The 72089-nt window shown below is 29.3% G+C and overlaps 4 protein-coding genes and 3 pseudogenes across 10 annotated transcripts in view; 3 read left to right on the forward strand and 4 right to left on the reverse strand.

Annotated features, from left to right (window-relative positions):
* The window catches only part of LOC149881626 (adhesion G protein-coupled receptor G2-like), a 28003-nt gene extending 24269 nt beyond the window's left edge, over window positions 1–3734 (reverse strand). For all 4 annotated transcript variants that reach the window (XM_090067342.1, XM_090067341.1, XM_090067340.1 and 1 more), the window contains exon 1: window positions 3575–3734. The gene's annotated coding sequence lies outside the window, so the exon portion shown is untranslated. The remainder of the gene's footprint in view (window positions 1–3574) is intronic.
* Window positions 3735–9692: 5958 nt separating this feature from the next.
* Window positions 9693–13266, forward strand: LOC149881628 (uncharacterized; annotated as a pseudogene).
* A 4066-nt stretch (window positions 13267–17332) lies between these two features.
* On the forward strand, window positions 17333–53354 carry LOC149881629 (adhesion G protein-coupled receptor G2-like). The gene is made up of 14 exons (XM_090067223.1): window positions 17333–17461; window positions 22108–22458; window positions 25459–25551; window positions 27168–27518; window positions 34645–34694; window positions 34862–35035; window positions 40268–40562; window positions 44621–44926; window positions 45070–45277; window positions 51836–52104; window positions 52182–52248; window positions 52380–52588; window positions 52665–52841; window positions 52956–53354. Exons 1-14 carry the CDS (start codon window positions 17392–17394, stop codon window positions 53012–53014), a joined length of 2679 nt encoding a protein of 892 aa, XP_089923349.1. The 5' UTR covers window positions 17333–17391; the 3' UTR covers window positions 53015–53354.
* LOC149881630 (uncharacterized) lies at window positions 29130–32017 on the reverse strand (annotated as a pseudogene).
* On the reverse strand, window positions 41122–43753 carry LOC149881631 (uncharacterized; annotated as a pseudogene).
* Window positions 53355–58084: 4730 nt separating the features above from the next.
* Window positions 58085–58925, reverse strand: LOC149881632 (uncharacterized). Its single transcript, XM_090067714.1, has one exon. The coding sequence runs from the start codon at window positions 58923–58925 to the stop codon at window positions 58194–58196; it is 732 nt and encodes a 243-aa protein (XP_089923840.1). The 3' UTR covers window positions 58085–58193.
* Window positions 58926–66845: 7920 nt separating this feature from the next.
* The window catches only part of LOC145195214 (adhesion G protein-coupled receptor G2-like), a 29862-nt gene continuing 24618 nt past the window's right edge, over window positions 66846–72089 (forward strand). The window contains exons 1-5 of one of the 4 annotated variants that reach the window (XM_090066318.1): window positions 66856–67001; window positions 70668–71018; window positions 71559–71731; window positions 71816–71945; window positions 72068–72089. The exon at window positions 72068–72089 is cut by the window's right edge and continues 140 nt beyond it. In XM_090066318.1, the coding sequence (XP_089922444.1) occupies window positions 66932–67001; window positions 70668–71018; window positions 71559–71731; window positions 71816–71945; window positions 72068–72089 (746 nt within the window). In that variant the 5' untranslated portion in view covers window positions 66856–66931. Of the gene's footprint in view, window positions 67002–70667; window positions 71019–71477; window positions 71538–71558; window positions 71732–71815; window positions 71946–72067 lie in introns of those variants that run through there. The other 3 variants (XM_090066323.1, XM_090066317.1, XM_090066322.1) reach the window with 3 other exon arrangements.

The following is a 72089-nucleotide window of genomic DNA, read 5'->3' on the forward strand; positions in this document are numbered from 1 at the left end:
CTTTCTAATAGATTTTTTCCCAATCAGGCTTCTTTCAGTGCAACTGCTTTTGATCTAGAGAAGTTAGAGCGGTCCAAAGGAATTCCTTTCAGCATCTTCAAATTACTTGTTGAGGGTTAGATTAAAAAAGTTATTGAATGAAATTGTTTCTGAAGGAAATGAAAGAAAAAACACTAAAAAAAAACTTAAAATTTGAAATTAATAATACCGATGAGAAGATAACCTCTCTTTACCTCTCTGCATCAGAATCATTTTTCTTTTGATGAAGCAAAATATCACAAGTAAAATAAAATATTTCATATAAATTTATTCGTGATTCTCTCACTAATTTGATTTATTGGAACTGAGGTATTAGATTTTACAAATGCATATCAGGTGATGCTGTTTTTAAATATGTAGAAACAAAAATTTTCTGCTTGTCAACTTGCTTATGTTGTTTAAAAAACTGTTGCTAAATCCCTGTCAATAGTTCACAGTAAAATGGAAAAAACAAGTTTGGTTGTTTTTATTTTGGTATAAGTATAATATGCATTACTAAGCTCACGTTTTGTTAAAACAAAAAAAAAAAAAAATGTTTTATCTTTGTTTAAGTAGTTTGTATTTAATGGGAAAACGCTCTCTACCTCTTCAAATGGGGCAAGTTGAGAAAAATTGCAGAATGGTTTGGTGTAATAGTTTTGCCTCAAAAAAGAAAACTTATCCTTGAAGATCCTGCAATATCACGCATATATTTTTTTAGGGATAACATTTGACGAAATAGCACGAACAGTAAAAAAAGTAGATGACACGTAGTTTTACGAGCGATATCGAGTTGTTATTTTCCCTTACATGAATAAAGCTAGAAAGCTAAAAGAGGATATTGCTCCCGTTTGTTGAAAAACAAAGAATTAATAGTGAGATAGACACAAAGGAAAAAAACAAAACAGTATAAAGCTATGGGTTCATCATAATAAATATTGCATGTAACATTTAGTAGGAAGTGTATCTAAACAGGTTCTCCTAATTCAAATTATGATAGCAAATAGAAACTCCAGCGACAACGTAGTTGACCGGAGCAAATTTTTCTTTGATGTCCATTATTAAAAAAACCTACCAGCATATTTGAAAGGATGATGGTTCGTCGCATAATATCTGTTTTTTACAACCGGGCTCAGTAAGAGAAAAAACAAAAGATCTTCCTGCAATTTATATCTCTGCTAGAGGGAGGGCAGCCAAAGCAACTGCAACCATTCTTAGAGGTTAAGAAAAACGCATTTCACAAGTGCAAAAAATCAGCTCGGCACAAAAGGTATTCACATTTAAATTGAAGGTAATGGTTTGTGAGACCAATTGTTTGTTAGCGCTAATTAAATCAAACGCTCCTCGAATTTTTCAAAAACAAAAAACTTGTTAAAACTTGCCCTTCACCTTAACAGCTTAAAAAACATGATACAGACGATTTTAAAGATGCAATGGCGGATGGAAAAGAACTGCTTTGGTGCGCTCTGCCTAGTGCCACTGATGTTGGGCAATCAATTGATGCAAGAGACGTAATCACGCTGAAGACTGCGTAATCACTACTTTTAAACATCAAAAGTAACTGGATAAAGATAATTATTCAGATAAACTGTACTTTAATGAAAGTCCTGTACTGCGGATAAACTTGTAAAATAAAAACGTGTTTTTTTCTTTCTAGTTTTGATTGTCGCCACTTTTATGTTCAGCTTAACAGTAAAAAATTGTTAAAAAATTTTGACATTTTTGATTAAACTGTCCTCGTTTGTTTGTTTTAAATGTAGCTTATTAAACAATATCAATACTTACTCCCCCAAACCTCCTTTATGATGGTAAAATTCACAATTCTAAAACTAGTATAGGGTACGATGTTGTTTACTTTTAAAGCTATTTTAAAATAGTATTACTTTCTTATGTTCTCGTTGGAATATTTAAAAATTCATTAATGTATTAAAGTATACATTAAAACTAAAGCGCCAGTTAATTTAAATGTACTTTCAATGAAAATCAATGACGAAGAAGTAATTCTCTCACAAAAGATAAGAGCTTCGCCTAGTAAGGGTCTGCGTCTCGGAATCGTTTTTTCGAAATGATCCGGGAAAAGCGTAACGAGACGAGAAATATCCCGGAAAAAAATAACGAAACAAAGGAAAAAACTGTCCCCGAATGAAGCTATAAATCGGGACAAATATTTTTCTCCGAATTAAAAAATCGTATCCCGGATATTATCGTCTTGTCTCCTCTCGTCTCAAGTTAAAAAATAACGAGACGCAGATGCTTATCGGCTAGCAACAAACATTAGCGTCTTAAAGCATTTGCTCAAACATTTTATTCGTAAGTACTTTTAAATTTAAGAAAAACACACAATCTTTCTATTGTGGTAAAATTCGTCTATTTTTTTAATGCAAAAGTGAAATGATAATAAAACTGCAATATATCGGCAAATATTAGTGCAAGTATAAAAAGTCTTTCACTGAATACACCAAAATAACATACACAAACAAATAAAAATATTGTAAAGTTTTCTTTAGAAAAGCGCATTTTAATACAACTATCAATAAGAAAAGTTATCAGCTCAGTTTTCAGCTTGAAAGTAATATTTTTTCACTAATCATTAATTTAACAAAACTTTATTTAACAAACATTTTAATTCAAACAAGGCGTTTTTTTTCCACATAAAAATTTATAATAATCAAAGATTAACGAAAGAAAAACAACAGCTCATTTAGTTTCTTTAAGATATAAGAAGTTATATGAGCTATATATATATATAAGTAGTGATATGTGCTCTTGTTTTGAACTTGGCAAAAGAAGAGCGGATATAATTTGGGTACATATATATATATATATATATATATATGTATGTATGTATGTATGTATGTATGTATGTATGTATGTATGAATGTATGTATGTATGTATGTATGTATGTATGTATGTATGTATGTATGTATGTATGTATGTATGTATGTATGTATGTATGTATGTATGTATGTATGTATGTATGTATGTATGTATGTATGTATGTATGCATGCATGCATGCATGTATGTATGTATGTATGTATGTATGTATGTATGTATGTATGTATGTATGTATGTATGTATGTATGTATGTATGTATGTATGTATGTATGTATGTATGTATGTATGTATGTATGTATGTATGTATGTATGTATGTATGTATGTATGTATGTATGTATGTATGTATGTATGTATGTATGTATGTATGTATGTATGTATGTATGTATGTATGTATGTATGTATGTATGTATGTATGTATGTATGTATGTATGTATGTATGTATGTATGTATGTATGTATGTATGTATGTATGTATGTATGTATGTATGTATGTATAATATGAGCATATATTCATAATTAATATAACATTTTTATAACACATGCATTTCGCTACCCTTTCGTAGTCGTTATCTACACTAGTATTAAATTCATCCTGCTTTATCACCCTGCATGACACTTATTTAGTCAATGTTTAAGCAGTTAGAAATGCTTAAACGTAAGCTCCAAATAAATTTAAAAAAACAAAAAATAAAGTTATTTCAAACTGAAAGAAAACCTACCGTCAATAATTAAAACTGCACTCAGGATGAAATAATTTTTGGGGCCAATCTAACATTTTAATCATTAACATTTTTACGATATATTAAAAGATGCCATTTAATTTTTGTAATTGACGCAAATTATGCTGATGCGGTACAAAAGTTTTATTTGTAAATTTGTTTAAGATTTAAAAAAGTTAAAAGTTTATTGAGGATCGAGTTTCTTTGACAAATATTCCTTAGATATTCTATAAAACAGTTTTTCTTATTTTTTCTATAGTTAAGGATTTTTTCTTTTTAGTATTAAGAGTTTTATTTTGTAACCTTAAATAGTTTAGTTTTGTTATAATTAATATTTCAAGTGTCTTTTTGTTAATATTTTCTCTATTTTTAATATAAATATTATTATATTTTTGTTTATAATATTTTTATGTTATTATCAATATTCTTTGTGTATTTTATAAATTCTTGATTTAGTCATAACGAATGTTTCTCTTTTGCAGCTTTTAATTTCTTACTTTATTGTCACTAATGTTTTTCTTATACCATAAATATATATATATATATATATATATATATATATATATATATATATATATATATATATATATATATATATAGAGTAAATTTTAATGAGATGAAAAATAATTAGATGAAATTGACACCACCTTTGTTTAAGTATTTGTTTGTTTTTACTTTGCAAGCATCTTTTTCTTGCCATTTTTCAATATGATCAATAGATGATACCTTTCTATTTTTTTACTATGTGAATAAGTGAACGTTCATTTCTTTTATTAGAAATGCTGGGTCTTCTGGTACGCGGAAGATTAACTTTTGTATTATATTCATGATATCGGTTAATTATTCTGCTAACAGTTGCATGTGCTGTGTTTAAATGTTTCGCAATTTTTCTCATTGTGATGTTTTGTTCATTCATTGCTATGATTTTGCATTTTGTCATATTATCAGTAGTTTTTCCAGTCATTTTGATTCTTTTGTTACTGTAATGCTGTTGTTAATTAGATACTAATTTTTATATTTCATTTGACACAAATTTTTCTAACATTTGTAATAATTTAAATAAAAATTCTCTAATAATTGTTATTAATTTGCAAATAAGTTTTACTCAAAGACAAATGCATTTTTCAATGAAGTTTGAAATAATTGAGTGGATTCTTAATTTCGGCCATTATAATTATTTTAGATTACGAGCTGTGTCAAAAAAAAGATAACGTAATCAGCGCATCGATTAATATTTTTTGAAAATATATGGTGCTTATAAATTAACACTTTCTATATTTGAAAAGAGTCAATCAATCATTGGTTCATTGTGAATCAAAGTCGAATGATGTCAAAAAAAAGGTATAATGGATTGTTACAAATGGCCAATACTGTATATAATACATTTAACACAAGAAAATGTTTCGCATTTGTTAGTCAGATTTGGATGCACAATTTATTTTTGCAGAACCGATACACCAACTTTGCTTGAGAATGTCGCTTACATGTAAATGTCTGGCAATCGTGGATTTAAATGACGCTGTGGTTTTCTTCCTGTCTTATGCTCACGAGCAACATATATCGTGATTTTTTGGCATTTGTTTTTCTCGAACTCGTATTTTAGGTACTCCATAATTTGATTTCATAAATGCCTGCACAAAATGGCAAACGGCAAATTCTGGAAAAAAAGGCTCTCTTGGAAACTTAGGTGTTTATTCATAAAAGAAAGTGCTCATTGTTTCAAAAACAGCTTTCGAGACAATTTTGTGTTCTACTGATCAACAAAGGAATATAAAGTTTTTGAGTTGATTACAGCTATATCTACAAGGGTATAAAAATACTGTACAAGGCCATCGTTTAGTTATTCTCGAAAAAGAAAGTGTCGAGCAAATCTTAAATGACTGCAATTGTACTAATAGCCGCGCACCGTTAGCCTTATTCGCAAGGCATTCATTTAAAAATGACTACTTTTATTTATAAAAGCAAAAGAGAAATATTGATAATGATAAAACTAAAAATTTTGATAAAGATTACATAAAAATACTATGAAAAATGAGCCAAAAATATAATATAAAGTGCAAAAAATTAACAGCTAGAAAATGTCAGCAGTAATAATAACAAAACTAAATAATTAACTTTAACAAAATAAAAACTGTAATAATAAATTTAGAAAAACCTGAGCTATACCAAAATGAAAAATATCTGTTTATAAAATATCTATGGAATTTTTACGCTAGAAATTCTATCGTCATTAAATTTTTAATTTCGATATTTAAATCTTAAACTGAAGTACAATTTAATTTGAACCACATTAGCATCATTATTGTCAATTGCAAAAATGAAATCAGTTTTCACAAATCGGTTCGATACATATAATTAAAAAAGATTCATCGGTCTAAAAATTTTGAAAATTTTTCAAACCTTGATATTCATCGATCAATGCGCAAACATTGACTAAATTAGAGTCATCCACGGTGAAAAGCTGGTGAATTTTTACATTAGAGTAGATGACATTTCCTAAAGGGTAGAAAAAATTTATTTTGTTTTAAATTGTAATTAAAATTAACTGACGCCAGAGCTGAATGGCTGATTTCTTTTTTACATAAAAATATGAAAAACGGAGTCGAAATTTAGTCTTATCAAACTGTACATCACCAATAATAATTTCAAAATTTTGAGAGGAACATTGGTCCCTCAGACTTTCAGGAGCTTCACGGACCTATCGATCAAATTATTCTACGTCTATCTTCAGAGTTTTAGTCTACTTCCAATATATATACTTGTTGCTAAACTTACCATGGGTGACTATTGCAGATTGATAACGTTTGACCTCGTTTAAAAATTTTTAGTTGTTGCTGAATTAAACATAAAAATTTTAATGAGTTTTTTTTCTGACTGCCGAAAAAATTGTTGATGTTCTTGATAAGGTCCTGGAAAAGATCTTAACAGAAATCAGGGGTATCTTCTGAAAGCATATTTAACTGTGTTGGTAGGACGTGAGTATATAAGTCAATAAGTCAGATCAAGATATTGTGTTTCCAGTACTTCAGAAAAGCTACTATTTTGCTCATTTTGAATATTTTTGTGCCAAGCTGAATTTAAATTGTAAAATGTGTTTCCTTGACCTCTAAAAATGACTTGCTTTGACTGTTTTCCTTCTGGCAGAAGCATTACTTAAAGGGAAAGCAATCTTTTATTTCATTAGCAAACACAATTGAAATGATTTAGTTTTATGCGAAGAATCCTTACTTTTTTTGAATATACTGGTATGTTTTCAAGCGGAGAGGGCTCCGGTCAATATTTAGCTTTTGCGGGGTACCGCAGAAAAAATCTAAAGTTCAGTTTCTATGACAAAACTATTTACTCTATAGGAAAAAATATGAAACTTTATAAAAAACATATAGGTTAAATGATTCTCTTAAATAAAATGAATCTACAGCTAAAATTTCAACTCTGAAGCTTTATTTTGAGATGATATATCATGTTTTGAAATATTGCGTTTTCACAAAAAAATCATAACACTAGAAAATTGAAGGCAAAGACAATACTAAGTTTTAAAACATTTAAAATTCTTAGATGAAATCACCAGGTATTTTGGAGTTGTTTTTTTTTATCTTCGTCATGAAGTCTTTTATGTTTTCCTCCAATTCTTTTTCTTTGGTTTTTCGATTCAAGCGAATTCTTCTGCTTCATTCTTCTTACACGAATAACATCTTGTTAAACTGATTTCTTTAGGGTGCAATTTCTAATTCAATGTCTATTAAAATTTTGCTTGTTAGTTGTTTTTTTTTCACTCATAGTTGTTTTATCACTTTAGTTTTATTGTATTCTAGTACTAAAAAGCAAAATGAGAAATAACATTTAGTAAAACAATGAAACTATTCTAAATATACACTCAGCTAAAAAATGCACCCAGTTTTTACAAGCTGAATTATAAACGTTTTACCATAGTTGCTAGTTTTAACTGGTATGGAAGCTCCTTAAAATCTATTGCTTAGCCTTTTTACACAAAAATAGAGCGTAAATGAAGCGTTACAGTGCACACAAACTTTTTAACGATGTTTATTGCTTACTTATTTTGTTAACTAATTATTCATTTATTTCAGAGATTACACTCTTTAAAAAGTTCAGGCAAACTCTGTCCGGAATGGTTCAGGTCGACAAATTTACCTGAACATTTAGGAAATTTACCGTATCGGTTCAAGTATTTTAGAAAACTAGCTGAAGACTTAGTATAAAACTCCTGAAATGTTCAAGCAAAAGAAGTTGCGGGAACTTTTCTACCGGAACGTTCAGGTGTTTACCGGAAACATCAGGTAAATGGCCTGAAAACATGAAACTGTTTTTCCGCGCCAACAGCAATCGTCATTAAATCTTTTAGAGGTCGCATGTTCTTGCTTTCTCTTATTTTAAAATTTTTTATTAAAAATGAGCATAAAAAAGTTGTCAAAGTCAAAGTTGGCAGAAAGCTTAAAAGTAAGCTATCTTTTCATATTTTTTGTAAACGTACGTAAAAGAGATGTGTAGGCGCTACTCCACTTTCTCCCCCCTAACTTTATGATTGATTCTGATAGAGAATTTTATGCTGATTAAGAATCGTATAAAAACATGGGTCTCAAAATTAACGGAAAGTGCTCTAATCTGAAGTTGAAAGTACAAAAATATACCACAAATCGCTAATATTCGCCATCTTGAATTCACTAACTTTACGGTTGATATTGTTTTTAACCGCAAACATTGCCAGCCTGGTTTTTACTATAAGAAATTGTTTCTGGTTTAATATAGCGATTCCACGGCTCAACGAAAAACATTTGAAGTTTGACAAAACACACGAAATTTTCATGAACTTTACTCTCTTATATCTTTTTGTATGCTTAAGCAAACACCTTGAGGTTTTTTGAATCAATTAGTGTTACTCAACCTCTTTCCAGCCAAATATGGGAAGTACTATGGATTATATGGCTTCATTTAAATTTTATCCATATCTTAAGACCACTTTTAAGAAAAAAGCTTGAAGCGGGAACGTTTTTTTAAAACGAAGCTTTTGGAGGTTAGGATTCCTTAGTACCAAAACGCATCCAATTTTTATAAAACTTTCCGTATATATTAAAAAAGGGATGAGGAATCTAATGGACTGTGGACACTTTTTAACTTTTAACTAGTTTTAAGGAATTATTTTTTTAATTAAAAGATTTTTAACTTGTTTTAAAGTTAATTGTAGAATATAATCAATGAAAGAATTTTTCAACTTATTTGATAAAAGTTTTAAAAGAAACTCAAACTAACAAACTAAGAATCCAGTTAAAACAAACTGACGCGATAAGAGTAAATGCCATTGAATTCCATTACCTGCTAGTAGAAAAAAAAAATGCGGTCAATACACCTGATTATGAATTTAACGCACCGGTTCTTTGTTCTATTATTCGAAATCTTTAATATAAAAAATAAAAACCAGGCTGTTGATACTTTGAAAGGATAACTTTTAAACAAAAAAAAATCACTTTTCAAGATGGCGAATATTAGCGATTTGTGGTATATGTTTGTACTTTCAACTTCAGATTAGAGCACTTTCCATTGATTTTGAGACCCATGTTTTTATACGATTCTTAATCAGCATAAAATTCTCTATCAAAATCAATCATAAAATTAGGCGGGGGGGGGGGAGGGAGAGGAAGAAAGTGGAGTAGCGCCGATGTGTATATGGTATATTTACATATTTTTATATGTATATTTACATATATATATATATTACATTTACATACATATAAATGTATATATTTTTTGCCAACGTACGTAAAAAAGATGTATATATAAATAAACACATCTCTTTTACGTATGTTCGCAAAAAATATACACACATATGTATACAACATATGTATGTAAATGTAATATTCGACAATGGTCAGCTCAGATGCTGATTTTGTTTTTACATTTACCATGTACTTTAGCTGATATTATTGAGAAAGTAGATAATTTAAAGTGACTTTTGTATCAATTGCTAAAGTAGCTGACAGAAATTATTTTCATCCCAATCTCTGTACTGTCACATGTTTTGTACTTAAAAGATCTTGTATCAGAGCATCATGAGTTATTTTAAACTTGTTATCCTGATAAAAAACTTTTTTATAAACATCACAGAATGGTTCACTATGATACTATAATAGAAAATAGTGGACCACTTTTACATATGATGGTAATGCGGTTTGAAGTAAAGCATAACTTTTCTAAGCATCTTGCTCATATCATTTGTAACTTTAAAAATATAGCGTTTCCTCTTGCAAACAGACACCAACTTTCTCATGCTTTTGTTTGGATGTCTAGATGTCCATTAAAAGGGATTTCAGTTGTTGGAAATGGTACAATTATTTCATCAGCAGATATTAGGCATAAGTCATTAATTTTACCTCTCATTGGTGAAAAAATAGATGTGTTTATGATTGAAAAAGTAGTCATTTTTGGTCAAAAGTACAAAACTAAGATGTCTGTATTTCATTCTATTAGTGATGAAGGTGAACCGTCATTTGTTAAAATTTAACAAATATATGTTCATCAAAATGTAATTTATTTTAATAGACTTAAGTGGCATGTCCACATGTATTGTCATCTAACTCTATCGTATTGTTGTTCTCTTGATTCAGAGCGTATATGTTTGAAAGAAAAAGACTTAGCAGATTATAAACCTTTTGATGCTGTTCATTGTTTAAAACCTACATGCATATACGAGCACATTATATATATAATATGCTCGTATATACATGTATATATATATATATATATATATATAAAATCTGTGTGTGTGTATATATATATATATAAAATCTGTGTGTATATATATATATATATATATACACACATTTGTTGTTTTGAACAAGTACATTTTTACTCCTTTAATAAGCAGCTTGAGAAGAAAATATAAATTGATTTTTTTTTTTTGTAGAAAAATGATATAACATCTACAGCTCTCAGTTTAACTGAAACGTTAAACACCTCTGATGAGTCGGCTTTGTCACTGACATTATCACCGAAAATCCAATCTTCACCTGACGTTTTTAAATGAGTGAAGAAAGGTTAAATTAAATGTTTCTACTTTTGATGTACAGGTTGCTTTAAGATTGGATAACATTGGCTTTGTAAGTATACCTTAAAAGTAATTTTTTTAAAGTGTTTTGTTCATTATTTTAAACAAATTATAATAAACCAGGATTCCCCCACATATTTTGCAGCAATAAGTTCCTTTTATAACTAAAAAAAAAATTTAAACTTTCAACTTATATAAATTAAGATCTTCTTTTTATATAGAACATACGTAGTTTGGTTGATGAACATCAAACAGGTAAGCTTGTTTTGGCAGAATATGATTTTACAGGTGCACTTATTAAAAGGCGTCAAAATATGATCCACATTGTTGTTAACTCAATGGTCCATAGAGTTGGAAATATGTAAGTTTATGTGTATTTCCGTAATATTAAAAAACTATTGATGTAACACTGAAAATTTTTGTGGAATAAAAATTATTTATAAAGTTATTTATGAAAATTTATCAAACTTTTGCTTAATATAAATTTGGCAATACAAATATTTCCTTTAAATATGTTTTAGATAACCTTCAACAAAAACCAAATCTAATCTTGCAAAAGCTATTATCACTGCCTTTGCAAAGCTACATTCTGGTGGAAAACTTGGATAAGTGAGACTATTAGAGACATTTTATTAATTTTTTTTTTCCTTCCTTTTTTTTCTCACTAACACCAAAGGGGCCACTTCAGTCAAGGAATAGTAATTAGTAGTAGTAGTATCTTCACAAATTGTTAATTATAAGTTAAGTTGTCTATGAATTAATAAAATCTAATATCATAAAAAAAAAAATTTTGTAGGAAAACTATTATAGCTCATATACAGAGTATATAGTGGGTAATAAGAAAAAGTAGGTCACTCCTTATGGCCACATAGAAGAGAGACTGAAAACTATGCGTAAACATGTTGGTGTTGATGTAAAGCTTCTTGAAAGAGAGTTATTGTTTCAGCAGAAGAGTTCCACTTGTCCGGTATTTTAATATTAAGTATATTTTTCATAAAATCTTTCTTCGTTTAATTAAGGCATTTACCTAATACTCAGTATTGTAATAAATTTTCCAAATAAAGCAAATAAACAATCAGCTAATAAATCTAGCTAAAATAAACATTTTATATCTATATAAGTATTGAAAATTATTTTTTAAATTTATCAAATTAAATTTAGATGTTATAAGTAATATGTATATTTTTTGTATAGCACCTTTCTCCAAAGAAGAACTCAGTATGATAGGAGAGTTGAGATTTGATGACTTAGGCTATGAAAGAAAGTTGGACTGTATGGAAAAAGCGTCATGCTCTCGTCGAAAATGGATTGTGAATTGTTAGCCAACATTTGATGATTAACTCAAAACATTTCCGCCATTAAAAGATCTACCCATACACGTAAGAATAAAAATCACCCTATTATCATTAAAATTTTTCACCAATAAATATTTAAAATTATTCAATCACAAAAATTAAATTTATTGTAATTCATACAAGATATATCTAAGATGCATCTTGTATGAATTACAAGATACATCTTTTAAATTACAAGATACATGCAAAACCTATACGACAAAAAAATATTTAAAAATTACAAGATGATCTTGTAACTTTTAAATATTTTTTTGTCACATAGGTTTGGCTAAAGTATTCTTAGGTTTTGCTAAAGTAAAATTAAAGAAAATGATTTTACAAGCAGTCTTATACTATATTCTTATCTTAGTTTCAGAAGAATTTCTGTTGTTATATCCCAGAGTCAAATGATTTTTTGGCTTATTGGGAGCAAATAACGCCACATGTTGGGCAAGTCAAAAGACAAATTTGATGGTGAAGCACATTCTAGTTGAGCTTGATATGCAAGACAACCCTTCTTTAGGTATCTTAGTGTTATAAAACAATATGGCAGGGTGTATTTGATATGTTAAATCATTATAATATTTCATAAATTAATAAAATGATTTCATTGACAAATTCGTTTTTTTAAAACAGGAATTGAAATGGATTTTGCATTCTTATTACTCCCCTTTATCGTTAAAGTGCTATCAAAGAATAAAAGTTGTGCATCAGCTGCTGAAGTTGCAGAACATTTCATTCGATTTTATCCGGTACACTGGAATAATAGATTTTTAATAGATATAAATTTATACATATATGCATAAATTCTTCTAATAAATATAAATATATGTTATAAATGTTATAATGATAATTTATAAATTATACATGTTATAATAACATGTTATAAGTTACACATATATGTAAAATTAGTCTAATAGATATAAATTTATACATATACATTTTTCTGTATAGCAATGTTAATAACATGTAAAGCTATTAAATATATTATTGTGCATATTACTACAAACCTAATATTATACTTAATATATTAGTTATAATATTAAGTTTGTAATAATATGCACAATAATATATTTAATAACTTTACATGTTGTTAACATCTCAGTCGGCACAACTCGGCGATATGTTACGCGTGGTTTCTGTTACGTGTTTAAAACCCGCTAAAACAATAAGAATAACACGTTTCAAGAATCGGTTTTCAATCCGAGAAATAAACTTGCTCTATTTACCGAAACACCAATTGTAATTGTGATGTATTTTATAGAATATTATGTTTTTACGGATGGTCTAACCGTTGCACAATCTTAGTATGATTTTGTTAAGGTTTTTGTAATGGTTGTGAAACCAGTGATAAAAACACGCGAATATTTAAAAGTTGATTTACGCGCAGAAGCAGTTACGGAAAGTGGATACTGACGTAGTTTCCTTCAAATGCTATAAATATAGCTTTAGCGGGTTTTTTTTATGAACTTATTTAAAGCATTTTAAAAAGTATAAATTGAAGGAGAGACTTTCGTAGAGCAGCTTTTAATGAGTATAGAAGATTTAAAATAGCAAAGTTGTGTTCCCTGCAAGAAAGCAACAGCTTCTTCACTTTATATTTTCTTGAAGATTCAACAGTATACTTAGAGTACATTTGGGGAAATATTTGTCAAAAAAATATGTTATTAAATATATACTTATATGTTAAGTAATAACAGTTTTTATATGTATTAGACTTTAATGTTTCTGCTTTTCATACATTTGTTGCCTTATGTAGAGTTTAGACCAAGCCTATGCAATATATTAGATATATCTATATTTCTGGTAAATATTTTTTGTTGTTGTTGCCATAATGTACATTAATTTGTGGATATAAGCAAAAAAAATGTTGGATTTTATAACGATAGTTGGATGTTATTATATTCTCAATAAAATGATAATGTGTATATCGGTAATATGGCAATATTATGGATATATACCTATACTTATATTTTTTCTAATAATTAAGTTTGTTTCCTATATTTTAACATTTTACAAGTTTTAGTAGTTAATGCTGTAAAATTAGCATTTTAACAAAAATGAAAACAGCATCATATATAAAAGAATATATGAAGAAATGTCAAGCAGCTTTAGCTGGAAATATATCTTTGGCTTGTGCTTTCAATTTATCTTCATCAAGCTCTATTTTCTGATATTTCTTAGAAGAAATATCAGAAAATAGTGAGAGTAATATTTCAAAGTGTTCTCACAATGATTCACTAACGATAGCTTTAAGTGCAAGTATTCATTCTCATTTTGATTCCTCAGAAGAAACTGATCCTTTTGAAAGTTCAAGCTCAGAAAATGAAGATAAATGTTTAACTAAGCAAACTGTGCATGAACTTTTGTCAGTTCTTACCAAATGGGTAGTAAAATACAAACTCCAGAGAGAGTATTTTGATGAGTTTTCTCTTCTTAGCCACTTGTTACTTTATTACTTATTATTTTTTCTCAAATGTTGTTTTCTTCTATCAATATATAAAAATAGGGGTGTAAATCTCTTTTTAGAGATTAGAGATTTAGACTTAGAGATTTCCACGCGTTAGTTTTCTGAGTTTTATTTTGTGCTTTTTACGTTCGGCTACAATTATTTTAAAATAATTTGGTTTGAAGAGTATAATAACGTTAACATACCAAAAAATGTTTACAATATTACTTTATGACATCATTCTTTATTCTGTCAACTCAAAAACAAACAAACAAACAAAAAAATGAGTTGCACCTTTAGGATATAGTTAAGACGCTCCTATAACATTTTTGTACCTAAATTTCACAGGGAAACTTTTTCGCTGATGCAAAGCATCATAGCATGTGAAACTAAATCATATTCTAAAATCAGATAAACAAAGTTTTAAATTATCAGAATAACAACCTTGGTATTTGTAATTTGGGATAGAGAGACATCGCAACGATGAGATAGTCGTTGAAGACCAAATGCCATTTTAGGATCATCTATATTGGTATTATACTCTCTACCTTAACTAAAGGAAAGAAACAAAAAACATTAGCTGCAAATCAGGTACGGTGGTAAATTTTCTGTCAAAAGTGTATAGAGATTTAGGAGGAACTCAGTAATTGGTGGTAAAAAATAATAATTTTTTAAGTCTTATATTCAAATTGCATAACACAAATATGAATAAAATAATTATAAATACCTTTTAGACAACATGAATACAAATACAAATGTAATTCTTTAAACTTTTTATTGCATAAGGGATGTTTTTCTTTTGCTCGATTTATATGTAGTATCATTATATGTAGTTGATAATATAAAAACTGATGATTTACAAGGTGTGACTTAAAAGGAATAAAACAGTTGACAAAATAAAATCATAGAAATTAAAAAGCGTGTTGAGAAGATATAAACTATATTCATTAGAAAGAAAGCCCAAGCATTTTAAGTTGATGAAAAGAACGTGAAATTGACTTAGAAGACACTTGGGCGGCTCAGTATTGTCAGGCCTATCAGTCAACTTTTTGACAGAATGACTCAAAGCTTTCGAATTAAAGCAATCAAAAAGACTTTCAGATTTTTAAAGAGCTGTGACCCATCAATGGTCAAAAAAGTTCACAGTTGAGAAGGTATGAACCTTTGACTCTGCCATCAACTAATATGAACCTTTGACTCTGCCATCCAATAGTATGAAAAAGTTCAAAAATTACAAAACTTGTTTATTCAATAATGATTGCAAAAGTTTTTGTCAAAACATGGGAATTTTTTCATTCATTAATGATTGTTTATGTTTTTGTCAAAACTTGCGAACTTTTTCATTTAACAATGATTGTTTATGTTTTATTTTTATTAGTCAATATGGTCAGAAACCGAAACCAGATTCACAAATAAATTTGTAAACCAGTTTGTCAAGTAGAACAAGTTTTAGTAAAACGAATTTTGCTAAATTTTTTAAAAATCTGGAAGAAGTTCTTAGAAAATATAGTTTTAATCCTAATGACATCTATAATGCAGATGAGACAGGCTTTTGCACAGTGCAGAATATAGGAAATATAAATCCATTGCTCGTAAAATAGATAAAGAAGTTGGAAAAATTACTTCAGTACAGAGGGGTTTTCTGGTTACAATTCTTACTACGGAAAGTGCTGTAGGAAATGCAGTTCCTTCGTTTATTGTGTTTCCTAGAGTTCATTTCAAACACTCAATGATACACGGTGCTCCATCTGTATCAGTCGGGACAGTTAATATTGTAAGACTGGATGGCTGCTTATTGTTTTCATTTACTAATAAAATAATTTAGTAAATCAGCAAAATGTTTAAATAAGCATTAAGTCTTTCGGATAATCAGAAGACACAACTTTTTAACAATACAATAACAACTCTTTAAAGAAGTTTTACCGTTTCGTAACACTACATTTCCAGTTTTTTTTATGAAACATTTTAGTTCCAGTTTTAAACCATTAAAGAATTAAACGGTCCCAATGATTTTACAAATTCTTGATTTATAATTTTTCAACTCTGAATATTGTGTAATTATTTTATCAAGTTCTCACATATGAACCAAGTGTTGCCGCCCATACTAAAAAAAAGAATCATTTTTCAAACTAAAAAAAAAAAAGATAAATAGTAAATACAAACAAGTATTAAGATAAGGTTTCGGTTCACTGTTTAGGATTAGAACCCTCAAAAGAAATCTAGATACCGTTTCTTAAAATTGTTTGTACTGCCGATTGAATCTAATTAAAATCCACCATCAAGTTCATAACTTTATTTCTTTTTAGTATCTGAAATGTTAATTATAACAGGAACATTGATGATGATATAAGATGATATGATGATATGATAAATGATCTAAGATGATATGATACAAGCATCAATAAAAACAAAACCAGAAATGTTAATAACAATTAAAGGGAAATAAAAATTGTCAGTATTATAATTGTTAATAATAAGTTTAAAATATTAACAAAAATAAAACAAAGATAATTATAATAACAAAACTAAATTTAAAAAAAACACTGATGATGATATAATAAATTTATCTAAGATGATATGATCCAAGCATCAAAAAAAAAAACCACTCAAGAAATATTATTAACAAACAAAGGGAAATATTAATTGTCAGAACTAAAATTGTTAACAGCGACAACGATAAAATATTAATAAAAATAAAACAAAGATAATTATAATAACAAAACTAAGTTTTGATTAATAACAAAAACTTTTTAGTAGCTGAAATAGTAACAAGTGAAAAACTTTAGCTATAGGAAAACAAAAAAAAGTTTATAGAATATTCAAAGAGTATTTACGCGAGAAACTCGATCTTTAACAAACTTTTAATTTTGCTATTTAAATCTTGAACAAATAATACAAACAATGCTATTGTGTACCGCATTAGCACTATTTGTGTCAATTGGAAACGCTAAATGGAATCATTTAATAATTTTTTACAATGTTTATGATTAAAAAGTTTCAATGCTCCGAAAATTTTTTTATCCTGTGTGCCTTTTTTTTTATTGGCGGTAAGTTTATGTCATACTTTTAAATTTCATTTCATGCTTAAGTTTAATGATTGATAATTGAGCAAACATTGGCTAAGTAAGAGTCGTGCACGATGAAAATGCAGCGTGATTTAGATAAGTACATGAGGGCAAGAATATTGACATTGTGTTATAAAAATACATTTTTATAACCCAATATTCAGTTTGATACTCATTAGAAAATGTTATTTACTTTAAGCGTTATATATATATATATATATATGTATATATATATATATATATAATCATATACATACATATATATATATATATATATATATATATATATATATATATATATATATATATATATATATATATATATATATTTATATATATATATTTATATATATATTTATATATATATCTGTGTGTGTGTGTGTGTGTGTGTGTGTGTGTGTGTGTGTGTGTGTGTGTGTGTGTGTGTGTGTGTGTGTGTGTGTGTGTGTGTGTGTGTGTGTGTGTGTGTGTGTGTGTGTGTGTGTGTAGGTGTGTACAGAAACACACGCGCATGTGCGTATATACAAGAATATAGCACCTAAATGATTTCTTTCGCCATGTTCAAATATAGAGCGCATACAACTTTGAATTCTTTGAAGTGCATTAAAAGCTCAGTGATTACTGTAACTGGAAGCGGCAATACAAATCACATTTATTCTCGGTAAATATGCAATAAAACACAAAACTTGTTAACTTTTTATTTTTGTTGACACCTTCATTTGCTTCAATTTTATTACACATACACAAACACACACACACAAACAGAAACACATTTTTGCCAATAAGTCGTGCGTTTAACGGCGTGTTTTCGTCAACCTTCTACGGAGAGGTGGAGGGGGAAATTTACAACTTTTATTATATACCTATACCTACTGAGTATACTTTAAAAATATTCACTGCTTACATCTACTACGAACAAATATATAACTAATTTTGAACTTTTCAAGTTAAGTATGTTAATTGGAAAATTGTTAAAGTTGATACTTTTCATTTGATGCGGTGGTTATAAAAAATGGTTTAAATAAAATTTTCTCTGATTTTTGACATAAAGGCAAAAAAAAGTAAATACTTACTCACAAGATTATGGTTCTCTATTATGATTAATACAAGTTTACATTTGCGGCAAAGACACAGAAATAGGGCTCTTCAAATTTGAAATGATTGATAAAGAATTAAAATACTAAATCATCAAAAACATCCACTAGCTCACGAAAATTACCTAGACTAATTTTACAAAAGTCTTTCACGTGACATATGCAACATGTTGACTCCTATAAAAGTTAACTTAGTTCAAACAAAACTAAAAGACTTCATAAAGTGTTTCCATGAACTCTCAATGATCATGCAATATCTCCCAAAGCGTATTTTTAAGGTGCAGGTGATGATAGCTATGAATATGTACAGAGAAATGCTTCACAACGAACTATGTAGGCGTATAAAAAGTCACATAGAAAAACTCAGTTAAAAGTTTTTAACTGTTGGTAGTTTCGTTTTGTAAGAGTGCAGCTTGCATGAATGTCATGTCTTTGTAAACCATTTATTGTGGCCACAAGGTCATTTTTTCGGAGACTCTAAATTCTTACTGAAGGAATCCTCTACATATTTCTGGTCTCCCAACAATTACTTACAAGCTCTTTTGGGTTCTTATGTGAAAGCTGAGAGAGCTAAGACCTATATATCTGATGACAGGATTATAGATGATCTGTATCTGAACATCTATAATCTTGTCATGAGAAAAAAAGATCTACTAGTATTTTTTAATTGGTCTAACCGCTTGGCACATTTATGCTTGTCCTTTAATATCATTTATAATAAGGAATAATGGCGATTTGCAAATGGAGAACAAATAATCCATTGAACAGCATGTTCTGCTCTAATGTAGTGTTATCACATGCTAAGATTTCTATTTGTTCAATAAAGTTTTCATCTTAAGGAAACTTAATGAGAGTATTTCCAATTTTTTTTTTTTGCAGTTAAATCTTAGTTGTTTTGAGTTTTTTATGTGGCAACAAAAAAAACTTGCTTATATTAAAACAAATCTATGTTAAATAAATGATTTTTTAAATAAATTATGTATTATATGTAACATAAATCATAAATAATTTATTACATATAACATATATCATGTATAAGGTATTATATATAACAAATATTATTTCTAATATATTTTATGTAACATATATTATGTATAATATATTATACATAACATATATCTTATATACCATATTCAACACGTTATTCTCACAAAAGTAATTGCTCTGATGAAATTCATACAAGTATTCTATTTCCTGCTCAACAGACTTGTTTCATTATTCTGTTTAGATTTTTTTCAAGCTTTTTTTTCAAGATTATTTAAGTATTTGAAATTTAATTTTCATTGGAAGTACGTTTGAATTTAGTGGCGCTTTAAAATTAATGTGTAATTTAGTGTAATTATGAATGCATTTATCATAGATGTCAGATTAAAGAAAACGTTTTGCGTAATGTTCCACAATGATTTTTAAAAAGTTTCCACAAAAACATTAGAAAGCAACAATATTTAAAAAAGGCTTTAATGTAAACAACTGCCGTGTCCCATACTACTCTTGGAACTGTGAGTCTTCTCTTATTAAACATGGCAGAGCATTAGGCATTTTATGTTTCGTCTACCTAATAAGAAATAAAAACCCGTAGTTCTTCTGCAGAGCAAGGTTTTTAATTAAAGTACTATTTATCTGAATGGTTATCAATATCCAGTTACTTTCGCTGCTCAGTAGCAATAATTGTCTTTAGCTTGAAAGCGTCTCCTGCATCAACTGGCAACTCAAGATCAGAGGCGCTTGGTAGAGCTCACCAAAACACTCCTTAAGCATCAGCCATAGCATCTTTTGAATTGTCCTGCATCAACATTTTTAAGTTATCAAGGAAAACGGCAAATTTAACAGGTTTTTTACTTTGGCAACTACAAAATGCTTTGTATTATATTAGTACCAGCAAGAAACCATTTGCTTTAATGTAAACGTGAATAACTATGCGCTAAGGTGATTAGTTGATTTGTTATATGCCTTTTCATAGCCCTCGGCCCTTGTTGTTGAATTTTCTATTTGCTGTTGTAACTTGGATCTGAAAAACCTGTTTCGATGCACTTTCCTTTATATATTTCATGCAATTTCTGTGATGAAAGCTATATATATTTCTCATATTACTTTTAATTTCTTATTCTTAACTCTTAGTTTTTTAAAATGCGGACTATCACATGATGTTTCATTTTCGGAACAATTTGCATTTGTGGTTTTTAAGATTTATTCTGTCAGGATTGACAAGAATGTGCCCTTTCGATGTCGTTCGTAAAAACTTCAGGTGATGTAATAGTTTTTTTATATCTTTTAATTCAATATGCTTCTGAAGTTTAAAAATTATATTGGTATTACTAATGCAAATGTATAAAAGCTCACAATATGCTTGTAATAAGCTAATAAGAGTAATAATACTAATACTAATAATAATAATAATAATAATAATAATAATAATAATAATAATAATAACAACAATAATAATAATAATAATAATAATAATAATAATAATAATAACAATAATAATAATAATAATAATAATAATAATAATAATAATAATAATAATAATAATAATAATAATAGTAATAATAATAATAATAACAATAATAATAATAATAATAATAATAATAGTAATAATAATAATAATAATAATAATAATAATAATAATAATAGTAATAATAATAATAACAACAATAATAATAATAATAATAATAATAATGATAATAATTATAATAGAAGGTTATCGGTTTATTTCAATACTTTTTAAAATCTCAAAGTTTAAATGCTTTTTTTAATCTCGGCTGTCTTCAAAGGTTGAGATGATGTTGTTGTGGGTCACATCAATGTAATTTCTCAAAAAGTGTAAATAATTTAAATTAGCGCAGAGGAAAAAAACAAAAGCACCATTATTATTTTTGAACTTAAATATTGTCATTCACCACTACCATAAAGTCACTCAAATACAGGTGCATATTTCTCTGTGAAATAACACTAACGTCTAGGCCTTGTTTCGCTTTTAACTTGGATGTTTATCATGATAGACAAGGTCTTGTAAAAGTATACCAGCCTAGGAGCACGGATGTTATTTATGGGATAGTTAAAAGTGATCTCTGATGTATAAAAACCTTCAACTAAGAAATGTGAGTAGTAGATCTTACATTATTACTTTATTACATTATCACTTATTGCTTTATTACTTTATAACATTATCACTTATTACAGATCAAAATTAAATAGTATAAACAAATGATTAAATAACACCTGAAATCAAAAACTTTAAAAGAAAAAAAAATCATTTCTGTTAAAGTGATTTAGTTTTTCCTCATTTTATTCAATAACAGAAGAGGTTAAGGGGAGTGGAATACAGCGTATAAATGTAAACAAGAAAGCACTTAATTGACATCGACAATCTATGAAATCGATTTTTCATTTAGTTAGGATCTCATTTCAGAAACCGAACAAATTATACAGTATATTTAGTTCACCTTATAGGAATCTTGATGGAATATTTTTTTGTTCAGTTAAAATTTATTAATGTAAATTTGAAGCGTTTTTATTTTTTTTTTTTATTTTCAGTATTCGGAGTTTCGATTAAATCTTCAGTAAGCAACAGTGATCTGAAAGTTGGTGATTCCGTAGAAATTACCGCAGCAGTCACATACCAAGGCAGTCAATTTATAAGTTTTAAGTTCTTGAATGGCATTACTCCTATTGCAGAACTAAAAAGTTCTTCTCCAAAGAACTTTTTAATAACTACCGAAGGCAAACAGCTGTTTGGCGACAGAGTATCAGTGAAATCAAATGCGTACACTTTTACCATGAGTATTTTGAACCTGACAGTGGCAGATTCAATGACAATAACAATGGAATTTGTGTCTAAAGTACCTCTGGTTACTGTAACTGAGAATATAAATATTGTTGTCACAGGTAAATTTTGTTCATATGTAAACTATTTACCCTCACTTAACATATATAATGTCTATAACTATAACAAAGCAAAACCTATTTAATCAATTATATTTTTAAAATAAAAATTGGTTGAGTGAATGTTTTAGTTATTTGGGTTTGGGCTAGGGTTAGCGTAATTACGCTTACATACATGGCCAAAATGGTGGCAAAAATTGGCCAAATGAAACTGTTGCAACTTTATCTCAGTTGCGACTTTAAAAAAACTTTTTAAAAAATTCTAAAAAAAAACTTTATCAAAGTTGACCGAGAATGAACAAGGGTTCCATTTCTTAAACAAGTTGTAAATATCTAAAAACTAAGATTTTTTAGATAACTAAGGTTAGATACCTAAGGTTTTTTAGATATTTACGATTTCTTTAAGAAATAAAGCTTTCGTTCATTCTCGATTAACTTTGATCAAGTTTTTTTTTAAGAGTTAAGGAAATAACTTAATGTTTCAATTAAAGAAAGATTATTGAATGTTGTAATAGATCTTTAAATATAATTAAAACATAAATAAAATGTCATTATTATCTAAAACTTATTGTTGTTTTTTACATCACCGGTATGGCGGTACCTTTTATTTTTGAGTTAGCCACGAAGTAGACACATCGAAGAAAGAGTTAACAGGTAAAGGAATAAAGCATTTGTTTCTTCCAAATCAGACAATCACACGATCGCAAAAGCACAGTAGCCTTTTTTATAGCAAAATATGCGATTCTTTATCGTGAATAAAAACATGTTAGTGTTAAAAAGATTTATTTAATATTTTAAATAACTACTTTGAAAAGGTATGAGTTATATTGGAATATTTACACATTCCACGATCTTTACTTACAGCTCTTCTGCTCTCTTTCCCCAATTATTAATCTCAAGTTTATCACTTATGTACATGATACATTTAAGTGATTAATTTGAGAATAAAATCCAAGAATAGTAAGGATGGTAAGTAGGCAGTTAGTTTTAAAAGAATCAATCGACGAAAATGTCGGTTCTCTAAAAGATCACAAACCTTGATTACTCATCAATTTTATTCCTATGAAGTACTTAAAATAATAGCAAAAATTTACAAATAATAACCAAAAAAATTTAACAGCCATACCCATCAAGTACGGATCTTATAAAGCAAATTTAAGGTAAAATCATTAATTCATCGCCAGATAATTTTTAAAAACGTAGTATAATGCTGTGTATTATTTTAATTCATGAAAAATAATCTTGAAGTCTGTAAAAATGTCCTCAGAGCGTGACAAAATATCCAAAGCATAATATTTGTATGCACTGGTGAGATGAAAAAACTGTGATTCATTGTACTTAACATTTAAAAATAACGTTAAGGCATAAGAATGAAAGCATAGTGCTTCTGAATTATTTGGACGAGTTGTTGATGTATCAGGAGATAAGGCTGTTAATTTTTTTCCATGCTAAATTCGTTTTATCACCATCAATGTTGCATTCTTTATCAAAACAAAACGCACTTAATTGGTCTTGTTTTTTTATGAAAACAGATTCCAGAATATCAATGGCAACGTTTGGTGAAACAACACTACAAATATTATAATCATCTACATTGTGAGCAAGTTCGAAGCGCTGCAAATTATTCAGACTCTTTTTTGGATTAATTATATCCTTTATAATTTGAAGAAAATTTATGCTTTGCCCATCCAGAATTAGAAACTTTACGAGACCTTCTTTCAAGAGCTGTAAGAACTATTTAAGGCTCTCATGGTTATACTATTTGCAATAATGTGAGGAGTTATATGAATGCTTAAGATGATAATTGTTTCACTTTTTCCATTTGTTCAATTTTGCGTATACAGAGAACTTGACTTGACAATAACTTTGTATGTTCAATGCTGCATTTCAAAACAGTTTTATCCATGTTTCTAATTCAATAGAGATATCAATGAAGGCCCACTCCACCTATATATTTGCTATAGTCCATAATTGTATATAGAACCCTTTTCCTTGCCATGCTCTTTCAGTGAATGGTAACTGTGTCCTTTAAAACTCTTAGTTGAGGAGTTGAATGACTATTTACTATAAAAAATAATTTATTTGATGGTAATACTGTGCTTTGGTGCTATTTCATGGTATTACTGTGACATTGCCATATCCCCATGGTACTTTATATACTGATTTCTTCGAAAATAATAATCATAGAAGTTTATTTAGATGCATAGTCAACCAATCTAAGTTCATTTTCTCTTCCGAGTTTTAAAGGTCGAGCTGGAAAAGCACCCATCTGGGTTCATGCACTTCAATAACTTTGTAATACACACTTAAGAACATACATTGAAGTCTTTCAAACAGCACAAACTTAAATTGAATCAGCAGAACTTACGTTGAGATCTTACATCCAGCACGTTGAGTGATTCACTTTTCATTGATTTTTGTGACTGCTTTCACCAATGGCTTTCTGAAAACTTTAACCCCTTTCTTTGGGTTAAGTTTTTTAATTTTCTTACTGCTGTATGTTTTTCATTTGAGTGGGAATCAAATAGCTAAACAAAAAATATATTAAAAAATTATTAAAAAAATATTTTTTTGAATAAATACATTTAAAATAATATTTAAATGATTTCAAAATATACATTATCTTGCTATATTTAACGTGTTCTTGCTATAATGTAATCTTTAAAGAAGAAGTAAATAGAAGAAGTGGCAATCAATATTTGAAATTGAGCAAAACTTTTAAAATAACTGAAATCATAATTAGGAACCTTTTTCCTTACTTACAAACCCAAAATTCCTGACCGTTAAAAAACAAGGCCAAGAATAGGATGACAATAGTGTAATAAACTATGAATAGGTTATAATTATTATTAGATAAAAGTGATAAATCGAAGTAATTTTAATATCAAATAAAAATATAATCTTTTTGTTAATAGAATAAATCATTACATTTTGTTTTATATTTAAGAAGATTTTTTTGGTCAGCAACATTACATCATTCAGTATCTTGCTTTTGTTTTCTAGATGAAACCTCTACATCTACATTGAGCTCTTCCTCTTCACAAACAACAACTGTTCCACCTTCACAAACAACAACTGTTCTACCAACAAGACAAGGTTAAACACATATATATGCATATACTTATCTATGTATTTATGTATGTATGTAAGTATGTATGTATGTATGTGTGTATGTATGTATGTATGTATGTATGTATGTATGTATGTATGTATGTATGTATGTATGTATGTATGTATGTATGTATGTATGTATGTATGTATGTATGTATGTATGTATGTATGTATGTATGTATGTATGTATGTATGTATGTATATATGTATGTATGTATGTATGTATGTATGTATGTATGTATGTATGTATATATGTATGTATGTATGTATGTGCATATATGTGAAACTTAAAGAAAACAAAGATAGGTACCACTTTAGTAACACTAAAAAAAAAAAAGTTGATGAAAAATGAAAGTGAGATAAGAGTCTATACGTTTATGGTTGCAAGGGTACTAAAAAAGACGCTATTAAGAAGCCATGCATCAACAAAAAAAAGTAAGAAAAATGAAGTTTGCATTTTATTATATTGATATACTAGAATCCATTTGGAGATGTCTCCTATATTCAATTTTTTGGATCTAAGAAAGAATGTTAAAAGGAGAGAGAAGATCTGAATTTAAAATATTTTAGACCTATGATAAAGCAAGTTGTTTCAGGATTTCTGGTAAAGGGTTCAATCTCGAACGCTAAATTTCCCTGATGGTATTTCAATTTTTTATTGGAACAATATGGGCAAAAGCACTCATAAGTTTCCCATGGAATAGCCATCTACCATGGTATCCAAATACCAATTCAAATACCACGCTATTTATTCGTAGTTTCTTAGCCAAGATCCATTGACTTTATGGTGGCTAATTATCAATGAAAATAATGTGCTTTGTTTACAAGTTCTCTTAATGGAGTTTTTCGAATATTTAAAAATCCAACGGTACTTTAATCGGCATAAACTTTCCATTCAAAACTATGAGACAAGGGTTTTATCCCACAGCAAAGAAATTGAAATGTCTTTGGGATTTCTTGATTTAAGGGTTCCTATTGTGGAAAGAGATCAATAAAAGAAGTGGAAGGGATTTTATTTCCAATTAAACAAATCTTTGAAAAGCTAAAAAAACGCCATAAGCTTGCCACAGCATGAAGGGATGTTTATGCTTAATGCAAATATACTTAATATTGCAACTGATTACAAAAAACTGAATTAAATACAAGTATATGACTATGAGTTATATAAGTGTATAATAAATATTTTAAAGATGGTATAATTAGCTGAAAAAAACATTACCAATACGATCGTATTTAACAATAATGTCAAATGTAATTAACCATAAAAAAACATTTATAGTTATTAAAACGTTTGTAAACCTCATTATTTTGAAAATATTTTGCTTTAAATATAGTATCTTCACTAAAATGGCATAATTTGCAATAACTATATGTAAAATCGTTTTTTAACCACAAAACATTGGGTTCACTAAAAAGCATTTACTTAATATCGACTATCTATGAAATAGATTTTTCTTTAGCGTCACAATCTTACTCGAGAAACCGAAAGAAGTATATAAAATATTATTTCACCTAATAGGAAACCTGATGGAATAATTTTATGTTCAGTAAAAACTTATCAACGTAAATTTGAAGCCGTTTTTTTTTTTTTTCATTTTCAGTATCCGAAGTTTCGATTAAACCTTCAGTAAGCAACAGTAATCTGAAAGTTGGTGATTCCGTAGAAATTACCGCAGCAGTCACATACCAAGGCAGTCAATTTAAAAGTTTTAAGTTCTTGAATGGCATTACTCCTATTGCAGAACTAAAAAGTTCTTCTCCAAGTAACTTTTCAATAACAACCGAAGGCAAACAGCTGTTTGGCGACAGAGTATCAGTGAAATCAAAGGCGTACACTTTTACCATGAGTATTTTGAACCTGACAGTGGCAGATTCAATGACAATAACAATGGAATTTGTGTCTAAAGTACCTCTGGTCACTGTAACTGAGAAGATAAATATTGTTGTCACAGGTAAATTTTGTTCATATTATACTATTTACCCTCACTTAACATATATAATGTCTATAACTATAAGAAAACAAAACTTATTTAATCAATTATATTCTTAAATAAAAATTGGTTGAGTGAATGTTTAGTTATTTGTTTGTCAGAAATGCATTTACAAGTATTAAGTGTATTGCTTTTTATAAACTAAACTTCTCTATTTCACAAGTAGTTTTTTAAAGTCACAACTGAGTTAAAGTTGCAACAGTTTAATTTGGCCAATTTTCCCCATAGTTTTTGCCATTTATGCAGGCGTGAGGTTTTTTAGATATTTATAATTTGTTTAAGAACCGGAACTTTTGTTCACTTTCGGTCAACTGAGATTAAGTTTTTGTTTAGAATCAAGGAAATAAATCAAGTTTCATTAAAAATAAAGATTATTAAAGATGCCAAAAAATCGTTTAAATTATTAATTAATTATACATTCATTTCATGGTGTAGTCATTAGGATCCATGGTAAAACAATTGAGACCTAGGAGAATGCAATAGGAATCAATGGACAAACAAATAGAACCCATGAGGCAGCAACTGGGGCCATTTCAGTAACTTCGATTTTATCTATGGAAGCCTCAAAGATTTAGCTAGAAAGTTGGAACAAGAACGAACGCATACCATCAACGAAGAAAATGGTCCGAAACGCATCGCAGAAATTATTTAACATTACTATAAGATCTTCAGATTTTAAACCTACATCTAATTCATATAATCGTTTTGACCTAACCAACTGAAATAACACTCAGAAAAAAAAGAGATTTTAAAGGGAAACTTTTAGAGGCACGGGACAACGTTAGATATGAAGGTAAAATAAATTACTAAACTCGATAAGTGATGGGATTTCGCTTGTAATTGTTGCTATGGGTGGCCATTTAACAACGTTCATTTTAAATAAACATGTGAACGATTTATTCCTATTTTCAGATTAACTGTTGAAATACAAATGAATATAGTATGTTTAGTTTTGAGTAAATGGGTAATCCATGAGAAAGTGGGACAAATATTCTAGTCATGTAACCCACCATTTCAGATTTTCTTCATACTTTGCCAAAATGATCACCTAGATTACCTTGTAAAATTTCAGTTCTGTAATCAAATTGGTTTTTCAGATATCGTTATTTCAAAATCACCTATTTTGGAGGATTTTTTTATTTGGCGGCCATCTTGGTTGCCGTGTTGCTTTTGTTTTGCATGTTATTGTAAAAACATACATGTGATCAAACTGAAATTTTGCACCTTTATAGTTTTGAAGATGAGGAATCAGAATATGTTTATTTTATATAAAAGCAATGGAAACAAAGTAAATATAAGAATTGTATTTCAACTATAGTCTACCTGGGAAAATTTAATTGACCAAGAAGGGCAGGCTGGGAACCAAGGTAGCATTGCAGTTTTATCAGTTTTTTTAAAATACATATTTTAATGAATCTTTTGTTGAAAAAATAAGAGGTCGGTTTTTTGAGCTTTTTCATAAACAATCAAACAGATTTCAGTAATATAATTCGTTTGAATGTTAGATAAATACTTCTTTAGAAAATCTTGAATCTTATCCATTATCAATATTGTACGACTACTTTGGCTGAGTTAAACTAAGGAATGGACCTTAGGCAAACCTTCTGTGTCTATCTGGTATTTGTTGCTTGTTGTTGAAAATGACATTGTTTTTAGCATAATTAGGATACGAGGTTTAGGAACCTAGCAACAATCATCTCTGCTGGGCCAATTGAAGAAAGTGTTGGGTAAATGAGGATGCATGAATTTTACGAGGGCATCTTCATTGTTTTCATCAACTTCTTATACCAAGCCGACCGACTGAAGCATATCGTATTTGCAGATATAATATTTTCCTGCCCTAATTTCTTGAAGATATTGTATTGAGCCTGTAAAGTTGAATGTTAAATTGAATTCCTCCTGCTCAGAGACTCTTTTGACACTTATGTTAGTTGCATCTTGTGGAATAAATTGATGGAAACTTCTTGTACCAGGTAAAGTCTTTGCATTACCGAATTGGGAAGTCAAAAATTTACGAACTGAGGAAATATCTTCAGTCTTTAAAAAAATAAAGTGGATGCCAAACATGTTTTCTTTAGAAAAGTTAAGCATTTCCTCAGCATTCTGAATTTGCAACCCAGTTGGAAGTGGAAGACTTGGATTGGAAACAAGACTTTTAACCGTCCCACCAATACTATCACATAGTGACTTTGCAAGTGATGTCGCAAAGAAATTCCATTCACATTTCATCCCAAAATCTTTAGCATGGTGACATAAATTTAAGATATGCTTGCAATTTTTGTACTGGCCAGCACAACCATCAGAAAAATAGTGGATTTTTTTTGTATTGGAGAACATTTCTTGTTTAAATGTGATAGTCCTTTTTTATAACACAATAAACTAATCCAAGATTATGTGCTAAGTTATCAGATATAATGCATAAAGATGTTGGTTGACTTTCAGAAGCACCCTTATCATGTTTTGTATAAACAACTACAGGGTGTAGTGTGCATTGTTGTTGGTTCAAGTGGTAACTCTGGATTTCGTCTGTATGACAAATTTAAAGTTTTCTAAATAATTTCATTTGGGCGAATCAATGACTTTAATTTATTTAAATATTTACCTTGTGCTTTAGCAATATAAGAGTGGGATGTTATGATATAAAGCTTCTCACAAAGATCTTTTATGAATTCACCTACTGTAGATGTGTAACTTAAAAGCTCTGCTCTATCTGTTGTAGTCCACTGTTTATACATAATTTTTTTATCTTCATAAACTTCGTCTTTCTTTTCAAGTTGTCTTTCATTTTGTAATAACTTTGAGATTACATAATTGATAATACTCTGAATTCCAGGGCAACTATTGTATCAATGAACCATGCATTCCCTTGACTCTCTACTACAAACGACGTTCTCAATAAACTCATGGTAGCTTTTCTCCAGTTTAACTGCACTAAGCATAAGCTTTAAGTTCTGGTGTATCGTACAGACGCCTACAGCATGAGTACCTTTTTGCCCAGCATAGATACACCATTTTGGCTTCAACTGAGCAAATTTGGAAAATCCTATTTTGGACTGAGGGTTTTGTTGTTTAAATTCAGCATATATTTCTTTAATATTGCAAAGAAGTAATCGTTTTGATACATGTTTATTTTTGGATATACTTACAAAATCCTTTTTACCTGGCAATTGCCGACTGAACTGATTATTTCAGTAAAAGCTTTCCACTTTACCTATGACATCTGGGTTAATTCTAACAATATTTGTTTTTTCTGGATGTGCTAATATCCCCTTTTCAGCTTTAAGTTTCCTTGCTTTAGTAATGGTTGACTTTGATGTATTAAATACTTCAGCAGCTTTATTTAAAGGCCATGAATCAGGGATCAAAGTGAAAATCTGAATCTTTTCCGCTCTGTTTGTAGTTTTTAGTTTTTCTTGCATTGAAAATATTAACTAATCTAGATCATCGGCTTTCTTCTGATATTCAACATTGGGTACTTCAGTAACTTCACTTCTCAAGTCTGCTGTATTAACATTAAGAATAACTGATAGCTTTTTTGACATGACTTCATTAGCTTGCATTAATTTTCTTTTGCCTAGGGAAATCTTTGCATGTTGTGGGATCCCATGAAGTGTAACTGGTGATATATCTAAAATATCAAAACTGCTGTTTATAAATTCTTTTTCTTGTGAAACTTAAATCTCTTCGTTAAAAAAAGTTTGTTCCAGAGAGTTCACCATTGTGTTCCTGTAATGCAGACCAATCATCTATTTTTTGTACCACTTCTTTTCGACAGGAAGGACACATTTTAAAACCAGGTATTGTTACTAAACCAATTGAACATATATCTTTTGCCTGTTGAATATTGATTTCTCTCAAACCACCTATAATTACTAAGAGTAAAAATGGTCTACAAAAGTAAGAAGTATGATTTAGTAACTGAGAAAAGGAAATTAAAAAATTGTTAAACTATTTAAAAGCATAGTGCATGTACTCTTGGTAAAAAGTAGTTTCATAATTAAAAAACATCATTTTACCTTTTATATTGGTTTTATGCCATTTAAAAGGGTCAAAACATTTCTTTTGGGAATTAGCAAATCTGTTAAGTAAAAGTTGTTCATGATGAAAACAGACTTTAACATTTGTTAAGTTGGGGTTATTCATGATGGAGGAATACTAATATAATATATATAATATATTTCTTAACATAAAGAAGCGGCCATATAAACACGCGTACTATTACAGAATACAATAATAATTTTATGGTCCGTAATTGTAATGATAAATGTAACGGCCGTGTTAGATGACATCACTCTAACAGCATTAACATTTAATATTGATAACCCAGATCGTAATAATAATAAATTTCAATCTCTCTCTAAATAACTTGAAATATCTGTCAATTCAGTTGATTTAGTGTATACCACTTTATGGTACTGATCATTTGATAAAATACCAACTGTAAAAAAGTCCTTGCTCATTTTAGATACTACTTTTTATGAGGAAACTATAAATAAACACAAAATAACACTGACTGATTCACAGTGTTGTTATCATTAATATTTTTTATATATTGAATATGTTTTGTAATTTTCATTGAAAGGCTTATTTTGTAATTTATCAATTAACAAGGGAAAAAAAATAACAGCTAGTCAGGTGACTAATGATCTGACTAATCCTTAGTTTTTCAGTTTAAATGTTCATTATAAAAACTAACTGACTAAGTATGTCAGTAGTATCTAAAAGGAAGCAAACATTTGATGATTTGAATAAAAATAGGTGAATATAGTTTTAATAGAAATAGGTGAAATAAGTTTTACCAACTTTTCTTTTGTAAAAGTCTTCTGATTTAATTAATTAAGAAAAAGGAATAACCAACATATACTCACAATACTTTCAATCATTTTTTCACATAATTTTCCTACATTTTTACAACAAATCCACAAAAAACCACATCTCAATTTTTTACAAAAACATTCTTTAGAACGTGTATTTTGATAACAGAAAAAAAAAATGACAAAAAAAATGGGCTACCTTGGTTAACAAACCTCTTTTTATGGTCTATTACAATTTTAGAGATAAATTATAAAAAAAAAAATCCTCAATTTGACTTAGTTTTAATTGCTTTTATATAAAATAAACATTATACTAGGGTCAATCAAAAAGTTCATATGATAAATTTTTTTTATAACAAAGAATAAGGATAGAACAATTAAGTTAAGAGTGGATCATAAGTAGGCACCATGCTTCAAAATAATCTCATTTAAATCTGTTTTCAGTTTTTCCAGTTGCCGTTGCATATGATCATGTTAATGTGACCTTAAGTTTGTCTCCATGGCTTCTTGAACCTCTTCCTTTGTCTGAAAATCCAAATCCTTGCGATAAAATTCAAATGAAGAGAAAGCATATGTCTAACAAGTTAAAGTTGGGGCTATATGGAGGTTGAATGACACGGATGACTTTTTTCTCAGCAAAAAAGTCTCTGACTGCAGCGGACACATGTAGCCTGGCATTATCGTGCTGAAGGAGCATTGTGTTCCATATTACTCTTTTTATGCCTTTTTTGACAAAATTAGAATGCATATTTGATAGGAAAAGCATGTACACTTCTGAATTGACCGATTGTCCATTTGGAAGTACCTCAATATGGGCCTTGCCATCAAATGAGATAGCGCAAATTGCCATACTTTTTGCATCATATTGTGATCTACTGAAACGTTTCGGAGCTTCATCACCCTTTGAAATTCAAGCGCGATTGCTGCATTTGCACCCGATCGATCTGTGGTAAATCCACTTCTCATCCACAACAATTAGACGCCGTTCAACATTCAATTCATCTCGTAGGATGGTCAGAAATTTATGCGCAAATTCAACCCGATTTTGTTGATTTGCTTGGGTGAGGCCATATGGAACCCATTGTGAACAAATTGATTTTTTCATCAATTTTTTGGTGATTATTGAATAAACTGAACCAAAAGAAATGTTTACGACATCACAAATTTGCTCTTTTGTTAAAAATTTGTCTTCATCAAGCAGTTGTTGAATGATCTCAATGTTGTCTATAGTTGTTGAGGTACTGGGTCTACCTGACCTCAATTCATCTGAAAACTGACTATAATCACTTATGTTTGATGTAGAATACTTTTGATAGTACTTGTATACTGTTTGAATGGAAGTTGCATCCTCACCCCAGGCAGTAGTTATGAATTTGTGAGCATCAGATGTAGAGTTCTGATTACGACGACAAGTCTCAATTAACAATCTAATACCAACTTTGTCAATTTGCATTATAGCTTTAATTATTTAAATGATCTAAATTTAATAATATCTATTTTATTAAGCATATATGTTCATAAGTTAATGTTAAGAATATCTATAACAAATTTTATCGGCAAGAATATTAAAGCACGAATTATACGAACTTTTTGATTATACTAATATTCTGATTCCTCATCTTCAAAATTATTAAGGTGCAAAATTTCAGTTTGATCACATGTATGGTTTTACAATAACATGCAAAACAAAATCAACACGAAAACCAAGATGGCCGCCAAATGAAAAAAATTCTCCAAAATAGGTGATTTTGAAATAACGATATCTCAAAAATCAATTTGATTACATTGCTTTTTTTTTTTAGGTTTTTTTTATAAGGTAATCTATGTGATGTTGGTGATTATTTTGACAAAGTATGATGAAAATCTAAGATGGTGGGCTGCATGCCTGTCCCACTTTCTCATGGAATACTCCTAAAAGTAAATTTTGGTTCAGCATTTACCTAATTTATGCTACTTTGTTTGTAATAAATAAATTTTTTCTTAAAAAATTAATATCATTTTTATTGCTCTATAAAGTGACTAGATTTAAATCGGTTATATATTTGAAAAGTTTTTGATACGTTATTGAGAGGATGCTGGCAGTGTGATTAATTTTGAACAATACTGTAATTTTTATGCGAAGTAATAATTTTTTACATGCTTTTTTTATATTCTAACTTTTTGAAATATATTGCAACATGTTTCAAACACTGATTGTGCTTATTGATTTTTGAATTTTTTTATTTGTTTATTCTCATTTATATACTTTCAAGCATATACTTTTATCTTTTTAGCCAATGACGCTAAGTCAGTAACAACAAGACAACTGCTTGACTTATATAATGTGAGTTTAAAAGCTGTTTAAAAATTCTATGTTTAATAATGTATATATGCAATGCTATGAAGTTATCATCATTGTGCACACACACACACAGATATATATATATATATATTTATAAATATATATATATATATATATATATATATATATATGTATACATATATATATAGATATCGTTTTGTTATGGTCAGCAAAAGTTAAATTCTTGTTTGCTTCCTGAAGAAAAAATATGCAAAGTCAATGAGATAGTGAACTCAAGCTTTTTAATCAAAACGCTTCAGGAAATAATGCTGCTGTCGAAGATTGTTGATGAAATTGTCCTGAACTCAACTCATGCAAAAAATGTATTTCATTTTATAGTTTTTTAATTTTCCTTTCCCGTTATTTACTTCCGATAAACGAGTTTTTTGATTCAAACATTTAGAGATTTGTATGTTATTTAGAGAAAGCAATGATAGTTTTAAATAATTATTTGGAGCTGATCAAATGCATTTTTACTCACAGAATTGCTCCTTATTTCCATTCTATTTTAAAGACGAGTGTTACCAAAGCAAACCCCATCTTATTAAATTGGAGGAAAGTTTTAGTGATATTGCATTAACTAATAAAATGAATCTACTCATCATAGTTAAGAATAATGTCTGAGAAAATTTTAACGTTCGGTTTTGGAATTCAGGCTGTTATGACATGTTCCACATAAGGATATCTTAAAAAACCCTGTTGATCAACAGTTTAATTAACTTTGTCGACTTGCTATCCAGTGTAACGCAGGAGACTCTAAATCTGCGTGGAACGTAAAAGAATTATAAAAAATTGGCAAAGTTTACATCAAAGCCAAGCAGGAGATGAGAATTATGCGTCTTTGACCTGAAATACAGCCACTAGTATTTTGTACAATGAGAAAAGTGTAAAGTTTTGTAACGTATGATGGTTACAAGCTGTGCTGTATCTTTAAGGTCGAATATGTTCATTTATTTCAGATGTTTCTATATGTTACTGAAAACCTGTAGCTGAATAAATTGCCATTTCTGAAGTTTGAATTCACTAATCTGGACACAGCTACTTTAATAAAAGTAATTTAAACAATTAGTTATGAAATAACCATCGTCAAATAGAGCTTTTATTGAACCAAATCTAACACAGCAAGAAAATTTAGGTAAGAAAACTCTTAAACCACATCTTGCTTTTAAAGATCACATGAAATCTCACTGTGTCAATCCGCAATCACTGTTTATATGTTATCAACAGTGACCGCGGATTGAAAATGTAAGTTATATACTTATCATATGTTTAAAAACCAGTTGTTGCTTTTGTCAAAAATTGTTAGTTTAAACAAATTGAATTAAAGAAAACTGCCTGCACATTATTAGCATCTGCTTATCGAAATTAAACTCTCAAAACAAATCTTATCGAAGCTCGTGTGGTAGTTACGTTTATAAAGATACTTGCCTTTAAAATTTAGATGCACTTATTAGCAAATAAATAAAAGCTTAAAAAACAAATTAAATTTAGATTGTAAGGTCTGCCACATATACTGACAAACAAAAACAAACTAAACGAAAAGAAAAGCTTTTATTTTTCTTGTTGCTGTCTTAACATTTCGGTTACTTAAACAGAATAAGCTTAATCTTAAATCTTTTGCTCACCTATTACCTACAGTTTTAATAAATCTTGATTTTGGGTTTTTATCTTCAAATATAATTGAGTTAAATAATTTTTTGAATAATATAATTACAAAGGAATATAGCTACGTACTTCGAAAAAGTATGACTTTCAAATTCCATTCAAAAGTGAAGATATTGACCCAATATATGGGGAAATTTTATCCAACATTTTTATTCAAATTTTTGTTCGAATTAAAATTTCGAAAAAAATTGTTTAGAAATCGACTTTCGAATTGATATTTACAATGGATATTCAAAGTAACTCAAATTTATATTAACTATTGACATTAAAACCAAATCTAGTTGAGACCAGATGTAGGAATTTCCCAGTTACAGTCAAGTTGAAATATGACAACACCAGTAGAATGAAATCTAACTGAAGCAGAGCTCACGAAGAAATATTTTTGGAGCTGCTCAAAGGTTAAACTGACAAGAAGATAAAATCTGCTGTCACTTTTGCAGGTAACCGTATCCTAAGTTCTAAATTAATATATTCTAACCTAAATTAGTTGGTAAACAAAATAAATGATAATTTTTGGTGTTATTGAACTTTTTATTCCATTAAAATGAGCTTTTTCCGTTACTAAGCAACTCAAATTTTTTTTGACATTTGCTAAAATTTAACGCCATTTAACAAACTGTGTTATTCTTTAAATATTGTTTACAAATGTTTTTATTTTCTAGATTTATGAATGACTAACATGAGGGTTATGAATAAACAACAGATGACAAGGCTCCAGAGGTGTTTGGTCCATCAGTAAAGAAAAGAAAGCCGTTATCTCCTTCCAAGGCTCACGCATACAAACAATTTAACAAGTCCAGAACGTTTAAGCTAGAAGGCTCTAAGTAATTGCGTTAGGACCTGGATAATACAAAGTTTTTGGCTAGATTTATTTTGTCACACATCATTTTGGAAGGAACGCAGCAGATGCAATTGAAACAAAGCCTGATTAGTAAGTTAAAGCATTAAAAATTTTTAAATTTTTTTAAATTTTGAGAGATAACAAGATATAACAATTTCTACAGATATTTCATAATAACTCTAGTGTTTTAATTACTTTTAATATTGATTATTTGTTTAATTTTGTTGTATACTATCTATATTACAAAATATACGGTTTTTTTGAAATTGTTTTAAAATGTTTTTACCCTTTTTTATTTATGTAGTGAGCTTACCTGGTCATTATACTGGAGTTGCTCAGCAAACTGTTTGTTTTTATGATTCAGCTGGAAACAAAAAGGAATTAAAATTGACTGCTTTTTATAGAGGAGTCTATTGTCAAGATGGGAAAATAGTTTTTTTTCCATCTAGATCAATTAATTGACAGATGTTAATTCAAAGTTTACTCAAGTGTCATTTTGTCAGAGGCTGAATTTGATCTACGTGACTAAATTTTTCCTTTTTGAAGCAGAATGACAAATATTTTGGAAAAATTCTCAGACGACAACATTTCTACCCTGGACAATGTAATTGGGCACTTAAATGGCCTTCACTACAGAGCTGTTGAAGCTGTCAGGAAGAAACTGTAATCTCCATCTGCTGAATTCATCATGAGGAAACTTCTCAAAAACCTATTTGAAATATTGGAGGACTGTTGCCCAGCACGGTTTTTCACTCAGTTATAACTTTGTTAAGCTCTCTCTACAATGGCAAGGGTTTGATAGCACTTAGTGGAGATGATGCGTTTGAGAATCCTTACAATACACTTATCACTTACTGTGACAACCAACAGGCTTGGCTGAGAAAAGTCAGTCAACAAGTTCAGTAAGCCGAGCTTGCAAATCTTGAACAATTTCCCGTGCATCTCATCGAGAAGCACCGGAAAATATTCAAGAGTTGCAAACTCAGCTTGCTGAAAAAGATCCTTTGTTTGCTGAAAGTATCACCGCTGATTATTATTCAACACCCTTCAACAGTGGCAATGTACTTTACTATTCAAGCCATCGATCCAGATGTCCATGAAGGTTGTCTTCGATTTTGGAAAATCAACAAAAACAAGTTTACGTTGATGGCTGAACTGCTGGCAAATATCTGTTCATTCCAGCTTTATATGCCTCTACAGAAAAGAGCTTTTAGTGCTGGTGTCGCACTTTTGTCCTAGAGAAGGACAAAGCTGCAACCAGTCCAAGTGAAAAAGTTGCTGCACACCCAGTAAAACTATGACAAATTTACCTTTAGAACCTACATCTTGAATTCAAAGTAAGAGGAAGTGTTTATTGTTCTTGGAGACCCACTAGCAACACCTGAGTTTGAAGATTGGGCAACTAAAAGTAACAGAAATTGACGTAAATGAATTGCTCAAACTCCAACTACATCAAGACAATTATCAACAGGAGCTGCTGCTGCTGGTTTAGCAATAGACCTAAATTAGACTTTTTTTTTTGAGGCTTTTATTTCACTTTAATTGGACTTTGATTAATAAACTTTAACATATCTTTTGATTCTGCATGTTATTTTTTAAAATTTTTGTTTTAATAGAAAACAGGTCGAGCTACCCCTAACGCCAATGGACGCCATGAACGGTACCCACCCCAAAAGATGCCATTTGTTATTTAATGTTTAAGTTAAATAAGCTGAGCTAACTTTTGTGTAATTTCTATTTTTTATAAACACCAGATACTGATAAATATAGCTAGTAATCAAAAAATATTGATTATTGAAAAATAATGAGAATTGCAGCTATCTTAAGTTAAATAAACGCACATTTATTTTTTACCTCATAAAGTTCCTATAATATCAAAAATTAAAAAAGTTAAGTAAAAAGTTATCGAACAGATTATGATAACTTTTCAAAACCTGTGATAACTTATCAAAATCGTTTTGATAACATTGTCGAAAACAAATGTCGTTTCGAAAAAATATCGCATCGAAATAATTTCGATACGCATACGTATTTTGTATTCTTATTTTACTAACATTTTCTTTTTTCACAGACCTGATTCTTGGGATATTACCTATTACCACCCATTACCACCCATTTTTGGATATCACCCATTACCACTCATTACCACCCATTACCACCCTTTTGAAGCTTTGATAGGCAATTATTTTGAATTAGGATTTGAATCATAAGCTCAAAACTCATTTAAAGATTAATTAAGTGTTAAAGATATTTGACCATCTCTTTAGCAAATGGAGGAAATCCGAAAAAAGCAACGCAATAAGTTTCTAAACAATTTTTTTACTAATTAATCAAAGTATTTTAAATAAGAACCTATTCATTTGTGTGTTACAAACTAAAATGTTTTCCTGGAGTTTTAATTAGCAAATTTGGAATTTACTTTGAGCTTTAAAACGAGCACAAAAAACAAAACTGATTTAATAGAAAATATATATTCTCTTGTTAAACATCAACTTTTAAAGCGTTAAAATGATGTGTGACTACTGAAAAGAACATGTCTATAAGTCTAATATTTTTTAAGAGCAGCCTACAAAAATGTTATTCTAAATAGAATAGCACATTTTCTAAACGAGTTTTTAATTCAATTTTAAAGTTTAACTAAGTTAAAATGTTCTTGTTTATTTTCATTTAAATTAGTATTTATAAGTTTATTATTATTATTTATATTCATTTAAAAAAGTATTTATAAGTTAACTTAATTCAGAAAAAAAAGCATCAAACTTTAAGATTGTTCAAGTCGGAAAATGTCGTTTAAAACAATTACACCTACCTTATGCAACGTTTAAGTTTAAATTCACCAGTTAAATTTAAACTGAATTCTGTTCAGGTTCTAATATATATAACTCTTGTGTTTCAAAATGTTCCATCAAATAGCTATGAAAATTACAAAAAATCTATGTCTTCGCTTGGTTACCAATTAAAATGTAGTTTCATTCTTATAAGAGTATAATATTTATTTTGGTTTAAGTTTTTCATTGTTAAGGTTGTGAATGTTTGATATGTTATATAGATTTTAGTCGGAACTTTGAACTTGGTTGACAAACTTCTAGAAGTTAACATCTCTTTACTTTCTGGAGCCCAAACTGAATACAATTCATCAAGAAATATTTTGTCAACTCTTGATTCGTTAGCAACTTTGATGGCTAAAGAGCTTAAGGAGTATAGCAAACTGAATTACAATGTTTCAAACAGAAACATTGGATTAAGTGTTGGGATTGTAAAAAAAGAAGATGTTTACATTACTGCCTACAAAAATGCTGAAAAAGAAAACAGAGTTGCCATATCAAACAATTTATCAGAAACTTGTAAGTTTTGCACATTGCGTACTCACTATTTGATCTTGTAAAGTGCACTTGTAATATCTTCTTCTTTTAATAAATAATCTGCACTTATTTTGACATAATATTAAGAATTTTGCTACTATTTTAAGAACTTGTCTTATATATATAAATAACTGTGCTGTTGATTTAATATATTCATTAACATAATTTTTTAACATAACTGTCATAATTACTTATTGGTTTCTCTATTATTTATTTAACATATTTATAGAATAGTTTAATATATTTCTGAATATAATATACATGTGGGTTCAGCGCCGGCCTTAGCTTTTTTGACAGGTTGGGCAAAACTTGTGAACGCGCCCCTAGGTATATATGGGTGGGTTGTTACCATTAATTACGAGACCAATGTTCTAAAATGATAAACAAGAGTGCTAAAGGGAATATATAGTTTAATGCAAAGAGATCCATATTATGCATCAAGTTTCTTATTTAATTAATTTTTTATTAAAATTATAAACTTAGACTTTTCATGATATGGGTTTATAGAAATGAGTGACTAAATAAATAGACAACGCAACGCTGCTTTTAAAATAACAAATGTTTTTATTAAACATATAATAAATCCTCTAACTATATAAACAAGAGTTATTAAATTTTAAAATGTAACTTTTCTAGCTTTTTTGTCCGCGAAATCTCTTATCAAACTAGAAAAATCTAAATTTTCAGCTATTTCTTGCTCGATTGATAACATAGATAGAGAATTAAGTCGATCTTGCAACATGGTATTTCATAAATATGTTTTGATTAACTTCAGTTTAGAAAAATTACGTTCTCCACTAGCAACAGTAATAGGTATTGTAAGAAGAATGCGCAGAACAATCCATGTATTTGAATATAACTCTTGTAGACAATGTTTTTTAATAAAATTCAGTACAAAAAGTGGTTTCATCTCTTTTGTATTTATTTCATTTTCATCATTGCTTAATTTATCTTTAATAAAAAACTGCACACTTATTAGTTCGTCGCATAGCAAAGCACCATCAATTTCTGATTTTGTATTTACAGTTAATTTTTCTTGTAATTGTTTACACAATTTTAAAAGTTCATTCTTGATGGGCAAATTATCAAAATTAAATAAAAAACTCCATATATTTACATATTCATTAAGTTGTTCAAATCTTTCATTTATTAAAGACAGACATGTATCTAATAAAGGGTTAAAAAATGTCACTTCTTCTCGGGATTTTGAATTGGTTCGTCAGCAGCATTTTCATCATAATGACGTTTCACTCGTCGCACTCTTTTAAGCGGCTTAAATATTGGATCGATGTTTAAATCTTCAGCTAACTCTTTGGCATCAACCGTTGCTTGTTAAAGCCAAACGTTCTGTAATTTTCCAAAAATGTGATGCATTTTTTCAACATTTCAGCGCACTGTACTTGATCCATGTCTTTGGCTTGCATTGCTTTACTAACAACGTTTATTAGGAATAGTACATTGTACCATTCAATTAAAGAAACTAAAAAACTATAGTCTTTAATTGTTCTGCTAATGTTTGCGCTTCGTGTGCAATATCGGGAGTTTTGGTTTCAGTTTCATATATAGTAATTAAAGCATCATTTACGCTGCTTATTTGGTATCGGATGGCTTTGAGGCTCTCAATTTTGGCTTCCCAACGAGTGTCGCATAATCGTTTAAGAGTGAAGTTTGTTGTATGACTAAGTAAAACATTCCAGCGTGAAGTTGATGCAGAAAATAATGTGAATAATCTTTGTACTATGCCAAAAATGTTAATGGAATTTAGTGAAGACTGCGCTGCGTCACAAATAACCAAATTGAGAGAATGACTTCCACATGGAAGGTAAAAAGCCAAAGGATTCAAATCTAATATTCGCTTTTGTAGACCTATTTTTTTACCTTTCATATTTGCACCGTTATCGCAACCTTGCCCTCGACAAAAGCTTATATTCAGACCAAAATCTTTTAAAGCTCCAATTATGATTTCTGTTAAACCAAGACCTGTCGTGACGTTAACATTGAAAAAACCCAAGAAAGTGTTCATTTATTTTTATAGGATATTCTGATATATTTACAATTCTAATCGTAAGCGAGAGCTGTTCTTTGTGAGATACGTCAGGAATGCAGTCAGCAATAATAGAATAATATGTCCTTTTTAGAGCTTTGGATATAATTATGTTGGTTAATTTTGATGCCATTATATCTATCATTTCATTTTGAATGGTTTTTCCACAGTAATGATCAGAAATATCTCCTTTAAGAGCTAGCGTGACGTGGTTTAACATGATAGGATCAAATTTAGCGAGTAATTGTACCAACCCTAAAAATTTGCCGTTATTAACTGTATACAATTTGTCAGAAGAACCTCTGAAGGACATATTATTTGTTGCCAAGTATAAAGTAATGTTCATCAATCGTTCAAGAACACTTCGCCACCTTAAACTCTCCTTTTCGATTTGTTTTTGTTCTTGTTTATCAATAGTTTCACCAGCTTTCATTCGTATTTCTGTCTCAATCCATAGTTGATAAGCATTTCTGTGTGACTTACTATTTTCGTGAATTTTTAATGCTTCTGTTAAATTCTTCCATTTATTGAATCCATTTCCGTTTAACTTTAAATTCATGTTGAAATCAAAAAGTTTGCAGCAAAAACAAAATACCGCATCTTTAGAAACTGAGTACACAAGCCAACGTCGTGATATAACCTCACCATTTGAAAGTTTTCGGTTGTAATAAGCATTTGAAAAATGTCGTCTTCTATTACCGCGTGGATATGTGTCCAAATATTGCACCTATATTAATTACATAATCAACAAATTGAATGTTGCGATGAATTGGCCACAGTCTGAGTAATCGATTGCTGTTTCTTTGGTGCGATCATTTACATCACCATCTTGGCCATCATCATTTTCGTTATCGATATCTTTTTCATCGTAGTGAACATTTCCAACTAATACTATTCCGTCTTCTTCATCGCTGGTTGATGTATCACTAAGTACATGCGCAACATTTTCTCCTTCCTTTATTTTATTACAATCACTATTTTCCGATGTAAAATAATTTTCAAGTTTTTTATAATTTTTCTTCAAGTTATCAACTTTTTCTGCTTTACGTTTTCTGTATTGAGCAACAGATGGTTTCTTATTATTTTGAGTTTTAAAAACATTTTTTTCTTTATTATAAGTACTCTCCATAGATTGCTGCTGATAGTTTCTATTTGTCTAAAATTTTAAAATAAAAAATTACTTGCAAGCTAATAATTCATAAACAATTTCATTATTTATACTTACCTGCTTTTTATTACCGCAAAATTTGAAAACTTGACAAAAACTGAATTTGAATCACAAATACAACTTTAAATTTCTTCTACAAATTAATAAACAACCCGCTCGCAACTCGTACCGAAAATAATGTTTAAAATTTAAACTTTAAATAGATGGAACGCAAAATAGTTGGCGCCGAGAAAGATATAAGTAAAAAAAATGAGTTTAAGTCACAAAATATATGCTATGATTGAAACACTTTTAATCAAATTATTAATTTTGCATAAAGAATTTTTAACAGTGTAATAATACAATAAATAAATTATTTAAAGAAATTAATTTTATAAAAAAAAACAAACAATCGAAAAAATTTAGGTTGACTTATTTTTTCTATTTATTATATTGTTAAAGTTTGCATACAACGTTTGGCGCCCCAGTTTCCTGGCGCCCTTGGGCGGCGCCCAGCCTCGCCCCCCCTTAAGGCCGGCACTGTGTGGGTTACAAATTATTTAGTATAATGAATATTCTTAGTAGTTCAAAAAAGTTATCAATTTTGTATTTCCCAATCAACTTATACATTTAATTTTAAAAGTAATACAGTAGTGTTTAAATACTGCATAGTTACATCTGCGAAACTTAGTGACATGGCTACCCTAGTTTTTAGAGCAACATAGAGTTTGTAATTTTTTTTCTTTGCTTGCTCATTCTGAAAGATGAATTTCTTTTTAGTGTTGCTAATTTATAAATACTAATGACAAAAGAAAGTTGAGTTTAAGACATTGTTTTTTTTTTTTAAAGATCTTGAAGAACTCGCTTCTATCTTTATTCCTGGCAATGCGTTTGGTAATACCAACAATAGCATTTATTCCTTTTTCTACAAAAAACCTCAGTTTTTCACCACCAATGAAAAACTCTTTATAAAAGATTCAAAGCAGTCACCAAATACTGCTAAAATTGGAGTTGCTGTCAGCGCCGTTCTTTCTGCTAGTGTTATGAATCAAAGAATACAAAATCTTACGAATCCAATTTCCATAAAATTTAAGAAGATTAATCCAAAAAAATTAGAAGGAAGATTTGATTGCTATTTTTGGAGCGTCAAATATGGTAAGTTTCATAGCTTTTTTAATTTGCATTCTAAATTAGGTAGACGATGCAGGTATAATAAGAAAAGGGAAGAATCAGTTAGGTAAAAGATAATTCAGTTCTTAAAACAATGAGCCTAAACTTGATGATATTTAAAAATATAGATGCGTGGTCAAATATCGGATGCCGCAAACTAAACGAAAGCAATCTCGAAGTCCACTGCGAATGTGATCATCTCACCAACTTCGCACTTATTCTAGATGTATCACAAAGCAATTATAATCCTCCAGCACTGAAATGGCTCTCTTGGATTGGATGCACTATTTCATTGGTGGGGTTGTCTTTGACACTCTTCAATCTGATTTTTTTTAAGTAAGTAAAGACGGTAAATAACTGACAGAAAAGAGTATTACAAATTCAAATATCTCATTTCAAATTCTATATTGCATATGTCTAAATAATTTTTTTTCCCAATCTTAATTCGTGTCTGAAGACTTATTTATTTTATTTCGAAATAAGCCATTTCTCCCATCACATCTGCTCACTCTTTATCTGAAGTTACATACATGACAAAATAGTATTGCGGTACAACATAAAAAGCATTAGGAAGTTTTGTCTTCATTTGTCAGAGCCATTCTAGTATTCGTATTCTGTCGGGAATTTTCTTTTTCCTTGGAATCCCAAAGGACTTCTTTTCAAGTTCCGCTCATTAATCTCGTTGCTTGCTCTTTCTGCTCAACCATTTGTTATAGAAAATTTTTTTTGACAAACAGTTGGTCGACAGCGGAAAAAATCTGCCGAATCTATATAAAAGAGTAGTAGAAAAAGAGAGTAGTTGGCTCACCCCCTTATGACCATGTACCAACCATAAAATCTCATCCACGGAAAGGATTTTTGAGTGATTGAAAATTCGACCATCAAATTTTTACACCCCACCAACAAAAAAATGACCAAATGATCGACCACATGACCAACCATAAAAATATGTATAAAATTAAACCATTTATTGTGATTGCAACAGAATTATCAAACTGTTATGTTTGAACCATCTAAATAACCATAAAGAAAGATAAAACGAACCATTTAAAACCGCGAAGCAAAGTTTGTTGGTAATTGCAACCGAATTTTCTGTTTTTTTTTTTTAATTTTCATTTTCTATCAATGCATATTTTAAATATGTCTGGATAACCAAACCATTTACGACAGACATTGCTTTGTTACTTTTAAATATTTTTTTAATCCTTAATAATCAGGTTTTTCTTTTGCATCTATTCCTCTTTAAATCTTACGGCTATATCTTATTATTATATTCTTAAACTTTATATGTAACTGGAGTAGTAATTGGTATTTACAGATACTGTAAAACCTAGGTCAGACAAAACGTTTATATATGCATGAGATGAATAGGTGCTAAAGTAAATCCACATTTTTTCTTTCATTTTATGATTCCATCTCTTTTTCTCATTCCAAGCTTCATCTTTGTTTCAATAATCTTTTCAACAATAGACTAGTCTAAATTTTCTCTAAACGAAGGATTATCAACGCTATTCATTTCTTCCATCATGTTTATTACATACATTTTTGCGAGTGAATGTATCTTTATTTAGAACATAGCATTTGTCATGATCATATGCAGCATTATTAATTAGATTTATAGGCTTGCTCCATTCTTTTGGTGCAGATCTTTATTTAATCTTTTATCTGGTCTTGTACTAGGACCACTAATATTTTGACTTCTAAAATGCATTCGGTACGTTGCATCAAACGGTAGCTTGTTAATAATAGAGTTTAGCGCTCCACACCATAGTTCTTTTGGAGCTAATGTTGATCCACATACAGTCATCGAGTCATTCATAGTAGCTTTAACTAAAAAAGAGCCGCTGTGAGGAGCTCCTGCGAAATGAGTTTTTGGTAGTGCCTATTACTTTACATCTTCCTCTTTTCATGTTACAACCCTTTTTGGAAAGTATAAACTCTTCACCATCAGATTCAGTAACTTTTTTATATATCATCCAAAAGATTTTTTTATATACAAAATATTTTTAGCAGCTCCGAAGGAGTAATGGAGATATTGTGATTTCGCACCCTCGACAATCACTGTCACTGAAATTCTCTGTAATATCCATTATTCTTTTTATCATAATTGAAACTCAGAGCCAACTCATGTACTTCTTCTGTATAAACTTCAAGTCTATAAGTACGATTTTTGTACATAGATCACATTAAAATTTTTTTCTTAAACAAGTAGTTTTTATAGTCTTCTTATGTAATGATATTTTTAACTGCGGCTTTTATACAGATTTACATTTTTTGTCTACTTGTCTATCCTGCATTTTGCAATCTATTTACTTCAGACTTTAAATCAAAAAATTGTTTTTATAATCTCACTCTTTCCTTTAGGTTTGAAAATACCATTAAACTTTTTATTGCATCCAGTGTTAATACCACTGGATGATTTAATCTGATCTAGCTTCAACATCTGGAGTGATATCTCTGTAAAAATTCATTAGTTTCTATTTTGCAGATTAAACTGTCAGTATCTGGATACAATTTTCTTACTTTATCAGCAATTTTACTTTACATATCACCACACTGAAAGTTATATATTTGTTATAATTAATACACATACCGAAGATTAGTACATAAAAACTCTTAACACAATTTTTTTCAATGCTCATAGTTTTGATTATTAAAGTGCGCACCAGTTATGCTTGAGTAGAATGCTTTTTTTAGTGGCAGTTCACTATCATTTAATTTATCAATACTTATCATATATTCATAACAATATACACCTTTTCGTAAAATTAGATCTAAATGATCAGACTCAATGAGTTTCGCGGTCATTTTAAAACTATATTCTTCAACATCTTTTATAAGATTATCCAAGCTAGCTGCCATAAATCAAAAACAATTAGTAGATCTGAATTCTTTTTGACCTCTTATCTACCATTTTGAATTCTCATCTGCTCAATTTTGGGTATACCTTAATTAATTTTGGGTATCAGCTTTAATTTTACCAAGATTTTTCATTAACAAATGATTGTCATATCCTGTAAGAGTGCGAACGACAACTGAAATAAATGTTGCTACCGTAAAACTTAGTTTGCAAGACTTTTGAACTTGTCCTCTTTATTTTCCAGTAAAGTGACAAAAATTTTCCAGTAAAGTGACAAATGGTCTCTTACCTTTTTTAACTTTTTCTGAGAAGCTACTTTGACAAATGCAGCATTTTTTTGCACTTTCTAATACTTTCTTATCATCTACACCAAATGTATTACTTTTTGAATATGATTTTAATATCTTGCTCTAGCACTTCCACAAACAATTTGAGCAACATCTTCATCTTCAGTTGTGGCAGTATATATAACAGGTTTGCAGGAAAAGACGTTGTCATCAAAGCACTAAATGTAGTAATAAAAGTTAGAAGGAACATGCTTTTATTTTGTTTCGCATAACTTTTTTTCCGATTTGCTGACAATTGTCATAGTTTTTATGATGGATTAGAAATAAGTGTATACACAAACTATTCAACAGTTTATAACTTTTAAAATATATCATGCTACCGTTTTTTGGCATTTCTACTCTAACAGCTTTATTTGTGTTACAATATTCTTTATGTATATCCAATAATTCTTGAGAATCAATTGGATTTAAATAATTTAGGAAGAAGAATTTTTTACAAAAGAATTTTTTACACATTTTTTTGTAGTTTGTGATGATAATAACATGCTATTGTCAGCAATTAGACAATGGTGATCTTCTTTTAAATCATTAACCTCAGAGATGAATAATAAATTGACACCAAAGTCATAATTTCTAATCTTATAACTCCTATCGATTCATCCTCTGAAATCGAATACATTGATTGATATGTTTGGGTTTTATTTTTCAAACTTTCCTATAGATTTAATGATACTTGGGTAATCTATACCAGTCATATTTATTTCACTCTCAAGGCTTTTAAGAATATTATCAACACGCTCACTAATATGATCTTTAGGAAATTTAACTCTTAATAGAGACCACAGAAAACATTTTTCATCTTCATTCCTAATGTTAATTATAGGCTGTTAAACCAACTGTTTAAAAAGTGTTATGTATAAACTACATAAGGAACTGGTGTTCCAAAACCGTTGATTTACAGTCCGAGTCCTTACTGACCTGCAAAATAAAAGATTATATCGATGTTTATCCGATAATAACAACAGATAAAATATTAAGAATGGGTGTAAAGGATGATAATACAAATATTAGAAGAGTTCCTGAACTTATAGCAAATGATGAGGAATGGCATATCACTGATAAAAGTCTTACTACTTTCGAAAGTTCATATCATCTTAATGTAGGTGATGTTATAACTCTTGATCTTGTTAGTACACCAAGAGAAAGAATTGTAAACTTACACAAAGAAATTGATTTGTGACTCCTTGTCGAGTGTGTGATAACATTTTTTACTAAATAAAAATGGCTTTTGATAAATTCGGAAATGATATGACCCCAACAAATTCTAGTGAAGATGTTAAAGCACAGTATTATACGGACAATCACTTTTTTAAAAAGTATGGTAATACTATGACTGGAGTTATACATGTGTTGTCATAAAATAACAAGTGTAACAGATCCTTCAAATAATCTAGATATTATTAATAAAAATTCTTGATAGAAATGAGTTGTTTTTAAAAAAGAGTGTTGGTACAATGAGTGGTCCTTTAGTAATGTATATGAATAGAGTAACAACTTAAGCAACTCTTATCAATTTTAACAATACAACTACGAAAAACTGATAACGGAAATATTGTGAAAAAGGTTGCTGATGCAATGACTGGTCAGTTACAAATAGGATTTAACAGATAACAAGTTTAGAATATGCTGTCATGGTTAAGATACAACTATTAAAAACAATACTGATGAAATTGTTATGAAGATAATAATAATACAAGCTACTGAGACTTGTAAATGAATACTTGACAAGTTATGCTGAATGTCTATATCAAGTAGATAGATGATTAACAACAGAAATATTTTATAATACTACTACTCGAAAAGTCTTTATCCTATTTGATATATCTTTTATTAGTTGGAGTGGTACACTGTCTGCAATTGCAAGTCAATCTAATTAATCTACAAATATGAATAATAAGAGATGTTAGGTACTAGTTAATGGAATTAGTCCTCAGAGATTTATATTCTCAATAGATCTAAATTCAGCGTTTGGTATAGCTGATATAGTTAACAAATTTTTAGTTTATCGATTAAAGAGCTAGAATTCAAAAACATGTTGTTAGAAATGAATTTTTTATTCGTGATGATGAAGGGTATGTAAAGCTTGTCTCTTTTAATCCAAGGAGACTTAGTCAATTCAGGAACTAATGATAACTCAATAGCTATTCGAAATGGCTCTTTATGTAACGGAGCTTTAGTAGCTGGATATCAGACTAAAGCAAATGCTTGAGCTGCAAGTAAATGGATATATCTATCTATTAATTGGAATGTTGCCCGTAGAACTTTAGCTAGCTCAATATGGTGTAATGGAAAATACCAATCTAATTTAACATCAAGATTATCTACTGATATTACCCAATTAACGTTTGGTGACTTAAATCCGACAGATATTGCACAATTAGATGGAGATGCACATTTACACTTTATAAAGGATTCCATATTGCAATTGATATAATAAAAACACATACAGTATTTCCTGCTAGAAGTTTGGTTGACTGTGATTAAATCATTTAATAACGCTCGACGTCATTGTTTGGAACACTATGAAATAAAAAAGTTGTTGCGATAATAAAAATGATAAATTCATTAAAAAAAACAACTTTATCATACTTGAATAAATGTATTGATTCACTTTTTCTTTTATGGGAAAAACCCTGTTGAACCATTAGTATCAGATCCCTCAAAAAAAGCGTCAATAAAAGTTTAATGACCGCTCTTTAGATGTATTTTATCTCAAAAACATAATTCAGTAGTACATTTTTAATGTGATATGTTGCTTAAAACAATCTAAGAGGATTTATGTAAAAGCTTTTTTGTTGATTATGTGACAAATGCATTTTTGTATAGTAGTGATTCTATTTTTGAATTATCCTATGGATTTTCAGAGTATATAAGGACATTATTTAAGAATTTAAATAGTAATGATATATTATTCAATGCAAACAGTATATCAAAAATGTATTTCAGGTTTTACATTCTACACATATACTTCTTAATTCTTTATGTTTGCTGCACCTTTACATTTTTTACAATGATTCTTAGCTCTAAGGTAAATTCAAAATCCTTTCGTAAGTTTACTTTCACTCAAACATAGCCTATACTGTGCTGTTCTATCATACTAATATCTATACTAGCGCTTTGTCAATACTTTATAAGACCTGAAAGGAGTACAAGCTCTCTTATCTTTCTTATCTAACAGCAATTGTTTTATTTGCATATTCTTTTTATCTTAAACCTTTCTTTTACATTTTCTATTACAACAAAAACTATTTAAATGACTTTTTTCAAATTTATTTTTTTTTACAATTTTTAAAAGTTTACTACTTGTTCATAGCTGATTAAATAACATCGCTAAAAAATCCATTCACAACCAAAAATTTTTTCAACTTTGTTACATTTCCCGAGCTACTTGGCGGTTAATAATGGTTAAATTGAATTCATGTGTTTATGGTCACTTACATGGTTGATCATTTGGTCATTATTCTACTGCATAGGTGTTAAAATTAGATGGTCGAATTTTCAACCATTCGAAAAAATACTTCTGGGGATGAATTTTTATGGTTAGTAAATGTTCCAAAAAAAAAGGGGTTAACCAGATCTTGCTTTTTTCAACTACTTATAAGGTTAGACAATTTATTTTAAATTGCATGGCACATTAGTTGCTCATGTTTCCATCAAACACTTGTAATATATGTTTCTTTTTTTAAGAAAATTACGACAAAAGCTTCCGATGAAAATTCTGATTTGTTTGTGCACATCCTTGTTTTTATTACTTGTGATATTCCTTGCTGGAGCAAAACGTGGTTCTTCATCTCTGTATTCCTGCCGTGTCGTTGCAGGAATGTTGCATTACTTTGTCTTGACTACCTTCTGTTGGACAGCCGTTGAAGGAGTAAATTTGTACCGCAACTTCGTAATAATATACAAAAAAGATAATCCTCTAAAATTTATGGTTGTATCTTCAGTATTTGCTTGGGGTGAATTTTTTTTTTTTTTTCTCTTGGGACTATTTTCTGTAGCTTATGTTTCCATATTCTCGTTTAATTATTTTTAGGATGTCCACTAGTTGTTGTTTTAATAACTGATGGTATAGCCGACAGTTCTTACATTGGCAATGAGTTGTAAGTTTAATTACGACAGTGGCTTGATCATTTTCTTTTTTATTCAATGTATCGCTAAAAAAGACAAAAAAGAACTTTTTAATGCACTTCCTTCTTTTATGTTTTTTAGTAAACTGCTTTTTAAATATTAGTTGCATTATCCAAGGAAACTATTTCATTTTTGGTTTGCTAACGCCTGTCGCTGTAATCTTTTTTACGAATATTTCCATCCTTGTGCTGGTGATGATTGGAATAAAAAAGCATTACACGAAAGGAAATGATTACAAAAACATCGTTCGCTTGTGTCGCATTGCATTTTCATGCAGTGTCTTACTTGGCTTGACTTGGGTTTTTGCAGTTGGTATGTCGTTAAAAGTTTTTTCTTATCGTTGTGTTGTTAATTTCAATTCTAAAGTCTTTTACGCAAACGACTTTAGGTAGCATGGAGAACACTTTCCAAGTACTTTTCATCATATTCAACAGCATGCAGGGCTTCTTTTTATTTCTGATATATGTTGCTCAAAACCCTGATATTCAGACAGAATGGCGTCATCTGATGGCAGACACATGTATTAAACGCAAAAATGATCTTGATATAGGAGTTAACAACAGTGGTAAGCTTTTATAAGCGAAAAAAAATCAGATTAAACTCTTTCGGCTTTTGAATAGAAAGTCACATCAGCTTGTTTCAACGTTCATTTTTTTCCCATAATGTTTTTAATTATCAGGGTTTAATGTGGAATCATCAAAGAATAACTTTAGCACGATTTGCAGTGACCTGAGTTAATCGAAGGCTGGATTCATCAAAATATTACATAAGGAGATGAAAATCTTCAGTACCTAGCGCAACACGTAAAGATTTGACACTGCAGAAATGCATGCGGACATTCGTTTTTATTTATTATTTAATTTCAAAATAATTATTGAAAATTAATGAGTATGAATAAAACTTTTATGAATGGTCTATGCTGATTTTCTTCAGATATAGGTATTCTTAACAATTTTTCTGAAAAAATTTTTAATTCAATTTAGCATTAACTAATTTGTGATTATGGTTTATTTTCTAAATTTTTTTATCAAATTAAACCATGTATTTGTTATTTCTTAATTACAATAGCTTTTCAATATTTTAGCGTTTTATATATACATGCTAAAATTTAACCCAAAGTTGATCTAAGTAGTATAGTGATTCATCATCTTCACCTAATATTTTTTTGGATGGACCGCCTCTGTATTTACTAACAACATTTTTTTGTTCGTAAAAAGTTTAAAGTTTTTAGCGCTCTGTGCCGTGGTACACATACTCCTACAAATCTATTTCTATAAGTTAGTTTATTAAACCTTCTCCTGTTGTTCCAGTAAGTTTAAAACATATAACATCACCTTCATTAAGATGTGCGTTACCAAAAATAGTTAGCTTTTTATTAGAAGTATCCCATATTTCATCATTCACTATAAGCTCAACAACTCTATTGACATTTTTATCGTGATGCGCAGACCCATTCTGGATATTCAACCTGTTGTAGCATTAAGTAAACGTTAAAATAGTTTTTTTTATTATTGTCAGCAAACTCTCGAAACCGCGTTTATCTGCTAAGATAAAATTTTGTTGTATACGTTTATTATAGGCTTTTTTTAAAGCACTAAATTATTGTTCAAGTTGATCTTGTTGAGTTTTACTTACAGAGCCCAAATGTTCAAGTATTTTACTCATTGCTCTATGTTCATCAGCGGTTTGAAAGTTTTGTTTGCCATTTTATTACCTTCAATTTTTAGACTGGGATTTTGCTTATGCAAGAGCTACGAACCAATCGCATTTCACGTCGATCAAATCTAAGTTATAGTTTATCTCCTCAAAGATTTAATAAGTTCCCATCTTGAACAATCAATCTTGTAACTGTTCCATTTATTGAATATTGAAAGACTGGAAGAAAGACTAGGTTAGATGGAGTTTCAATAAATTTTAAAATAAACGACATTTGATGTTGAGCCATTAACATTAGATCCTGCAATGATATCCATGTGAACTTGAATACTGTTTACAATTAGAATACAAACAGTATTTCCAAATTCTTGGTAAGTTTGTGTGCACTTAATATTATTTAAATCTAAAACTGATGAAAAAGATACTATCCCAGATAACACATGGACGTCGGCCCGATGTCTTGCCGACATGTTTTATATCAGCATTAGATCGGCATCGTTTTACTTCATTGGCCCGATGTCGGTCCGACAAATAAAATAAATTAACTTATGTTCCATCGGAAAACATCATCGGCTTGACGTCTACGAAAGCACCATAAAATGACTTGTTTTGTAAATGTTTACAATGCGCAAGCGTAATGATAACAAATGAGCGCAAATGGTCGCATTTCTTGTCTTAAAGTTTCCATTACCAATATTTTGAAATTTTCAGCTGACGTAAGCTTTAGGCTTTAGTAAACTTAGTATTTGAGACTTGAGTTCTCTATCAAAGTTTATCTTTGTAATAAATTGAAAGGCAAGTTTTTTTTTAACTTCTAAATTTATTTTGTAGACTGTAGACCAAAAATGAAATAAAACTAATGCTAGAAAATAACAAAACGTGTATTTTATTATTTATATATATATATATATATATATATATATATATATATATATATATATATATATATATATATATATATATATATAATATATATGCTTTCGTAAGCTAAAAGATCATTATTTTATTATTTTGAAAATGGCGAATATTAGGTTTTTTAGTGGGATTTTTTACAACTTTGACTTCGAATTAGAGCACTATCAATTGATTTTTAGGTCTATATTTTTATACTTTTCTGAATCAGCATATAATTCTCTATCATAATCAATCATAGAAAAAAAATGAGGGGGGGAGAAACTGCAGTAGTGCCATATATATATATATATATATATATATATATATATATATATATATATATATATATATATATATATATATATATATATATATATATATATGTATATATATATATATATACGCAGTGTCTAAAAAAATTATCTGAACAAACACTTTTTTAAATATTTTTCCTAAAAAAAGTGTTTTATTTTCATAAATTTAGACTTTTTTGGTAAATTCAAGATTAATAAAAATAAAAGAACATATTTTTAAATAGATTTTATTTATTCTAATGTATAATATGAATCACAAAGTTTTCAGTCTTAAAATAAAGGAACTTAGGTCGTTTTTATATTGTCAAAAAAATATTCTACCAAATAGATTAATTGTTTTATAAAAAATTATTATATAACAAAACAATTATTTTCATAATATGTTGGGCCCCCCTTTGCTTGGAGTACAGTTTCTAGACATCTACGCATTGGTTCGACTAAAGATTTTCTTTCTTCTGGTTGAATCTTTTCCCAGGCTTCTTCAATTGCCATCTTTTTTGGAAAATGACCGATCTCCAATTTATCCGTCTGAAATTTCCCACAAATGTTCAATGGTATTAAAGTCCGGTGATTGTGCGGGCCATTCCAAGACCTCAACATTATTTTCAGCAAATCACTCCTTGGTTTTAGTGGCACTATGCTTGGGATCGTTATCTTGCTGAAATGTAAAATCAGGTTCTAGCCGAAGTTTTCGAGCAGATGACTTCATGTTTTGCTTTAATAAGTTTCTGTATTGCACCTGATTCATTATAGTATCAATAAATTGGAGTTTTCCGACACCCTTCTAAGCCATTGAACCCCATACCATCACGTTAACGCCACCATACTTGACAGTTCCTCTCACGCAGCTTAATTTGTTGGCTTCTCCGGCTTTTATCAAAACATTTTGGGCTCCCTCAGATGACTTTAAGTTGAAGATCAATTCGTCGCTCCTCTGGATCTTTTTCCAGAAACTTAGCGGCATGTTTTTGAACTTCTTAGCAAACTCAAATCTTCTTTTCATGTGTTTCTCACTCAAATATAGTTTATTACGCACAAGTCGTTCTTGAAATCCCTGGTCTCGGATACAATTTCTGATTGTCTGATAAGATAATTTGATTCCATAATTCTCTTCAGCTTGCTCAGCCAGTTTTTGAGCAGAATTGAAGCAATTTTTTTTGACTTGTATAATTAAGTTTCTATAAAACTTCTTAGAAGCATTTTTTTGTGACCCTACCCTTCTTTTTTGGCTGTTGTCCCGATCAAACTATACTTCTTCATTATATCGGATACTGTATTATGAGGAATTCCAGTCTCTTGCTGCACCTGATGAAAGGTTTTTACTCTGATTGACTCGATCGACAGCTAAATTTCTCTGAGAAATAGTCTAGTGATGTTTACCTCCAACCATTTTACTTAAAAAAACATGAAGCCTTTTTTTTAAACAATACTTTTTTTTTACTACAAAAAAACAGTTTTTTTGTTATGCAATTTCATTAATTGTATAAAAATTTGCTAAAATAATTCACATAAAGTTAATTAAACTTACCTAAATATCGCTTTGTCGAATAACTTTTTTACAAACCTATTAAATACTAAATTTTTTTTAGGACAAATAATAAACCAACTGAAGCATGAATCAAAAAATATGAACGCTAAATAACATACTATTTCCAATAGAATTAAAGTGACAGACAAAGTAAGTATCATTGCTTTTAGTATAATTTAGAGCGTAAACATTTTTTCTTGGGAAAAACTTGTTTGATTGGATAATTTTTTGAGACATGATATTGTGAAGTTCTAGCACTGTAAATGCAATGGCGCAAAACGCTGAAAAAATTATTTATTTAATAAAAAAATGATTATTCAAAAATTTTTTTCTTCGTCAAGAAGTAAAAACAATACAACCAAAATCTGTTTTTTAAAAATCTAATCAGACTGTCAAAAAGTCTGCTTTAAGATGGTTCCTACGTAATCAAAAAAAGTTACTTTTTATTCATTAAGCATTAATTTTCTCAAAAGTAGGTACAGAATGTGTAAAAGAAAAAAAAATTTTCGAACACAAATAATATATTGATGATCACATAGAGGCCTATAATAGTCAAAATAACCCCTAAAAATTGAGTTTACTAGATACACAACTACTCATGAGTAAAAGCTCATTTTACTTTTAAACGTGGTATACTTGTTCGTGCTACCTGTATTTAGTGCGTGAGTCTTTTTTATTAAAAGATCATGTTTCTACTAAAAGTTATGCTTCAGAACAACTGTATTTTCGAAAAATGTGCTACTAGGCCTCTGATCTTAGTTCCCTAACCACAACTTACAAGTAATAAACTTATTTGAAAAAAACTCAGGCACTAGCAGTACACTGGATGAATAAGTTCTGAAAAATTCAAGTAGCTATCACTATTAATTCAAAAGTTATGATGTTTTTTGTGAGACAATTTTCTTGAAAAACGATACGGTAGAAAATCAAAAAACAAGAAAAAAATTTGTTTTTAAAACTAAAATCCTCCTTTTAAATAAGTTTCTCCTCCCTCTTTATGTAAGTCTTTATCCAATAAACCCTTCTTGATGGCTTTTACTTTTCTTCTTTTTGATTTTGTCTTATCTGATGTTTAAATAAGTAAACTTTGGATGCTGCGTCGGTTCATTTTTTCAGATATAATATTAAAACAGACACCGGTCTGTATTCCAAGTTTTTCTTACACTTTAACAAGTCCAAATTGGTCTTCGTTGAATTGAAGAATAACACTATATACACCTAATTGTAGAATTGACCTTTCTACAAAGACTTGCCTAGGACATTTCATACAGATAATATTAGTCAGGGACTTGTTAGCATTTTGAGTTTCCCCATGGATGCACTTGCGAAGAAGATCGTCATTTGAAAGATCTTGGAAAATCTTTGACACGATAGGAAACATTCGCTCTAGTAAATTAATCTTCTCTTTGTGTTTTTTAAGTTTATTTTTCTTATAACTACACCACGATTCTTCTCCTGGTGGATAAAACTTGTGGCGCTTATCTAAGTTAGAAAAGTTGGTACAATGATGAAGGATAGCACCTATCTACTTTTTCATTGTGTAAATTTTTTCATCGTTAGTGCAATTTAATTTTAGACTTCTTCGAATGGCAATACCATAATAATTTGTTATTGAATTGATGGAGTTGTTTATCAATTTTCCTTTTCCACCAAATGGTGTAGAGGTATTTTTATATTCTTGTACTAGTGCCCTAAGTCGAAAACCTATTCGTTTATTTACATGTCCAATACATTCAAGTTTAACAGGTGTAATACCAAACTGCGCCTCATAGGGTTTGGAGTTAACAACTTCTTTGTAAGATGCTGTGTCTCCATCTCCAAGATACTCATTATAAACTAGTTTATTTCGACTTACAGATTGCTGAAATATATCAATAGCACCTGAGGATTCCATTGCTCCTGATGACTTTCGATGGGTAATTTTACAATTATGTGTCACTTTCCAATTTGTGTATTCTGTTGTCCCTTTATTTCCACCCCATATTAAACACTGTCTACATTGTTTTGATAAAACAATAACATCCAAACACTTTCTTTTGCTTACTGCTGTCACTACACCGTTCAATAAGGAGTGTCCTCTTTTTTGCCAAGTTCCATCAATCGATACACTGCAAGAATGTATACCTGGGACAATTTCTTCCATTTTTGCTTTATTTGCAGCATTTTGCATACTTTCTATTGCAGAATTTTCGTATGCAGAAAGTAACTTATTATATATGTTTCTAAAGGCAGTATTAGATATTGAGTGCATATTCATACACAGTGCAAATGTTTTAATTGATTCGTGCCCTTTACCAATTTTTCGAAATGCCATAACCAATCGAACATTAATTTCACTCGATTTACAACCATACAATTTTTCAGAAGCACTAAAAGGTGAAGTATACTTGTGACTTTTATTTTTCTACAAAAGTAAACAATTTTATGAGAAAATCCCTTTCTATCATCCAAATTATCAGTTATTGTGACATTGGCTTCCCCACATTCTAGACACTTGTTCCCTACTGCTATCATTTCCATAAGTATTTTAAAGTTTATAAATAAAAAATAATCATCACCACTTCCAGAATGTTCAGCTGGTTTTATGGTAAACTTTTTTTTGGTGATATCAATATTTGCATTTTTTTTTATTTCCATTGATACCACATTTATTATTTACAACATGTACAGATTTCTTACAACCACGACCACCAACACCCTTTCTTGATGACTTTCTTTTGTTATTTCGAAGGTTTGCCATATTAAATCTTAATTATTTTACTAGAATCTAACTAAAATGTTAAATAATTTCAACAAATGCATTAGAAAACAGTAAAAAGTAAAAAAGTTATTATAAAAAAGCCTGCTTGTGGTTTGCACTTTGCAACAGCATAACCTATAATTATTAAATATTTAACAACTTTGACGTATAAGGCAACATTAGAATGGCAAAAGTAGTAAAAGTAGTACTACTTAAAGTTTTAAAGTACCTTTAAGATATTAGCTTAAAAAATAAAACGGTTGCTATGGCCGTTGCCAGGCACTAAAACTATACCTACCTGTATAAAATTAAAAGTATTGTAAAAAGCATAAACTAACTTAAAAAAAAGTATATACCACGAGAAAGAGCAATAAATTTTACATTAGAATATCTAATTTGCCAAAAAATCAATTTTTGAAAAAATTTCGACTTGATTATGAGATTTATGCTAAAGACAATACAATTCCTGCTGGAGCAACTAAGGATTTATCATTATATTTTGGTGAATCCATATCAACAGGAAAAATTGTTGATGATATCTTTAAAACACTTTTTAAAACGCAGAGTGACTTTATAAAACGAAACTTTACTCAAAAGCATTTATGATACTGTTGTTACTGTTCAATGTAGTTCTGTTCTAGATATAATAATTGAAAAGTATGTTGTATTATTTAGAGTGATAGTTCCTTTTGAACCAAATTTTTTTTTTTAGTTTCAGGACTGAAATGATTGAAGTAACAAAAATTTATATAGCTCTTACAACTTGCAAAAAAAAGAAACAGATTGTAAAAATTTAATAAAGTTCAACGTTTACTAGAATATGAACAATCCGTTAGAAAAAAGCTAAGTAAGAAAATGATAGAGTTTCAAATGGAAATAGCAATATTGATAAAACACTCACTGTTATATGGATTTAGGTGTTGCTGGTTTTAGACAATCATCCCCCATTTTTAAAGCAACAGTGGTGATTTTTTCACAAAACAGAAAAAAAAAACAATCAAAGAAAGTCAAAATTAGTTAACTAATCAATTACTACCAATTAAGGAAGGTATAAGTAGTTTAAAGATATCAGCAAATTAACAGAAGAATAGCTAAAACAAAATGAAAGATTCTGTAAGGTTAAGTAGAATAGCCAGCATTACACTGTCTATTAAAAGTACACTTGGAGTTAGAGCTCGCCAACAACACTCTAGCAAACTTATTAGATCTGATCGAATTGGTGATTTAGTGAGAAAATATCTTTTTTTATTTTTCTAATTTTGAAAGTTTTGTAGCGAGTGATATTGATAGACATTTTGGTTTACAAAGAAAGAGAAGTTGTAACTTATATATACGAGATACTATGGTTAACTTTTTCAAAGATTACATAATGGTGGTCAATAATAAATATATATGCAAGTAAAGGTCTTTTAGAATAGATTATGATACTGAAAAGCTATCAAGACGATGATTATGAAAGTTATAAACAAGTTATTAGAGATACTAATGCCATAAGAAAAGATAATAGCCTAGATGATCGACGAAGAGTAAATAGTGTGAAGAGGGAAAATGAGAAAATTATAAACATCTTTAAGTTTTTACCCAACTCAAACGTATAACAAGGGTGAGACAGCCAAAACACCAGGTGGAAACGCAACAAGGGTGAGACAGCCAAAACACCAGGTGGAAACGCAACAAGGGTGAGACAGCCAAAACTCCAGGTGGAAACGCAACAAGGGTGAGACAGCCAAAACACCAGGTGGACACGCATGTTCAATTACATAAAAGATAACGAAGTCCCATCGTTAAAGTTCCAAACCGTTTTCGGAAACACAACTTGAAATACAATTGGTATGAGTTACATACAATTGGTATGAGTTACATAAAATACAATGAGTTTAACTAGTAAAGTCCTCGAAAGTTTTCTAGTCGTTCTGAGACAAAGACTGGGTCATAAAGAACTATGGCTTAGAAGTTGAAGCAAGAGTACGAACTTGATGAAAAAGAAATCTATTGTCAATACGAAAGCTCAAGAAACAGATCTGCGGACAGATAGAAAAGGAATGTTTGAGGAAACTTTTGGGGTTTTTAGAGAACGTATTTTAGAGGAGAAAGTTTTTTTTAAGGAGTTTTGGAAAAGAATTTTTAATTTGGTTTTTTAAGAAAAATTTTAGGAGATTTTGAGAAATTCACCCAATGAGAGAATTTTAGCGAAGAGATTTTGAGTCAATCTCCTTTTAGAGAGAATCTTAAGAGAAAATAGTTTTTGGAGATTATAAAGAGAATTTTATGGGAAGAATTTATAGAAACTTTAAAGAGAACCCTTTGAGAACAGTTGGTAAGAAAAAGTATTTGAGTAACTTTAAATGAATCATTTTCTGTATTAATGTATTACTACTTTTATAAGTTAATATTAAAAGAATACATATTTATCAGAAATACATATTTATCAGAAATAGTTGAAAATGTTTATTAAGTTTTGTAAGTAAGAAAATAAAAACCAGTGGAAAGTATTAAAATTTTTGTATGCATTTCGATAGAGGCAATATTATTATTATTACTGTATGTGTTAATAAATTTTTATTGAAAAGTCTCATGCTACTTCCACGCTTCAATCACCATCTGCGCTACACACTGGCAGCTTTACCTCATTGTATCACATTTTATATCTGCGCTACTCTCAGACTAATATCGCTGTTGTCACACTATCAGCGCTACACTACTATCAAATTTTACTCCTGCGCCATCACACTTATATCACCAACAGAATATAAAAAAACCCCGCTCTCACAATAGGATTTATAAATGGAATAAAATTTTACAACCTGTTTGGAACTAATTCAAAGCAGGTAAAGGAATGATAAATTCTATATACTTACCTTGTGATCCGATTGGATTGCAAGATAGACTTGAGTTGTTGTTGGCTATTAAAAAGCTGGTAACACAGGATTAGGGAATGAAAATGTGTCAATATTTGATGAACTAAAAAGGCAATAAGTATTCGATACAAATTCTAACTATGGAATGGAATGCCACCTAACTACGTTATACAAAAAGCAAATGATATTTTGAATAGTACGTAGGCATAAAGACAGATTTAAAGAAGACAACTGATATTGGAAAGTTAGAAAGCAAGTTAATTAGATCGAAAAAGGGATCTTTAATAAAAGATTTTTAATTCTGAAAGAGGCTGGGAGCGTAGCAAATGCTTCAAAAACTCCATAGCGCAGAACACTTGAAAAAATTAATACATTTTTTTTATTTACTAAATTTATTAAAAAATTTTTTTGCATATATAAAAATATGTAAACCCACTGAGATAAATCTAAAAAACTTAATACATCTTCAGTAACTGTAATGAATGCTGAAGTTAACTTAAATGATGTAACATATTAGAAGTCACAGCAACAAAATATAGAAATCAGGAAGTAGTCGTTATCCTATTGGAACAAAAAACGAAAAGATAAAAGAAGTTGAAGTATTTGTGAACGAGTACCTCAAATTGAAAGGTTTTGGGAAAATAACTAAATTCTTTAGTGATAAGATGTATGCAAAAACGAAATCACAAAAACCATTTGGTTTAATCAAACTTCGTAGTACATATAATGATGAAAAAGAATTATTTGCACAGATTTAGGTTATCTAGCTCTAAAGAAGTAATGGCGCAGAGCGCTTAAAAAATATTTCATCTTGATATTTGAAAAAAAAAGTAACAAACAACTATGCTTGCTTCACTAAAGTATATTGAAGATTTTTCAAGGTCTCATGGATTTAATCAGTTATGGCATAGCGATAGATCAACAACATTGACCACAGCCATTAAAACAGGTTTTGCTATAAGACAAGCCTATCTTACTTAAGATTCTATTTTAAAGGGTACATTTAGTTTCAAACTACCTTTACGTTACATCTTTGTGTTTTATGAAGATTATGATAATGGTATTAATGGTATTAAACAAAGACTTACAGTTACTGGAAAATCTGATGCTGCTGCTATTGTGAAAGATATTTCAGTAGCTGCTGGAAAAGTAACACTGGATAGAAAAGTAACACTGGATAGAACATGTGACACTATCATTCGAGCAAAAGGTTAAACTTTTAAAAACATTTAGTCAAAAGAAGTATTTTTAAAAAAATCTTACCCATGGCTAAGTGATGCACCAAAAAAATCTAAGCTCTTGCTTATTAAAGTCTGCAGAAACTGGAGAACTTCTCAAACAATAGATGAAGGATCTAAATGAATACTTTTTAGGATGATTGTGTATAAAACAAAAAGTATTCATTTAAAACTAAAGGAACTTAGCTACAAATGAGCTGGTTCCTTAAGTATTAAAATTCTCATGGAAAACACTAAATAAAAATGAAATACTTTTGCTTATAAAAATATTATTTGCCTAACTAAAAAATGATTGAAGATTTGCGAAGTGCTATAAAGATTTTAGACCTTAATAATTATTCAAAGCTAACAAAGGCTGAGCTGATTAAATTAAGATATCTTCTTTGCTGTTAGCGCAAGTGCTCAGCTCTATTTTTATTTGAATTTCGCGTCTTAATTCTTTTGGAGCAAAAAAAAATCAAAAACTCATACGCATGTTTACAAATTACCGACGTTGAACAAATTAAAAAGTACGGCGTCAAATCTGTCAAACAGGCTACTCAAAATCCAAAAAGTTTTGGTTTTTTTAAAAGTAACATGAGAAACAACTGGTGCATCCGATCGTGAACTTGGTGATATAATTGTCTTTGTTGATGAAACTGTAAAACCTGTAAGTGCTGTAAATATAGCTAAATAATCAAAAGAAAATATGACTAGCGCTGCAAGCGCCGCGGAGCAAAGCTCAATGATTGATTGGGATGAGTGGTTAGATAATTTAGGATAAGGAAATAAAAAATGGAAACAGAAATGATATTAACCTTCATTTACAATTACTCAAAAAACAGGTTAAAAGTTTATGTAAAAAATAATACAGACAAAGAAAACTTTTTACCAATCAAAAATTTTACCAATCAAAAGATTACCAATCAAAAAAGGAATCTCTGCTTTGAAAAACTTTAAATATGTTTTTATTATGTAGTACAACGTGTTTAGTACAAAGAATGTAGAATAACATGATGCAGTACAACAAATTTATGGTTTTTAATTTATTTATATATTAAATATATAACATTTAAAAAAGTAATACTTTTTTATTTCACTAAAAACTAAAGGTATTGTGATCTCTAAAAGAGGGTGTGAATATATGGGCGTTAGAACTATTTAAAAAATATCATCTTTTTAAAAATGAAAAAAATAAACAGCTAAACATAGTTAAACCGGTGGAAAAAATTTAATTCCCCAAAATTTATTTTAACTTAGCAGCAAACAAATTCAAACTTTAACATCGATTTTCTCAGATGTTAAAGTTTGAATTTGCTGCTAAATTAAGATGGTAAAAATTGGCATGGAATGACAAAAATATAAACTACTATTTAACCTTGTGATAATAGTTAAACTTATAATTAGAAGTGAGACTAGCTAGTTTCAGCCTTTTACATCTGCTGATAAGAAATGGAAAAACACATATTCAGCGCATCGCTTATCACGCTAAGATAAGAAGATGATAATTAGAAGCCAACAAGTTAAGATTTGCGAAGCGCTGTTTTATGAATTATTTGAATAACAGCAATCACAAACTGTAATTGGCTACTAAAATATAAAAGTTAAACATTTCTTGATTGTTATCAAAACTATAATATTTTTTGGTTGTTATTCTGTTTTTTATTTTTTTTGGTAATCAGTGTACAAGTACAACAAAATTTATATTACAAATAAAAAATTTCTTTAGCAATGAAAATGTTTTTTTAAAGAAATTTTACTTTTTATTCATTTTTGCATTTGATTTAAATTTTTTTTTGCATTTGGTAAAAATGTTCATTCATTTTTAAGGTTTCATTTTTTTTAAATAATGAAAAATCCCATTATTTCTTAACTTTGTGTTGACTCCCTTCATTATGGAATATATGAATACTTTAAGTCAATTTCTTTCAACTTTTTTTTTTTTTTGGTTCTTATGACCAACTAATCCGTTGTTTATGCTTCCCTAACATTTTTGTAAACTTTTTATGCTAAACGATCCCAAAATCTGTTCATCGGTCTTATTTGTGGTACATTTGGCGGATTAATCTCCAAGGCAATATATTTCAAGTTTTTGTCCATCCATGCAACAGCTGCATTTGAGTAATAGGCACTTGCTATATCGGGCAAAAATCCGTTGTGAAATTCGGTATAAAGCTTATGAAGAAATGGGAGCAGTCTTTTCATTAAATACTTCTCAATATATGCCTTAGATTTGATGAAGCATGACTTGGTTTTAAGAATAAGTGGAGTCAATATACCTGCTATTAAAACTGCTACCCATAAGAAAACTTTTGAAGGAAAATTTATTTTCTTGCATATTCGACGTTTTCTGGACACATACCGATGTTATCAGTGTAAAATCATGCGTTTTTGGGCACTTCTATGCTATTAAATTTTTTTTTTCGTCGATCACTACATCTTTTTTTTTCATATAAATGGTATATTAACTTTCAGCTCAATTTTTCGGCTCTCAAAGCTTGATCATCACTATATTTTGGAGTTTTTCTTCCTTTATGGTAAGAAGTTTACCATAAACGAACAAAATATGGTAAGATCCTTCCTTTAGTACGATCCTTCTTTCAAAAAAGTGATTAACGATTTCAGATATTTTCATTTTTAAATTTTTAACACTTTCTGAAAGATTTTTTCTCCAGCAAACGTTTAACCTCAATTTTTAAAAATATTATTTAGTTATTTTAGACATTTCGTTGATAGTAATTTATCTAAGAATAAACATCTTCATATCGATTTATATGAGACAAACTAATTTAACATGTCTCTTAACTTTTTTGCCCACCCGTTATTAAATATTATAATTTAATATTTTTATTTACATTATAATCTAAATAAAAAATATCGAATTTTAATATTCAAAAGCGCTTCGACAAATACACCTTAATATAAATCCAATATCAGTTTCATGATTTCATTTATTTGGGTAGTTGTAATATTAGTAATAGCAAAATAAAAAGTATTGTTGACAACAAAAGAAACACTGAAACAAATTCAAATTAAAATATACTAACAAAAAAGAAATATTACTAATAAAAAAGAAATATTACTAACAAAATATATTATTAAAAAATTAATTTAAATTTTTAATAAAAAAAAATTCAAATTGTTAATAACAGCATTACAACAATTTTAATAACAATAAACTAAAAGCAATAAAATAAAAAAAAGTAAAAATATAAGCAATATAAAAACTAAAAACAGTTATCATAACAAAAATAAAAATATTTACTTATGCAAAAAAAAAAATTATTTAAACAGTACTCAAAGAAATATTTGCACAAGAAATTTGACCTTCAATAAACTTTTATTTTCGATATTTAAATTTTGAATAAATTTACACATTCTTTTTAACCGCATCATTATCATTTAGCAATTGATATAAGTATATGGAATCTTTTTAAAAATTGCTACTATGTTTATGTTCAAAAAATTTTTTTGGCTCCAAAAACTTGTTACCCTGGTGGCAGTTTTTTTTACTGATGGTAAATTTCCTTTCGTTTTATTGTTAATTTACTTTCAAAGTTATTTTATATTGTGCTTACGTTAGATTATTGATAATCGCACAAACATTGACTAAAGTCGCGCAGATTAAAAATACTTGATGAACTTTTATACACTAGTTTACCATTTTTTAGAGTAGATAACAATTACTATATTTGATTACAAGTACTAAAGGGTACCAAAGTTTACACTTTTATATATATATGTTTGCTAAAACATTTAATTGATTAAGTTTGCCATGTTCTATACAAGGGTGCATATTCCTTTAACAGAAAAGTTCTTATTTATTGCTGCAATCTGCAACAGCAATATAAATTTGCTGACATATTTGGTAAATATATCGCAAAACTTAAAACATTCATACTTTTTATTTTTTCAGATAAGTTTATTTGCCATAATTTTATTATTATACAATTTCGTATAACAAAAATTCTTTTATTTTATAAAAGTTGCTAGTTTTAATGTTATAAAATCTTTACAAAAAACTATTTGTCCAATTTTTATTTTTTCAAGTTAACACTGGAATACCACTAGCTTATAGTAAATAGTCTCTAAATAGTCTAGATTGGTTTCTCGGGTGCAGTTAGAACAAAGAATGAGATCAAGGGCGTATTTGCCTGAAGATTTTTGCGAAATGATGAGGGATGAGAGTCATTTTTTTTCGCCTAATCATAAAGCAGTACTTTTGACCATTTGTGGTCAAAAACATTTAATGTATTCTCAAAGGCTCATACATTACCTCCAAAAAAGTATTTTTTTTAATTCAATTAATGATAGCTTTGAATATGCACAGGATATTACTTCACCGCTAAAAATAACAGGCGCATAAAAGTTCACAAAATGCGCTGACAAAAGCGGGTCATTTTGTGAGTATTTTAACTGTTAATGGTTTCGTAGTAAAAGCCCGCAGCTTACTTATCATGGCATTGTGAACCAGCAACCTCGGCTACATAGTTCTTTTTTGGAGGACTCTAAATCAATACTAATGTTATCTTCTACATGTTTCTAGTTTGTTAAAAAATCTGCTATAATTAAAAATAAAACACTTTCTATTTTACCTACTTTTAACACTTTAGCGCATTCAGTAAAATGTTATTTTTTTAATTCCTTAAGTAATATTCGGGCAAACACTGCAGCTTTAAAATCTTTTGATTAAAATCACTTTTGCATTAAATTATTTAAATAGTTTAACACATTAGAACTGTAATAGCAAGAGTACGTGTCTCAGGTGCTCATAGAAGTACCTTGGAATAAAATTAGAACAAATTTTTGTGGAAGAGTAAACCATTTATTTACTAATTAATTTTCATTAAAAGTACATCTTATTTAGTGGCGCTTTAGTATTAATGTATTTTTATGTTCAGATTAAAGATAAAATATTTTGCGTAGTGTTTTACAATGAATCTTAAAATATTCCAATAAAAATAATAAAAAGTAATATTATCTTCATAAGACTTAAATGCAAAAAGTTACCGTACCCAATAATTACTTTTAGCACCTCTAGAGGAATTTGTAAGGTGGAGGGATATTTTTGCTTTTTAAAAGAGCTTCCTGGTCACTGAGCATAACTTATTTAGCCGTATTCTAAACATGCAAAGTAGTAAATTTCAAATAAAAATGCCAAAAACTTTTTGATCAATTAGAAACGTTGTTTTAACCCAGTAGGCATTGGACGTCCTTAAACGTTCGGTGGACGTCTAAGGACGTCCAAGACGTCCATGGACGTCCACTGGAAGTCCACTGGATGTCAAGGGGCGTCCAGTGCCTACTGGGAAATAATTAGAACCATTTGCTAAACAAAAAACGCTCAATTTATGCAATATTTCTAAGTTTCAGAAAGTAGACATTTATTCATCCAGAGTACATGTTTTTCTTTAACATCTATAGAAAGTTTTAAAATTAATTTGGCTATGCTTGGCTATGATTGTGCAAAAAGTATGAAAAGCCATTATTAGGGTTGTTCCGTTATGAAACACAAAAAGTTAACTTCATAACAAAAAATGCCAAAATTATATTTAGAATATCTTTCCGTTAATTCAAATTAAAAATGACGGCATAAAGTGCTTAAAATCTTTTTTTTTATTATAATATGCTTCTGATGTTTTTGAAGTAGGCAAGCACATACTAATGCAAAAGCTCTAAAAGGCTCACAATATGCTTATAATAGGTTTATTTAAATACTTTTCAAATCTCAAAGTTTCAAAGCTTTTCTAAGTCACGGCTGTCTTCTTATTGAAAGGGTATAAGATTAAAAAAAATCTTAACCCAAGATACAAATCTTATCAACAAAATTAATTTAATGGAGTACGGCGTGATCTCTTTTGCGGTGTTTTATAACTGGTATGAATGCATAATTGATCATGCATTGTGGGAGCGCATTGTCATAATTAATAACTAGACGTTTGATAAAGAAACCATCTGCATCAATTAGAAATGATCAAGCAACAGATTGTCCAGCATTTCCATCTTTGCTTATCGTACATAAGCTAAAGCTTTTCACATTTCGCCTACCTTATGTTTAATCAAAGTCGCTTGTTCATTCGCAGTGTAAGACTTTTTATTAAAGAATCATTTATCTGAATGCTTATCTGCATCCTGTGACTTTTTATGTCGAAAAGCCAATGTGTTCCTATAGATTAACAGCATATCCTGCTTTAAATAGCTCCCCAACATCACCGGCACTTCGTGGAGTGCACCAAAGCAGTTCTTTAGTATCAACTACGACATGTTTCAAATTATTCTGCATCTGTTCATTTAATATGCTTTGCATAAGGGCAAACTTAACAAGTTTTTTGTTTCTATGACAATTATTTTTTTTTGTGTCATTACATAAGCGCTTTAAACCATTTTTGTCAAACAAACCATTTGCAAAGAATTAAACGTGAATATCTTTGTGCCGAGTTGAGTTTTTATCTTGTGAAACGTATGTTCTTTGAACTTTAAAAATGATGGCTGCTGATTTGGCTGCTCTCCCTCTAGCCTAAACTGCTTTTTTTTTTAATACTAAACCCGGTTGTAAAGAACAGGTAATGTGTAATGAACCTTTACCCTTTCAAATATACTGGTAGACTTTTTAACAATTGACATTAAAGAGGAGTTGGTTCCGGTCGAAAATGAGCTTTTAGTCTTGTTGCTAAAAGATCTACTTGCTATCAAAATTTGTATGTCGCACGTCATTTCTGTGAGGATGACACCCTGTATTTCTTATGTTTACTTTTATTCCTTTTGTTTCAATCTCATTCTGAGTTTCAATTTTAAAATGTGGGTAGAAGGTGAGTAGCAGAGCTCATTTGATCAAAATAAAATAATCTAAACCGATTATTTAAATCACTGTTTAAATCAAAAATATTAATCTGCTGAAGAAAAAAAAGTAATATTTTTTCCAAGCTTCTTTAGCTTTTTCTCATTTTGTTCAAAAAGTTAGAAAAGGGGGAGGGGAGTGGTATACAGTGTATAAATGTTAACTTGAAAGCATTTAGCTAACATCTATGAAATCACTTTTATCTTTGCCGTGGTGAACTCCTTTGAAAAACGGAACGAAGTATATTAATATCTATTTCCTCCGATAGGAATATTTTCCTGTTCTGTTAAAAATTATTTACGTAAATTTAAGAATTTTTCTTTTTCTTTTTTTTTTTCTTTTTCAGTATCTGGAGTATCGATCAAACCTTCAGTAAGCAACAGTGATCTGAAAGTTGGTGATTCCGTAGAAATTACCGCAGCAGTCACATACCAAGGCAGTCAATTTATAAGTTTTAAGTTCTTGAATGGCATTACTCCTATTGCAGAACTAAAAAGTTCTTCTCCAAGTAACTTTTCAATAACAACCGAAGGCAAAGAGCTGTTTGGCGACAGAGTATCAGTGAAATCAAATGCGTTCACTTTTACCATGAGTATTTTGAACCTGACAGTGGCAGATTCAATGACAATAACAATGGAATTTTCGTCTAAAAAACCTCTGGTCACTGTAACTGAGAAGATAAAGATTGTTGTCACAAGTAAATTTTCGTTCATTTGTAATTATTTTCCCTCACTTAGCATTTGCAATATCCATAATTAATAATGTGTATAATATTATAATAATTATAATTATTAAAAAATAAAACTTCAGGGTGTTCGATAAGTAATGCAAATTTTAATTTGTCTGCTACTAATTTTGTCAGAATATTTCTATAATGTTCTTTTTTTTAAACATATATAAGGAAGGAATCACTGTGAGCCATAAAGACCGCCAGGTTCAACTTCTCCCCACCTCTAATTTTATTTTTTAAAAAAGTAAATGCAGTTTTTGTAAGTCTTTTTCAAGTACAGAACAAATCTAAAGTCGATCAGAAGAGTTAGTATTTTAAGTTTTAAAAATTAGAAAAACCAAAAAATTAAGCTTCAAAAATAATCCAATCCGCCACTTTGGCTTCTTTTTCTTTAATAGTTTTGAAATGATTTAAGTAAAAAACATCATACGGTAAAGATGGCTGATTTAAAACAGTCTGTTTGTGCAGTTTGTTTGGAAAAAAAAGGTAAATATTCAAAATCTTTAGTAAAAGTACGACCATCTGTAGCAAGTAAAATCGAGGAGTATATTTGGCCTGAGTACAATGCAGAGTTTAATGTCTGCCCGGATGTAATTTGTTCAAGTTGTAGAAGAAACATCTTTTTGCTGGAAAAGGGAAAAAGCACTTATCTTTCAAACTGGATAAGTAAAGTTTCTCAAGTATATGATTTAAAACTTATTTAAGTTAAATGATAAATACATATAAAGATATAGATTTTTTATAAAGTACCATCTTTGAATTAGGTTGACCGACCAAGAATTAGACGTAGTACTGAGCTTAGTGATATTGTACAATCATCTCATATTAATACAAAAGATGTTGAATCTCTGAAAAAAAATATGTGCAGCTGCTGCTTTACTCTCCTTGCAAGAGGTTAAAGAATAAATAATAAGTTACTTGATAAGTAAATTAAAAGTTATCAAATAATCATTTATAAACTTCAATAAAAAAACCTTTAGGTGTATATTAATTTAAGAGTAAATTTTATTCTTCAGGATGTCATAACAACTGTTGTTC

This window comes from Hydra viridissima, unplaced genomic scaffold (genome assembly GCF_058129835.1).
Source record: "Hydra viridissima isolate aposymbiotic clone 2 unplaced genomic scaffold, HvirCarnegie_v1 scaffold_11, whole genome shotgun sequence".
NCBI classification, from domain to species: domain Eukaryota; kingdom Metazoa; phylum Cnidaria; class Hydrozoa; order Anthoathecata; family Hydridae; genus Hydra; species Hydra viridissima.

What these genes read in the sequence shown, in the direction of transcription:
- LOC149881629 (XM_090067223.1), top strand. Translation starts at nt 17,392, where the DNA reads ATGTTTATGATTAAAAAGTTTCAATGCTCCGAAAATTTTTTTATCCTG. An exon ending in GATAAATATTGTTGTCACAG is followed by an intron (nt 27,519 to 34,644) that starts GTAAATTTTGTT and finishes TTATCTTTTTAG; the next exon opens with CCAATGACGCTAAGTCAGTA. An exon ending in ACTCAACTCATGCAAAAAAT is followed by an intron (nt 35,036 to 40,267) that starts GTATTTCATTTT and finishes TATGTTATATAG; the next exon opens with ATTTTAGTCGGAACTTTGAA.
- LOC149881632 (XM_090067714.1), bottom strand. Translation starts at nt 58,925, where the DNA reads ATGAATATGCACTCAATATCTAATACTGCCTTTAGAAACATATATAAT.